The 64315-nt window shown below is 43.3% G+C and overlaps 2 protein-coding genes across 2 annotated transcripts; one reads left to right on the top strand and one right to left on the bottom strand.

The window, feature by feature from the left end:
• The first annotated feature begins 4108 nt into the window (after positions 1–4108).
• ANKRD22 (ankyrin repeat domain 22) lies at positions 4109–22533 on the top strand. Its single transcript, XM_032770308.2, has 6 exons — positions 4109–4316; positions 14835–15026; positions 15980–16087; positions 18477–18554; positions 21040–21138; positions 22230–22533. Exons 1-6 carry the CDS (start codon positions 4296–4298, stop codon positions 22305–22307), a joined length of 576 nt encoding a protein of 191 aa, XP_032626199.1. The 5' UTR covers positions 4109–4295; the 3' UTR covers positions 22308–22533.
• Positions 22534–26671: 4138 nt separating this feature from the next.
• On the bottom strand, positions 26672–48113 carry LOC116818991 (lysosomal acid lipase/cholesteryl ester hydrolase-like). The gene is made up of 9 exons (XM_032770306.2): positions 47957–48113; positions 42575–42689; positions 41286–41484; positions 40235–40344; positions 38086–38222; positions 34180–34320; positions 31631–31702; positions 28593–28664; positions 26672–26958 (listed from the first exon to the last, which is right to left on the bottom strand). The coding sequence occupies exons 1-9, from the start codon at positions 48086–48088 to the stop codon at positions 26725–26727; spliced, it is 1212 nt and encodes a 403-aa protein (XP_032626197.1). The 5' UTR covers positions 48089–48113; the 3' UTR covers positions 26672–26724.
• Between the last annotated feature and the right edge of the window lie 16202 nt (positions 48114–64315).

Below are 64315 nucleotides of genomic sequence, written 5' to 3'. Positions count from 1 at the left end.
CCATGGCCCTTGATATCTGCCCATAGGTATCGTAATTCCTACGGCTGGAGCGCAGCTGTGACTGCACAGCTTCCTCCCCCCAAACACTGATGAGGTCCAGCAACTCGTCATTGCTCCATGCTGGGGCACGTTTGGCGTGTGGAGGCATGGTCACCTGGAAAGATTCACTGATTGCACTCCACACCTGGCTGATCAAACAGGAAGGGGATTTTTAAAATTCCCGGGCATTTAAAGGGTGGGTCACCTGAGGCCAGGGCAGTAGAGTTTGAACTGATGAGCAGAGTGGCTGAGCAGGCATTCTGGGATACTTCCGAATACCTCTGGAGGCCAACAACAGCGCTTTTGGTGGCCACACTGGCGAAGCAGCGCTGCATCACCAGCGCTGCAGTTGTTATTCCCCAGGGAAAGGAGGAGTACAGCCAGCGCTGTAGCTAGGGAGATACAGTGCTGTATGTGCCTTGCAAGTGTGGACAGTAAGTTGCAGCGCTGTGAAGCCACCACCAGCGCTGCAACTCTGCAGTGTAGCTAAGGCCTTAGCTGTCACATTGCACTGGGACCTAATACATCTGCAGAGGTAATACTAACTCCCTACTTCTACTCTATAGTCCTCTCTTTATGTTACCTCTCTTAGCTGTCACATTGCATTGGGACCTAATACATCTGTTAGTCTATAAGGTGCCACAGGACTCTGTCGCTTATTACAGATCCAGATGAACATGGCTACCCTCTGATACTTAATGTTCATATAGTTATCCACTATGACCATTATGTCTTTTTCAGAGTCACTGCTTTTCAGAATAGAGTGCTCTGTTCGCTAAGTCTGACCTACATTCTTTGGCCCAGATCGTCAAAAGCTTTTTAGTTCTCTCCTAACTTCCATTGATTTCAGTACCAAATACCTTTGAGGATTTTGGCTTTTGCTCCTAGATGTATTATCTTGCAGTTGTCTGTTTTAAGACATACGTTGTTTGAATCATCCCAATATACTGAATGATCTAGATTGCTCTGTATAACTAATTTATTATTCAACATTAGGCTAATTTGTGTCGTCTGCAAATTTTACTAGAGATGATTTTGTATTTCTTCTAGATCATTGGTAAAGCTATTGAATAGCACTGTGCCAAATACAGACCCCTGCAAAACCTCATGAGAAACATCTGATTGCACAGTGCTAATTTTTTAATCAGAATGTCATGCATTAAGTCAAATACCTTATAGCAGGCTCTGTATACTATATCAGCACAATTACATTTAACCAATTAAACTTGTAATTTCATATATATCTCTATCAAGTTTGTTAGACAAGGCCTACTGTCCAGGAAGCCATGTTGATTGGAATTAATATTTTACTGATTGCATATTATATCAGCCTTTCCATGGTTTTGCCCAGGACTCATGGCAGACTAACTTACCTATAAGGCCCTGACTCATCCTTTTTAAATATTGGCACAACATTCACTTTTTTCCAGTCCTCTGGAGTTTTCCCAGTACTCTAAAATTTGTTTAAAAATGAACATTAATAGTTCTGAGACATCTCCCCAGCCAATTATTTAAAAATTATGGGAGAGTTGAATTTTAAAGCAGGTACTTATCTTATCTCAGCCATTTAATAGTTGATCATAGAGATGGGCCTGATTTTCTTAATTGTTATGGCAAGCCTGGCTGGATCCACAGAGGGTTATAATGCCTAGTTTACATTTGGCAAGGGGGGGCCTTCCATCTCACACAGGTACACAGGCCTTCCCAGAGAGTTACAATCTGTTAAAACGGCATAATTTAAAGAAAGGTGGGTATTGTTCACTGTCTGAAGGTCAAGAAACAGAATGTTTACATAGACTGATATGGATATGACTAGTGAAATGTGAACACACACGGTCATCCTTTGGCTCCACCCTATTTGCTTGTCCCCTCCCATATTAACACCTACACTGTGTGTCATTCTTCCAAAAGATTTACAGCAGTATGTAAAAAGGGTGAGCCACAGCTCCATATAGCAAAAAGTAGAATTCTTTCAAAAAAACTGTTATTTTAAGCTTTTAAAATAAATGGTGATTCATATTAATCTCATGGGTTCATATATTCATCCATACCTTGCACTGGAGGAGAGAACTGGGCCAGGAACTGGAGTAGGGAGGGGCACAGGGGAGTGCAACAGTAGGGGAAGAAATCAAGTATTTATTTTATTGATTTAGTTACTCATTAAATTATGCCTTTTCAAACTCTAGGTGCACTATGGAGTTTATGCAATGTGTACACATGTTCTAACCACAATCTGCATTGATGCATGATATCCACTTTCTCTTTCCTAGCACATTTAAAAAAAGAAAAAAAGAAAAAATAGAGTTGTGCCTTCTTTTAAAATGGTCAGCATCACCCATTGTTGTTGTTCTCAATGGGACTGAAGCCACAAGATGCCCTTAGCAAACATGGCCAGTATCTCCCATTGTTCCTAAAGGAACTGAAGCTAAATTGCTCTCAGAGAAGATGGTGGCATCCTTTGCTGGCAAGAGGCACAGAAAAGCACTGTTTGTTGTGGATTAGGCGAGTGTCTCATGTTATCCTGGGCATATAGAAGAGTAGATAATTTTTCAGTTTTCTTGTGCCTGCACCAAAAATCACTGTGGCTGCTCAGTGGCTAAATTTCACGCCCAGGAATATAGAATAGTTTGCAGAGATATGCACTTTATTGTAAGTTCCCCAGGGCAGATTCTTTGCCTTCCCTCATTATTGCAAAGCACCGCGTATACTCACGATGTTGTATAAGTGATAATTATTGTACCACAACCTGAAGTCCTTTTCCAGCCTTTGCTGAATGTGTGCACCTAGGTGTCATCTCTAGTCATTACTTGAGTCTTCAGCATCGCTTTTTGTATTGCAGTTTGAATTTATACTGCATTGGACAACAAATGATTTTGTTTTTCTCACCTTTTCCCCTAGAAATCTTTGTTCTGGAATACCACAAATGTTCTCTACTAAGTGTGTCACATTGTTGTATTCATGTTAAAAATATTAAGGAATGAGTCAGAAAAACAAATGGTTTGTATTTATACTAACTTATGTGCTTGTATTTTTATATGAAACACAAGAATCAATGCAGGCAATAAGATTAGGTGATATAAAAACAATCCTGCAAATAAATACAATTATGAATGGTCCAATTGTGGTCAACAGGACTACTCATGTGTCAAGTTGCTTCAAGATGGGGCCCAGATGGTGCTAGGAAGTAGATTTCATATCCACAATGATTGGAATGGGACATATTTCAGATATGAAGATTTTTTAGCTAAGTGTTTGTAATTATTCATAAACTGAGCTGTTGCTGGTGTTCTTTCGTGATGGACGTTAGCATGAACAAATGCAAAGATTTTACAAAGAGGACAAAGATTTCAATGTTTCTTGCGGGGTAGGGGGGAGAGGGGAGAGGGAACCAACACCTGTATACTGTACAAGGTAGGCAATAATAGAATGCTTCACTGAGCCAAGAGCAGACTGTCACATATACAATGTTCAGCATGATGCAACAGTGGATCACTATTTTCCCTAGAAGCATCCAGCCCAGATGACAGAATAGGTCTTTGGGGAGTTGGACCATATTAAAACTAGAAATGTAGATTAAACTGGGAGTGGAGGGGGAATAAGTACTACAGGGAAATCCCATTTTAGCAGTGGATAGACTAGGTTCATTGTTTCTGATTTCTGTGATTGCGTACTAATGGAAGCGTATTTCTCTGATAAAGCAAATCTGCACTTCCCTTTCAATGGGTATGTTAACACCACTCTTGAAAGCTTTAATCTCATTTTCTGCAGTCACAGCTGTTATGTTCTAGGGTCCCATTTTTTACTATTTGGGTGATAATCTCACACCTAGTTCTGTAAATTCTTGTTTTATAAGTCTCATGTTTCTTCATTCATTTTCTTGTGCAATTTGTCTTCTCCCCTGTGGCTAGTTTAACCTTTTCTGTTTAGGGAACCTGCTATTGCAAAATATTTCTAGCTGTTGTAACTTGTATTGCTTGTGTCAGCCTTGCAGTAACCCCACACTCACGTTTATCTCACTGGGTTGGGCTTTTGAAAACGGCATCATTTCATACTCCCTGATTAGGAAAGCACTTACAACAAGTGAAGCTTTGGAAAGGATCAGATACCTATTGTTCATGGCTCAAATCACTCCACTAAAGGACTCTTGAGATTAAATTTTAATCAATTTTAAACAAACTCAAGAGCAACTGAAAGTCAAGAAAATTTGCTGGTCAAGTGAGCTACAAAGGACTTCAGGCAAGCTCCAAAGAACAGACATGGGGATACTTTATTCACAGGTACGTGGCCATTTCTTATGAGGTATGTGAAACTGTAGAAAATCTATATAAGCGATTTAGGTTTCCTTGACAGGCTCATATTAGGAATTGAAAACCCTTTCTTGTCTAAAGTACAATACTTTACATGTGGCTAAGGGTACTTTTTGTACAAATACATACATTTCATGTGTTTCATTTTCAAAGAAGGTGCTAGCTAAGTTAGAGTATACTACAGCTTTGCATTCAGAGCAAAGCAGTTTGGGATTCTGTTTGACATGTTAGGCAATGCAACTGAGTGGAACTCTCTCGTCACACCCACACCTTAGCGTCAGTAATGGGGAGACAGAGGAGGAAGAGTGCCTTGATTTTAGCAAGAGTGCTGTATAACATGCATGGTCAAATGCTTTCCATAGTTACAGACAAGGAGCTGAATCTCTACTTTGCTCCCTAAGCTCTGATTACAATTGATTGGTTTCTCCCGCTGGATATAGCATAGAATGTACATGCTTCTCAAAAACTAAATTTACATGTGGAAAAGCAATAAAGTTTTCATTAAAAAAAAGTAAAGCGCTATTTCAAATGAAAGAGAATGAGGCACTTGAATTTATATATAGCTCAGTTCCACGTGTTCATAAGCCAACTAACCGGTTGGACTTCATTTCACTTTAAAGGTGTAGACAGACATTTATAACAACTTCTTTTTGAAGTCTTTACTACTCTGACAGAACTTTGTCTTGCTTTTTACATCAAAAACTGAAAGTTTAAGATGTTTAATTAGAGCAGAGTCAGTGTAATTATTTCTTTCATAAACAATTCTAAATTCATTAGTCATTTTTCCAGTAGAATGTGTTTTTAGGGAATAATTTTATTTGCAAAGTAGGGCTCCTACATGATGAATATAAATGAACAGTGATGTAAATGAGTGACAAGTTATAATTTCTGGACAGTTGAGATGCTGCCAGATTTTTCCAGAAATGGTGTAAATAATTATTTTATTTTCCAGTTATTCTCTTCAACATTGGTTCTCACCTAATTTGTAGAATAGGCATGTCAGCTTGAGTTAGATTTCAAGGCATAAGTTAATGCAATGGAGTTTCTGTAACACAGTATCTATGTTTTGTGAAAAGTGACTCCATTTTATAAGAGCAAATGGAAATTATGAAATACTCTTACAAATCCCATGCAACTTTGAGAGACTAATTATCTGTACTCTGGGTCACAGTTACAAGACTAGCTGCACCACTGTCCCCTCTCTGAGTACAGGCCTCATGCCCTTTCCTCAGCTGTCAGGCCTCATGCCCTTTCCAGCCCAGAGGAAGTATTCTCAAGTTCTCTCGCTCTTAAATGAGACTCTGGGATACAGTACCCTGTGCGCCAACTGTGCTTACCCAGCAAGTCCAACTGAGCTCAGCACCTGTGATTTTTCCCTTAAGGAGTCCATGACTAGTGGTATATACAGTCATCAGATCCACTTTGTCAGATGCATGTCATGCATCTGACGAAGTGGGTATTCACCCACGAAAGCTCATGCTCCAAAATGTCTGTTAGTCTATAAGGTGCCACAGGATTCTTTGCTGCTTTTACAGATCCAGACTAACACGGCTACCCCTCTGATACTTGATAGTCATCAGATCAACCTTCTTAAATCAATGTACTTATTGATCACAGTAGGAACAAAGAATAAGGGGGGGATAATTTAAAATAAACATGTCTACAGGCACATTGCTCTTACTGTTGATGGTAGCCTTCTTCAAACAGCCCTGGAAGGTATGTGCACACATATGGGTTGCCGGAACACCTGCCCAACAACCACTTCCTCCTTTCAGAATCAGTCCATTTTTAAACTGATATGAGGAGCTCTAAAGGACTATAGTTCCAGGCCTGTTTCTTCCAATGGCATTGTCTCAGAACAACCCCCAAGTGTTTGCCAAGGGGTGGCTTATCTGCAGCCATTTTTTATTTTTTTTTGCTTCCTGCTTGTTTTTACCTGACAGCACCTTATTAGGCTAAGCCGATACATTCATGCAGTAAACATCCCAATATCCAGATCAAAATCCAGTATTCATAAGTTAGAGATCAGCTCCAGTACCACTACATACTGATTTAACCAAATGCTTTAAGACTGATGAGCAAAATCTGCCATACTGTCATCAGTATTTTTGGTTAGAGAAGTTCAATTTGTTGAGAGCTTGATGCAATACCCAGTAAGTCCATGGACAGACTCCTGCTGACTTCAATGGCCTTTGGATCAAGCTCTTGAGGATCCATGCTCCCCTTTTTAGATTATTCCTGTTACTGTGGCAGGATCTGTGCTGACTATTGTCTACCTCGGCACTGCTCTTATAGGTTTCCACAACAAATGGAAGGAAGTCATACAAGTCACTGCAGACCTCATAGAAGCGGGGAACAGGCCACTCTGTAGAACACTGCCTGGCCGTGAAACACACAGGCACCCCTCCCAAACATGCATCTGGATCAAATATCATGTCCTTGTGTAAGGACTTCTGCTATTTTAGAGAAAAGCACTTTCTCCTTTCTTGCCTCTCTTAGATGTAAGGGTCAGTCAACATCAGTTCTGTGGTGTCCCCCTTTAAGTTCTGGGACTTTTTAAGAGTGGATGAAGACCTAGAGAAGGCAGAAGAAGGTGTTGGGAGAGAGGACTATGGTCCCAGAGGACTAGTTAAGACTTGGGGGAAATCCAGGCTACTGCTTCTTTAAGAGCCTGGGACCAGGAACTTTGTAGAGTAGGGGTGGGCAGGGTTCTCCTCAGTCTCAGTCAATTGGGACAAGCTCTGGGAAGATGACTTTATATTCTGTCTCTTCCCTCAGAAGATGATGATCTGCCTGCTGAACCCTCCTAAGCTGAGGGTGAAAGCATTGACTGGAGAAAAAGGACCAGCTGGAGGGGAAACTAGCTGAGGCTGTAAACTGACCTAAGTTACAGCTTCAGCCCCAAGGAAGAGAGTTTGGGGACACCTGTCTTAAGGAGGGGGGCAGAGGGACGGTATGAAGTACAACTCAGCTCTTTCACAGGGTCACAGCTTGTAAATGCCTCTGCCTCATTATCCAGGGTCTTCAGATCTTGCTTTGATCTGAGCTCCTGTTGTGCAACAGTGGAGTCTAGTGTGTCTTGTGGATGTTTTTAGTACCTATAGCTCCCACTTCTGGGTTTCTGCTTTTATCCTGGCCACTCAGACTCCAAGGGCTAGATTCACTAAGGAATTTAGGAAACTAACCGCCACTTTAGGCCTAAAATCACACAATCAGGTCCAACTGGGATTCACAAAACCCCTGCTCAGATGTTTCTGAATTCTGCAGGCCTCTAAACTCAGTGAGCAAATCTTTGCAGTGAAAATTTCCTAAGTGCCTGTATTTCTGCCTCTGAGCATGTGCACCGAAGTCCCACACCAGGCACCTGGATGCTTAAGCCCAGAACAATGCACAAGCTGCGGGAAGACAGGCATTCCTTTGCCTACATTGCCTATAAGACCCAATATAGTACACATGCTCAGGTCTGGCCCACTGGATCAGGCCCCTATAGGCAAGTGTACACACTATGGCTGGGGGGAGTACTACCATCCTAACCACTGGGCTAAAAGTTATGAGGAAGGTCCCCCTTTTCTTGCTTTGTGTTAAAATGGTGTAGATGCTTAACATCAAGACAGGGTTTGCAGCTGAGATTCCCAAGTGGAGGGAGGCCCAGGCTTAACACATCCCTTGGCTTGGCATCTCCCATTGCCTAGCGTAGACAAGTGCCATATAGTGTGCTGGCTTTTGTAAATCCCATTCTGAGGTGCCTGTCTCTCCCCTTTCACTGTATAGGGAGCTTAACTCAGGTGTTGTGAATCCAAGTGATATTTCCAGGGTCCTAAAAGTTAGTCATGGCAACACTGAGTGCCACCATGTTTAAGTTTTTGTGAATCTAACCCCAAGTCTCTCTAAAGTTCAGTGACCTGAGATTCCATCTTACTGATTACCTTCTGGGCCATATTTTTCTGGGTTGCTTCCTTTTCCACCTTCAACAAAGTGGCTTGTAGTTCCTCTTTTAGTCAGCCAGTTGTCTTTTGAATTCTGTGATCTGAACCTGCAACTCAGCACTCTGGTCATGCAGATTGGTGGAGTTTTCCTAAAGCTTCCTGGAAATTGTCCCCAAACATCAGCTACTGCTCTTCTTTGCAGAACAGACCGGCATTCTCCCAGAGCTGTGATTGTGGCCTTGTGCCTATATAGGTTCATCTTAATGTAGTACTGCTGAGAGTCATTATACCAAGAACCCAGCAAACTGAAGTCGTTTCTCGAGAGCAGCAGTAATACAAGGTTCATCATGCTGTTCAACTAGTGTGCCTCAACCCAAAGGCAGATTACTCTTCTAGGTGTAAAAAGATGAAACTGTCTGTCTGCTAAGTCCTAGCTTTTCCTCTAAGGGCTTGGCTACACTCGGAACTTCGAGTGTGGTCGCAGCGCCAGCGCTGGGAAAGAGCTCTCCCAGTGCTGCACGTACTCCACCTCCCCATGGGGATTAGCTTGCAGTGCTGGGAGCCGCGCTCGCGGAACTGTTTACACTGGCGCTTTATAGCGCTGTATCTTGCAGCGCTCAGAGGGGTGTTTTTTTCCCACACCCCTAAGCGAGAAAGTTCCAGCGCTGTAAAGTGCCAGTGTAGCCAAGGCCTAAGACTAATACCAGCTGTTAACTGTTATTAGTCTTCAACAGCTTGCAGTTATCCCTGCTCTTTGATTTTTTTTTTTTTTCTGTTTACACAAGACAAGATACAACCTTAAGATCAGTCACTTGCAATTTCTGAGAATGCTCTCTGACTGTCACCTCTCTTGGAGACATGCACCTCTCTCCTATCTGTCTGGATATCTCCATGCTGAATAGTTCCCTGCCTTTACCCTGTTGTTCTCAGCAAGAGACTCCACCCAAGCAGGCTTGTGAACTCTCTCATCAAAGCATTAAGTGTAACTGCTCGTTACGACATAGGCTTGCATAGAAAGTGTATTTTATTCTTAAGGTAAAAGCACGACAGAGAAAAACAATAAACGAAACTATACTCATGCAAATAAGCTTACCAGTGATCTCCTCAACCCTAACATGGGCTCTGACAGGAGCTGTCCTTTGAAACCTCACACAAGCAGTTTCTTTATGGTTTCAAGTTCATCACAGCTTCCGTTCAGAACAAGAGCAGTGTCTTATGTCCCTTCAGTAGGCTCAGTCCCTCCAACCTTTCCCTAACAATTGGCACCCTCCTTGGAGGTCCTGTCCATTTGCTAGATCAGAAAGAAAGCCCTGAGGCTGTTTATAACCAGGCTAATGATGCACAAATCCTTTGTCCATTGGTCCCTGGAGAATCCTCTTCAGGGGTGGCTTCAAAGGGATGATAACCAGAGTTAGCATACCCAACATTACATACAATCTCACAATAACACAAACAATTGCCTTTTTAATACAATGGACCCCAAAACCATTAAATTTACTTCAGTAATGCTAATCTTAATGCTATAAGATTTGTTCAGGATATTGTCATATCTGTCACAGCACAGACCTCCCTACTCGAGGGAAATTACTTCCTTGTGGTCATCTTATCTAGGGCACTCTCCATTCTTTTTTTTTGGAAACAGCCGCAGCTGAAATTTACAAGGTCTGAGACAAAGTAGAAGTGGATCTTAAATAAGCCTGACGTGTTTTATGTAGTAACATTGTAAAGCAAGAGTACCAAGAATATGTCCTGACCCTCAGAACCAGCACTCTAACCCAGCCAGACCCTTTTTTTCAGTTTAAGTCCCTGGCCCAGTCATACTTTATTTGTCACTTTTATCTTATTTGTCCTCTTCTAAATGAGAGACTTCAACTACCCAGTTTTAAACTAGCAGGACAGTGTCTGCAAAAACAATTTCTCTATGATAAGTGATGATTTTTTAGGACAGCTAGCTCTCGAGCATTCAAGAGGAAAGGGTAGTCTTGAGTAAGTCTTAAACAACACACATGAGCTAATTCAAGAAGTGACTGGTTAAGCCACAAAATTATAGTGGCCAGGACACAATTGGGTTCAACATCTAAGAGGAGGTAGGGTACCAAAAAATGACAACTTTAGAAAGGAAGATTTCATTAAAAAGGAGAATTTTAGTCAAAGAAGCCATAACGTTAAAAGTAAAATGCCTAGAGGTGGCATGGGTGCTGCTTACAAAAACAACAACAGAGTCTTAGAAGGCCCGTTGAACTGCCAAACAAAAGAAATGAACAAGGCAGGCACGGAATAAAACATTATGGCTAAATTCCAAGGTTTGACAGGCTATTCAAGCCAAACTGAAATCTTTCTAAATTTGGAAATCTGACCCTAGTGAAGGCAATAAACAGTAGCATAAACTAGAGCAGGCAATATTAGTTAGGGTGACGACGATATTTAGGCGTTTGTCCCGCTCCCAACTGATGTTTGGTTGGGACGCAATTTGTCCCAATATTTTGCACTCTGCTCTTTTTTTGCGCTCCCCCTCGCCCCATGTATCCCAATATATTTTCTTCATCCCATCTGGTCACCCTAATATTAGTAGGGAAATTAGAAGGGCCTAAATGGATTTTGAAGAGTAAACAGCAAAAGGGGTAAAACAAACATATGAGATTCTTTAAGCGTATCAGAAGGAAGAAAGTTATGACAGAACTTTAGGTCCACGGGATCACTTGATTAAAGGGAGCAGTTAAGGAAGACAATGACATTGTTGAGAAACTAAATGATTTTTCTACATAAGTCTTCACTGTTAAGGATGTTGGGAAGATTTCTACCTAGGATCTGCTCTTTTCTGGACTACGAAAAATGAGGTACTCTCAGGGCTAGTCTATACAGAGCAGCAATGCATGCTGCAGGAATATGATTTCTGAAGCACACTAATCTGTTGCACACTAATTGTTCCACTAGACCTGCTGGAGCACACTAAAAGTTCCCTAGTGTACTTTAACATGATGTCATTTCAATACCAGCATTCAAGTCTATTCATTGTACTGGAATTGCTAGAAGAAAAAAGCCCAATATATTCTGACAAGAAATTGTTCCTTATATTTAAGCTTCTTGACCAATATTTACAGAAGTGAAGTGATCCTTTGTGTTCTTTTTTAAAAAGTTTTTATTTTAACCTGAAGTGTGGCTCTATTCTTAAAAGTTACTATGTAAAAACTGTACCTTCTTACTCAGCAGTTCTGATCAATGGGATTGCTCTCTGTATGTGAAAGTAAGCACCTGCTTAGGTGGGTTAGTGGATTGGGGTGCAGCATTTTTCAGGATTGAACGCTTAGTGTTTACTATGGTGATTAGCTCCAATGAATCAATGGACTCTTTGCATGGCTAAAGTAGTCTTAATTGAAACAAAAAAAAAACTAGAGAAACAAAATGTCTGACAAACAGAAGCAAAACCACCAAAAAGGGGAATTTAGAAATTACTGAATTACAGCAATAGTTTTCAGTTCCTCCCGGAGCATCACCTTCCAGCTACATGTATAGCAATTAATAGCTTGGTTTATTGCAGTATTGCCGAATCTGATGCGTTCCTCTCCTGGTCCATTAGAGCGTTACATTGAAATAGGCATATTTGCACTGTTATTTATCTCCTGGCACCATCTGGTGGAACGTAGCTATCACTGCAACATCCATCTGAATTCCTGTATAGCCTGAGTATCAGAGGGGTAGCCGGGTTAGTCTGGATCTGTAAAAGCAGCAGAGAATCCTGTGGCACCTTTTAGACTAACAGACGTTTTGGAGCATGAGCTTTCGTGGGTGTTTACCCACTTCGTCGGATGCATGTAGTGGAAATTTCCAGGGGCAGGTATATATATGCTAGCAGGCAAGCTAGAGATAACGAGGTTATAGTTCATCAGGGAGGGTAGGCCCTTTCTTAGCAGTTGAGGTGTGAAAACCAAGAGAGGAGAAACTGTGTCTGTAGTTGGCAAGCCATTCACAGTCTTGTTCAACCTCGTTGATGGTGTCAAATTGCAGATGCAAAGAAAACTGCTGAGCTTCAGTTCCTCTTTGAAGTCTGGTCCTGAAGTTTTTTGCTGCAGGATGGCCACTTTAAGTCTGCTATAGTGTGGCCAGGGAAGTTGAAGTGCTCGCCTACAGGTTTTTGTATATCGCCATTCCTAAATATCTATTGTGTCCATTTATCCTTTTTCGCAGAGACTGTCCAGTTTGGCCGATGTACTAGCGAGGGGCATTGCTGGCATATGATGGCGTAATATTACATTGGTGGACGTGCAGGTGAATGAACCGGTGATGGTGTGGCTGATCTGGTTAGTCCTGTGATGGTGTCGCTGTGTAGATATGTGGGCAGAGTTGGCAATGAGGTGTGTTGCATGGATTGGTTCCTGAGCTAGATTAACTATGGTGCGGTGTGCACAGTTGCCTGGTGAGAATACGTTTCAGGTGGCAGGTTGTCTGTGGGCGAGGATTGGCCTGCCACCCAGGCCTGTGAAAGTGTGGATCATTGTCCAGGATGGGTTGTAGATCCTTGCTGATGCGTTGGAGGGTTTAGCTGGGGCTGTATGTGATGCCAGTGGAGTCCTGTTGGTTTCTTCTGGGTTTGTCTTGCAGTAGGAGGCTTCTGGGTACACGTCTGGCCTCTGTTGACTGTTCTTATTCCTCGTGTGGGTAGGTAGTTTAGTTCATCAGGGAGGTGTAGGCCCTTTCTGCATTGAGGTGTGAAAACCAAGAGAGGAGAAACTGTGTCTGTAGTTGGCAAGCCATTCACAGTCTTGTTCAACCTCGTTGATGGTGTCAAATTGCAGATGCAAAGAAAACTGCTGAGCTTCAGTTCCTCTTTGAAGTCTGGTCCTGAAGTTTTTTGCTGCAGGATGGCCACTTTAAGTCTGCTATAGTGTGGCCAGGGAAGTTGAAGTGCTCCCTACAGGTTTTTGTATATCGCCATTCCTAAATATCTGATTGTGTCCATTTATCCTTTTTCGCAGAGACTGTCCAGTTTGGCCGATGTACTAGCGAGGGGCATTGCTGGCATATGATGGCGTAATATTACATTGGTGGACGTGCAGGTGAATGAACCGGTGATGGTGTGGCTGATCTGGTTAGTCCTGTGATGGTGTCGCTGTGTAGATATGTGGGCAGAGTTGGCAATGAGGTGTGTTGCATGGATTGGTTCCTGAGCTAGATTAACTATGGTGCGGTGTGCACAGTTGCCTGGTGAGAATACGTTTCAGGTGGCAGGTTGTCTGTGGGCGAGGATTGGCCTGCCACCCAGGCCTGTGAAAGTGTGGATCATTGTCCAGGATGGGTTGTAGATCCTTGCTGATGCGTTGGAGGGTTTAGCTGGGGTGTATGTGATGCCAGTGGAGTCCTGTTGGTTTCTTCTGGGTTTGTCTTGCAGTAGGAGGCTTCTGGGTACACGTCTGGCCTCTGTTGACTGTTCTTATTCCTCGTGTGGGTAGGTAGTTGAGATTGAACTAACTTTGTTATCTCTAGTTTGCTTGCTAGCATATATATACCTGCCCCTGGAAATTTCCACTACATGCATCCGACGAAGTGGGTAATCACCCACAAAAGCTCATGCTCCAAAAAGTCTGTTAGTCTATAAGGTGCCACAAGATTCTCTGCTGCTTGTATAGCCTAAAGCACTATCAAGGTCAGTCCATGTCTACAATACAGACCTGTAGCTATGCTGGCATAACCCTGTAGTATGGGCTCAGCTTACAGTGGTGGAAGGGGTTTTTATTAATTGCCTCAGGAACACCACCTCCCCGTATGACAGTATGAAAGCATTCTTCCGACGACATAGCTGCAGCTACACTTGGGCAGGGATTAGGTTCACGTAGCTACAGTGCTCATACAAGTGTGGATTTTTTTTCACACCCCAGAATGCCTTAGCTATGCCAATCTAAGTTCTAAATGTAGGCCAGGCCTTAAACTAACCAATTCTTTTAATCTTTCTTTCTATTCTCCTGGAGAAGGAGACCACCAACATACTCTCATAATGAGCCAGCCAAAATTAGAGAAACCATTTAAACTAACATCACTTGATCACTTGGAATGCTAGTAACTTAAATGATCCTATAAAATGTCCTAATGTCCTTCAAGATGCTAAAATGTAGTCACTCTCTGTGTGTGTACACACACACTTAAATAAGCAATTGTACTATAGGGTCTTTTGAGAAATTTTAACCGTTTTTTCCCCCCCCCCCGATGCTAGAGTTTACAGTGTTGATTTGCAATATTATATATTATTTCCTACTCTTCTAAATCCTGACCTCCCACTGATGTGTGTCTACATTAGGGGAGTGATCCAACTCCTACTACAGCCCATGGGAATCTTGACACTTTCCATTCTAGGAGAGTTGAACTGGGCCCAAACTTAGTTCTCTTTCTGAATTTTTGTGCGCAAGGTTTCCCCAAGTGCTTCCCAGAAAGTGGGAATTGAGAGTCCTGCTAGCTCTCATTGAAGCAGATGTGAGGTCCCTCACTTCACCTAGTGGGAAGTACTTGGCTCTTGGTAGGCTCAGGCCTATAATGCCTGGGTCACTAACATTTCCTCCCCTCCTTTCCTCAGCCCATTTGCCAGGCAGCTTATGATAATGACTTCAATCAAGTTCAACTCCTGCTGGAAGAGGATAGCAATTTTTTAAACATTCAAGACAGCTGTGGTGGAGACACACCCCTAATCTGTGCCTGCAGACAGGGACACAACAGAATAGTCAGTTACCTTTTGAAATGGAACGCTGATGTGAACATCAGAAACAAGGTGAGTGGCAACAGCCAAGTGTTCCAGGAATTCCCTCTTTTCATTAACAACATCTGATTACATTTTGCAATTAGGAGTGGAGGAAAGTGTTTGCATCCACAGCACAGTTCTTCACCCGTCTTGCTCCCCTACTCCATGTTTGCTCCTCCTGCAGCTTTGGAGGCTCTTCACGCCTTCCCAGGCCTGGTAGGAAGGCAAGTCCAGGGGACGTTTGTGTGCATGTCTGTCTGTGTCTCTCTTCCCCCCTCAGGCCAGAAGGGATGGCAATTCCAAGGGAGCCCTCTTGTCTCCCTTCTCAGGCCTGCTGTTGCAGCATTACAGGGGAGGAGCTAACCAATACATTTTTTACCAGCAAAGAAGAGGGGGCAGAGCTGTCAGGCTCTTGCTGTTCTCCCCAACCCCATCCAGAAGCTTCTCTGCCTCCTGAGGACATGGGGAGCTCTCCTCACCTCCGCAGCAGCTCTGCTTGGCTGCTTATTCCAAACACCTCCTGCGTCCTCCTTCACAGCCTCACTCGACATCTGCCTCATTACCTTCTGTGACTAGGGGAGAGCCAATGGGATTTTGAATGACACAAATTAACAGTTAATAGCACACTTAACAGTGGGGGCTATTCTTGCTATTCTGCCCCCAGAGGCTTCAGTAACAGCCACATGGGAACTACGGTGCACTCTTCCCTCCGCCCCCCCACACTCTCCCTAACCTGGCCCAGGACTGGAGACGTCAATTTCAGACCCCAGTCCCATGTACACTGTGCCCCTGTGAAGCTCAGGGGCTGTGGTTTTGGGCAGCTGAAGTGTATTTCACTCAGTTGAGCAAGATACCCATGTCCTTGTTTCAACATTAATGAAAAAGAAATGGTCTAGATATATAACCAGTCAGAAAGCTGTGAAATACACAAGGGGAATAATTGTGCATCTAACGCTAATAACAGACATTTCTTCTCTGTTTAGAAAGACCGCACATGTTTGCATTATGCTGTGAGAAAACGGTTTAGTTTCCTTGACTACCTGCTTATTATCATCCTAATGCCTATTCTCCTTATTGGCTATCTGATCATGGTAAGTACAAACTAAACTAGAAAAACTTACCTTACATTTTTCCATCATAAGATCCACTGTAGGTACATTGACTTCCTGGCAGTGGCATATCATCTGTGTATACAAGGCATACATCACATGTCCCAGAAGTCACAAAAACCATGGCTTAACTGGCAGCCTGCAGGCCAATTCCATTTAGCTCCCCACTGCACACTGTAGAACAAAAAAGCATCCTCTGCACAGAATGACCTCACATGCCCCATACATACAAGGCCAAGCCACATGAAGGAAGCCATTTTGGACCACCACATGCATGCAAATGTAGAATTACATGCCTTACTGAAAGCATCACAGCATACCACTGCTACCTTAGCTAGCTGCTGTTTCACTGTCTCCTTTTTTGACTCTCCAGTAACTTTGACATAGAATATTACTTGACATGTGAAAGCCTTTCTTGAGATATGGGTTTATTAATAAAGTTCACAAGGAAACACAGGACTTCCTATCTGGCTTATATCTGTGGTACAAGATCCTTAGGTCTGCTCCTGCTGAGGACATCCTATAGGCAGACTGACTCCCCAGCCTCCTTCCATAGCTTCTGCAGCTTATAGGCTTACCTTAGACTCTCTTTTGGGAGAAGGAGTCTGTCTCTCTTTACTTGTCATCGGGTATCTATCAAGCAGCAACTCTGAGAACTATTTTCCTAGTCTCCCAGACCACTCCACTCTTGATTGACTTCTCTGATCATTTGTAAGTCTCCCATGACCCCTCCCCAGCTGGATTTAATAATTGAACATGCCCATCTGATCCCTAGCCAGTCAGGGTCAGCTGAGAGGATAGTTGATCATGCCAGGCAAGGTTGGGTTGACTCCCCTTAAAGGGCCAGCCAGCCTGTGATACCTACCTATCAAATTAGCTATTGCGGGCAGGATCCTGTACTATAGCTCGTTGTAAGCTCGTCGGTTCGGGCCTCGTCCCCCTCAGGTGCGGCGGGGAGCCAGGGCGCCTCCTTCTAGGCAGCGGGACGGGTTCGACGCCGGTCCTGTACTCAAGGGTCGAGCAGATGAGGGCTATGGGCCCTGGCCCTTAGGCAGGGCGGGGCAACAAATAGTTCAGGGGCAGCTCCTGGTCACAGGGGCTGAGCAAGCAAAGTCTATAGGCCCTGGCCCTTAGGCAGGGCAGGGCACCAAACAGTTCAGGCTCCAGCTCTTTGAGGCAGGGCAGAGCAGTAGCACAGTCTAGAGACCCTGGCCCTTAGGCAGGGCGGGGCACCAAACAAACTGTAACACAGCTCAGGGGTTTTGGGTGAAGGGGGAATTCTGCCACCCGGTTACGGGTGGCAGGGGGAATGCAGGCCCACCCACTCCTCTGCGTTCAGCCCGGGGCCCTGGTAGCGGCAGTCGCCGCTAAGGCGGTCATGGGGATCTGGACCGAAACACACTGACAGGGTGATCAGTAGGGCTCCCAACCGAAACGCTGACAGGGTGATCAGTGGGGATCCTGGCTGATGCACACGGCCATAGGCTCGGGCCTTCTGCGGCCTGACTGTAGTCAGCCGCCCCCGTCTACTTCCAGTTCCCCCCCTGGTACCTGTCCTCCGTCGGCGTAACTCGGCGGTCCCAGACCATAGTTTCCTCGGAAGACTGGGGGGTAGCAGGCTCTGGCGGCTCCTCCGGCCAGCGGGCAGGTAGTTTCAGGCTGAGGGTCCTCAGGATACCCGGCACGGGGCAGGTCCGGCCAGTGCTCCTCTGGATACCGGGCCCGAGGTAGGTCCGGCCAGCGCTCCTCTGGATACCGGGCCGGCGGCAGGGCCGGCCAGCGCTCCTCTGGATGCCGGGCCCGAGGTAGGTCCGGCCAGCGCTCCTCTGGATACCGGGCTGGCGGCAGGGCCGGCCGGCGCTCCTTGGATAGTGAGCACAAGGCAAGCTGGGCCGAGCGGGAGCTCGGGCCTCCACGTCTGTGCTCTTCAGCATCCTGCGCTTAACTGAGCTCTGGGCCCTGGCTTTTATACTTCCTGTCCCACCCCTTGATTTCCGGGGGGCAGAAACAGGCGGTACTGGCTCCGCCCATGGAGGTGCCTGCTCTGGCTCTTCCCCCTAAGGTGCGGCGGGGAGTCAGGGCACCTCCTTACACTCATCCAGAGTTATGAATATACAAAATAATCCTGGGCTGTGATTTTCAAATTAAGGACTGAGTAAGAACGACAAATGTATAAGGACCTCAGGATTTGGCTCTGAACATAACTAATATACTGCTGAGATAGTAGTGTCAAATGTAAGCGTACTGCACAGATGGAGCATTTCCATTATTTTGAGTAGAATGCTCAGAGCTAGCCCAAATCTACTTAGTAACGTGTGTTACCTGAATTAACTTTCCAACTGGGTTGGACTTCTTTCTATGTGTTTAACAGGTATCAAAAACTAAGCAGAATGAAAACCTAATCAAGATGTTACTTCGAGCTGGCACAGATGTTAATGCTGCAGACTATGTAAGTGGGTCACTGTATACACTGGTGTGGTGTATTCAACGTTCATTTAGTTAATTTAGAAAAAGTAGCTTTTAGAAGCTACTAGAAATAGCGTGATGCTTCAGAGGAAGATCAACCCAGGAAAGGTTGTTTTGATGTGTTAAGCTTTTCTGGCATTGTGGCTCACTGTTGCCCTTTAGCAAATTTCACCCTAAAATTCAAAGTACACAATTTTCTCCCCCTTGGCAGCCCAACTTGGATTTTATTCAATTCAGTTATTCTTTTTGCCTCTAGATTCTTAATTTCCATTGCTCTAAACATAGCATCCAAAACAAATGTGAAATGTTAGACACACTCCCCTTACCCTGGTGTGTTACATTTGACTGTCAGCCTCTTTATTGCTGTGGTAGAGTCTTCGTCAAATGCTGGGGAATAATGAAGTGTCACATTGCCACAACACCCTTAAAGGAGTGCAAGCTGCAAAGGAAACATACCTGAGTTCAGTCACCAATCAGCCTTCAGTGGAGTGAAGATGCTGTAATTCAGCAGAGTTGATGGAAGGATTGTGTGTTTGTAGAACTGGGACTATCAACTTTGCCAGTAGGTGTGGACTGTACCAGAAAGGAGCTGATTCCCTAGGTTGGGGGTGGTTAGACTTTGTGACTATTCTGAGTGATGTCGTGGTATGAGAAACTGTATGAACAGCTGGGCTAGAACCCTTTATTCATCCAAAGTCAGGGTGGGTTCAAGTTCTAGTCCTACACGTGAACCATCAACCTGGCTTCACAAACATCCATGGACCTGCTCTGGTGCAGTTTATGAGTCAAGGGCACGTCCAATTTTGCCATTGTTCTAGTCTGGAGGAGGGGGATAATCTGATCCCTACAACCTCTTAGTCTTCAGAGGGCACTGAGTGGCTTCTTCTCTCTCCTGGTCTCATCTAGAGACTACCTGGTATACACCTACATCCATTAGGGTCTCTGAGTGCAGAAAATAACCTCTTTCTCTTTCCTCCACGTAGAGCAGGAGAGGGGGAAAAGCTCCAGCTCTTTCTTCAGCCAGTTTCTGCAACACTAAGGCATGAGCAGATAGTGTCCCATAAGCCTTAGTTATTGATAATGTCTAGGAAAGGTCTTGACATTTAATAGCAGCCATAGGCTACTTGCTAGGGAATCCCAGGTGCTTTTCTAATTATCATACAAAACATCATTACACTATTGACTGACATTTAGCTTGTGGTCTATGATGACCCCCAGATCCCTTTCTGTAGTACTCCTTCCTAGGCAGTCATTTCCCATTTTGTGTGTGCACAACTGATTGTTCCTTTCTAAGTGGAGTACTTCGTATTTGTCCTTATTGAATTTCATCCTATGTACTTCAGACCATTTCTCCAGTTTGTCGAGATCATTTTGAATTATAATCCTATCCTCCAAAGCACTTGCAACCCCTCCCAGCTTGGTATTGTCCGCAAACTTTATAAATGTGTTCTCTGTGCCATTATCTAAATCATTGATGAAGATATTGAACAGAAATGGACCCAGAACTGTCTTCCAGCATGTTGTACAACTCAATTTTTTAAAATCTATGAAGCTTACATTGGAGGCTAGTAAACATGTCTAGGTAATACATTCACCTGGAAAAAAACAAGATACCTGTCCAATTTTTTTGAATGTTCACATTTGATAGACATACCTGGTCTGTTAAGTGTGTAATCAGAGATTTCACTCAATTTAATAAAATCACAGAAATGGCATATCAAGGGTAAAGATTCTCACTCTGTAACATGGTAACACCCTGCTAAATAGAGAGATCCAATGACTACTGTGTAATGTTTCTCTAATTGTTGTAATGATTATTGTATTGTCTTGGATATTTACAGGACTAGGATTTATAAAACTGTTAAAATGTTATAAATATAGAAATAGTTTAAAAAGAAAAGCCTGCTAAATTCACAGGACTGGACACAAACATGCAGTGATTCTCCTCTACCTAGGCTACTGCCTAGATATGTTTACTAGCATGCAGCGTAAGCTTTGCTGTAACAAAGCTGTACACATTTAGGCATTGGTCTGCATTAGTGGGTTGTGGGGAGGATGAGGAGTTGTACCATGCTGGGGGCGGGGCAGGGAGGGTTGTGCAGCCTGGTGGGTAGGCAGATGTGCTTTAGGATAGCAATGCACCCTGAGCCCGATCGCTCAATCTTTACATTCTTAAGCTTTGAGGAGACTGAAGTCTGGGCCTGTATCTAGATTCTTATTTTGTGGCATAGACCCATCTCTGGTAAACAGTAAAACAATCAATCTTGTCACTCCATCACATTAAGTGCCTTCTGCCCCGTATCACATATGGCTGCATATCGTCCTTTTTAAAAAAACAGACAAAACAACTTCCAACATACAAATACCATTGGCAGGTGGGCTGATGAAATGACAGATGAATGTGTGTCTAAAATTTCTGCTTAAAGTGTGGCAAAAATAAACTGTACCTGGATTCTGTTTACTTTCAGTCTGGTAGCACAGCCCTTCACTATGCCTGTGAAATGAAAAATCAGTCAGTTGTTCCTCTACTACTTGAAGCCCATGCAGACCCTTCCATAAAGAATAAGGTAAGGAGGTAATAGCTGTGTCTGTGAGCATTGCCCTGCTAAGCTCTCAGAAATCAGGTGGCTGCCACAGGAGAATGCAGAGTGCACTGCTCCCCAGGAGTGGATTCATTTCTAGGGAAGGACAAAGAAATATTTGCCCCACTGCTTTCCTGGGGGGAGAGCAGCTTTAAACTGTAAATAGTGCATGGTTGGAGCTGTGCAAACTGCTTGGGGGATGTATTGAATCAGTGCATCTCCAAGGGGTCTTGGCCATGCCCCTGCTGGTCCAGCACTGCCCACTTCCAGTTATGATGGCTGGTTGCAGGCCCCCTGGTGGAATGGGATATGTGGGTACCCTCCCCAGGGCTTCTGGGAGACTTGCACACTAGGTTATGCCAGTGTAAGGGGTTGAATCAGCAACTTCCGTTCCCAAGGGAGGCTCATCCATCACTACCAAATGTCAAAGGTAAGAACTGATTTCTCACCACAAACCAGAGACATGTAAGTATCTTGGCAACACTGCAGCCCCTTCATTTACTCTTGCTTCGACACGGACTTTTGACATCAGCCACATTGAATAACAGAATGGATTTTGGTGTGATAGAAATAGAGTCATGACCCACCAACTGATGGGGAGCAGAATCAGACTCAGTTCATTTTGAGACCTCTATAAGTGCTGGGGATTCTTATCAGTGTGGATCAGACAATACAAACCACATAGGTGAACACAAACTGGCTGATCTGTCCAGTGAGGCTCTCAGGGTATGTCTGCAGTGGTGTCAGAGGTGTGACTGAAGCCCATGTAGACATGCTCAGGCTGGCTTTAATCTAATTAGTGGGAGTACCAATAGCAACAAAACTGCGGCAGTTCAGACTTCAGCATGGGCTGTACCAGCCTGCTGTGGACCCTGGGTACTTAGAGAACTAACCTGTACTGAAGTATGTGCTGATACAGCTTCACTACTGCTGGGATTGGTGCTAAGTAGATTAACACTACCTCAGGTGTTTCTACACATGCGGCACCCCACCTCTGATTGCAATACAGACATACTCACACTCAAGTACCTGCTTCCATGACTATTATCATGGCATGTTTTGTCTATTTCTTTCAGAATGGGGAATCTCCACTGGATATAGCGAGAAGATTAAAGTTCACCAACATTGAATATATGTTAAAGAAGGCATCCTAGTCCTTAATGGGATGATGTTAAGGGTGTTAGGCATGAAAAAAAAATCTACTCATCTGGGCACTCCCTGTTGTACAGGGATGCCATGGAGACGTTGTTTTTGTTTAAGATTTGATGTTTTCTGCATCATGTACTGTATTGGGGTGAAAACATTATCTAAGTTGTATCTACTGGTATGCAGTCAGTACATACAACATATAAAATACATAGCCATGTGGTGTGCCTGGAAGGAGTTGTCTTATTTTTATTCTGTTGATTTATGATAATTTTCATGTATTTTCCTCAACTTATCCCCTTACTTACAGTAGCAGGGAATTTTAAAAAGTAAAAAAAATTATTTGAAATTTGAGGACTATAGAAGACATGATTCACAACGGATTCAGAAAATTTTTTTATTTAAATTTCATATTGGTTTTTAATAGATTGCTGGATATTTCTGACCACGAGACAGTTGTCACCAGTGATCTGCAAGCCCAATATATTATGTTTGTAGTTTTTCCTTTCTACATTTTCATAACTAATGATGGCAGACAGAGCATGATTCTTCAGACATTCTGTCACGTGGAGCAAAGCTGCCACTCCAGGACACACCTCCTATGGCTGGATGCAATGATGCAGCAACTCTACCTCAGTCTCTGCCACTATTGTTTGGCCCAGTCTAGCTGTAAGAGTGACCTGACCCTCTGGCCAGTCCACTTTAGAGTCCAGCCCTTTCCAGGGCTTCAGTCTTTTATCAAAGTCTAACCAAACATAAGAAAATAATCCAACCTTCAGCCTGGGGTCAGCAGGCCACCTCTCCCTCATATGTATGTCTCAGTTACTATAGTCTTTCTCCAATGACACCTCCATCCAGGGGCTGACACATTCCTCCCTTCACTCAGGGGTTCAGACAGGCAGACTGCTGCTGCTGCTCCTCTGGTCTTCTACCTCCAGTTCTCCTAGACAATAGCCTGTCTTCTCTTCTCACCTGTCGTCTTCTCAGCCATCTTTCAGGCTGCTTTCAGAGAGGAGAAACTTCTCTCCTCTGGGGCTCCCTTTCAGTTGTGCTTATCCAGCTCTATACAGACATCACCAGCTCTCCCCCAACAACTAAGTTTTGCCACCTGATCTCCCTTTGATCAGAATCAGCTGTTGGGGGTAAGGGGGAAGGAGTAACTGATCCATCTCACAACAAAACTTTAAAGCCCCCTCTCTCCCCAGACATGCAACAACACGGAACTCCCATTTTTGTCCCTTTGGTGCTTTTTGAAGGGGAAAATGGACAAGTAAAATCTATTCCTCCCAAGTAAAGAAATAAAGGGACAGCCTCTCTCCTGTGCCAGTGAGACACAGTGCAGGAGGAGCAGGGTGGCATCAGGGAGCTGCTTACAGCTTCCTGGTTCTCAGGTCTGGGTCAGTGCCAATGATGCTTAAAGCTACTCCTGGGCAGCTCCAAATTTCACCAGCCTAGGGTTCTTAATGGAAAATCAATGGAGGGTTGCTATGGCAGACAGGAGTTCTTCCACATCCTTTTCCTCCCCTGCCATACCCCCAGGGCTGGCTTTAGGATTTTTGCCACCCCAAGCAAAAAAAAAAATTGCCCCGCCCCCAACTCCACCCCTTCTCCAAATCCCCAGCCCCGCCTCCTCCCCCCGGCATGCCGCATTCTCTCCCACATTGCTTCCTGGGGGTCCCCCGCAACCTCCCGCCCTAGCTCACCTCCACTCTGCCTGCTCCCCTGAATGCACCGCTGCTCTGCTTCTCCTCCCTCCCTTTGAAGGGAGGGCGGAGATGTGGAGCGGCGGCGTGTTCAGGGGAGCAGGTGGAGCAGAGGTGAACTAGGGTGGGGGGGCGCAGGAAGTAACGGGGGGTAGAGGAACCACTCCCCGCTTCAGCTCACCTCCGCTCCACCACCACCGCCTCCCCCAAGCACCCGCCACTCGGCTTCCCCTCTCTCTCAGCCTTGCTGTGCGAAACAGCTGTTTTGTGTGCAGCAAGCCTGGGAGGAAGGGGGAAGAAGTGGAGCGGCGGTGGCACGCTGAGGGGAGCGGGCAGAGGCGAGCTGGGGCGGCGGGGGCACTTTTTCCCCATGCCCCAGAGTCAGCACCTATGATGGCCGGCGCCAGAATGCCACCCCTAAAATGTGCCGCCCCAAGCACCTGCTTGTTTTGCTGATGCCTGGAGCCGACCCAGCATACCCCTTATACCTTCAAGTGAGGGAATAGAAGCATATTTTGTTTGACATACATTTGAGAAAAAGGACATTCTTGGAAAACGAAGTGGTAGTGGGAGGGGAGACCATAACAGGAGTGAATATTGGCATTACTGGGGGCCTAGAAAGGGGAATGTGATACGCGGTAAGCTTAGAGATGCAGGCCAGAGGAAGGTGGGTTAGGGCCTTATTACATGAGCGGAGGGTCTAAATACAGGTTTTGTCCATATCTGCCTGATAGGATTGCCATCTGGGAGACTTAAGAGAAGCAACTTCCACAGAGCAGCCTAAATGCCTCACTAAAAAATGTAAATGAAAGGAAAATGTTTGCCAGCCTAACATGATTGCATGAGAGCTGACAGGTGTGGGGCTGAGCTAGAGAAGACGGTGGCCAAAAGGCAGACAGATACCATTTCTAATAAAGAAAGAAAAGCAGGTGATATTTGCTATTATTTTGGAAGTCCAGTGTAAATTCAAGAAAAAGTATGGATGTAATTTTTTGGCTTGTGACTATTTTCCTCTATGTTTGCAATACTGTGGAGGCCTTGATATTACTTCTGGCTGCTGTATCGTCTGTGTGTCTCCCGCTCGCTCATCTTTGATAAAAACAACCAACCAACAAAAATCTTAAAATGAAAAATATCTGTCCCTTTTTTCCCCTCAATCATTTCATTTAAAATCACACTTATGGAATGATGTTTTCACTATCGCCACTTCTGCGTGTTCACAAATCTCAAATTAGACACCCAAAGGGACATGAGCTTGGCTTCAAAATCATGAGGATAAAATGACAATTAACTGTTTAATGTCATAATGGTAATCAAGGCTTTTTTAAACACCTAACTCTTGTTGAGGCTGAGATAGTCCTTTTGATAGAACATCCCTCCTCATCCCCACCAGTCCAGAAACTATTGGTTATGCAGTAAGAGAACTTGCATTCTTATATTAGATCAAACAATTAATACTGACACAGATAACCCAGGGACATAAAATAGTCAATCATCTCCTGGTGTATTTATTAATAACAACATCTTAAATCAGAAATCATAACTCAAAAAATAAGTACGCGCTATATGTATTGCCTTGATTATGTACCTGTCGCATGTTTTCCAAATTAATCATACCATAACCTCCCAGTTTCTTGCTGTTAATAATATAAAAATCCCCACAGTCTCCTTACAATGTTTTTAAGACAGGAGTACACATGGGCAGTAACAGATTTAATTTTTCAGCATCTTAAACCCACTGAAAGAATCACCCAGGGCAACAAAACAGAAGTAGATGAAATTTTTAACTGAAAGAACTGGAAACAGAACCAGTAACCTTACTCACTTGAAAGAACCAAACAGCTGAGTCTGCTCACAGCTTGCTTGCAGCTGCATTACTGACTAAAGGAACTCACTCCTGGTAGTTAGCTAAGCCTAAACAGTAACAAATATTTCAGTTTGTGCCTACTTGTTAGTAATTACCACATCAAAGCTGCTCATGGAAATAGAGTATCTGAATTTTTAGCATGACTCTTGCTACAGCCTGGATTGGATGGAAAAGTTTATGAATACCTGGAAAGCTGAAATAAATCTTTCAATGTGAGCTAATAAAACTTAGCACTTGTGATCTTTTGATCCCTAAAGAGCTTTACAACCATTAACAAATTAATTCTCACTACATCCCTACAGGGTAGGCTATTATTCCCATTTTGCAAATAGGAAACTTGAAAGAGAAGTTGAATAAGTTCACCAGAGGCTATGAAGGGAATCAATTTCAAGTGCCAAAGTCAATTTTTTTTAACCTAAGAACTTTCACAATCTCTTTAAAAGCTTTCCACTAAAAAACATGCTTTTAAAAAGTGATGAAAGAAATGCTATTGTCTGGAACTGGATGACTGTCATGAATCACCCACTGATAAGACTATATGCCAGAGATTAAAACATTTAAAAAAAAGCGATTCCCTGCAGTATTACATGTGGTATGTATATGACTGCTTTTATAGCTTCAAAACGGATTCCTCTTGGAAATGTATCTTAGCTTACTGAGGTAGTTCCCTATTTATTGAAATTCACCAGCAGGTTGGAAAATACAGCAGAGTGACAAAAGTAGTAAAATACAAGCCAGTCACCATAAAGCCTTTATTAATCCCATGATTAATAATTTTAAGGAAAGAAAACCATCCCTATTGCTGAGCACAATAGAAGGATCAAATCATTCAACCTCAGGAACCACTGTGTGGCTTCAGGGATACTTCTTCATCAGCTCAATGATTTTCACATACATGCGCTTAGTTGCATCAAGACCCCAGATAAAATCTAGATGCTGCCATTCAGGAAAATGCTTATGGTAAATGAGATTAGTAATTCGACCAAGTAATGCAGCCACGTCCTTTGGGTCTGCAAACAAGTCATGTCCACCGCTCCAAACAGCAATGGGCATTTTCAGTTCCTCTATCTTGTATACAGGAGGGGTAGTCTGGCAAAAAGGGAAATGAATTAGAAACGAAAACCTGTAAAGCTATGCCAGTTTTTTAACAAACAAATTCTGGAGAGAGACAGAGGCCTATCTTCCTGCTTTCACAATCTGCTAAAATAAAAATAGTAATATTAAAACCTGCTTTTCTTAGTCCCTTTTTCATCTTGTTAATTGCAACAACCCTATTCCTGGATTTTTGCATAATACATGAATGAAAATTCTCCAGCAATTTGATATCTGGATTAGGGATAAACCTTAAAATTAGAGTGATCAGTTTCAAAAGATTAATAACCATGCTTATACAGATGTTAAAGAACATTGGTTTATGGTATACCTTTTGTAAGAAAATCTATTTTTATCATCTTAATATATCCTAGCATTCTAATTCACATCTTATAGGACTGCGATGCATTGAGCAAAATACAAGCCATTTTATTTCTTATGCTCCATTTGTCCATAAATCAGACTGTTGCAGCTTATTGCTAATTAAAATGGGACATTTTAGACCGTTTTTTTTTATTCATAGGCTTTCTTTGGTACTCACAATCACAGTACCTCACAAACCTTAATTAATTCATTCTAGCAATCCTATAAGGAAGTATTATTAATAATCTCAATTTACCAATGAGAAACTGGAGTAGAGGGAGACATTAAGTGCATTGCTCAAGATCATACAGGAAATCTGTGACAGAGCCAGAAATGGAATTTGGGTCTCCTTAGTCTGATTCAATTGCCTTAAACACAGGATTCTCATTCCTCCCTGTAATTACACACACACACTCTCTTTTAAATTGACCTTTGGTAGCAAAGGATGTGTGCTTTACATTGCTTTGGTTTTAAATGGTATATTTAGGAAGTATCATTGCCACAGCCAAAATGGATTCTTCCCTTTCTGTTAAAGATGCAGTATGCAAGGATAGCATCAAAAGACACTTCTATATGGCAGGGTATTACCATTTTAGAGGATGAACCTCCTCACACAACTCAGGGCATGTGATTTCTGGGGACTTCCTTCAACTGAAAGACAATTCTATCTTTGTTAACAATCCAAAGCAAGTCTATTACATTAAAGAATTGCCAAATCAGATGGGTGTTTTGTGAGTGAATGTAGTATGAGTGTTGTTGTATGCATACTTGAGGCACTAGTTTCTCCATAACAATAATCCTCTCATCTCCGGGATTTTGTTTTGTTTTGTTTTTTGAACCATCCTCTAATTTTGCCTTTCCCAATATCACACTGCCAATAGTCTAGCAGCTACTAGCAGGTCAGAGATTCATTCCTTTGCCTGTGACCATTCCCACTGGAAAGTCTCAGGAGAATTATCAAAGAATCATTTGGTAATAAATCTCCATCCATTTGTAATATTTGGTTATGTATCTTAATCTTTAATAATTGGACATGTCCACATATATGCATAAAATCACCTTTCCCCACAGTTTCACCACAACTATCCAAACACAATCTATTGATATATACTTTTTAACCTCACTGATGTAAGGTACCATTACACATCTTATAGACATTTTCTTTTATAATACTAAAAATTGGGGTTTCTAGTCCTCAATTTTTTCTATGTTTCTTCAAAACTCACAGCATTTTTCAACAAGTATGTTAGTAATGTATGTTAACCTACCTGATTGTATTTCTCCATGTTCTTTTCCTTAGAGCCATAGTCATAAGCTTGCAATTGCTTTGAATACAATACCTATTAATTATATAATATAAAGAGTTATAACTATAGTGAAAGTCTGGATAGCTCAGGGGATAGAGAGCAGAATACAGCATCTTTCATCCTGTTAAAACTTTGAGCCAAATGTTGCTCTCACGCCGTTCTGGTGGTTAACTACCCTCACTTTTAGAAATATGTACTTTATTTCTAACCTAAGTGTCTCTCTCTTCAATTTCCAGTCATTGGCTCATATTACACCTCTGTCCACTAGATTAAAGAGCCAACTGCTATCAGAAATCTCCTTCCCATGTAAGTATTGAATTGAAGGACTTTAAGGAACCAAACAGTAGGCCAGATTGTGCCTTTGTGTGACTCCAGTTGTGTGACTCCAGTTATTACACCTGAGAGAAATTTGAACCATTGATGTAAATATGGAGTAACTCCACTGACCTCAGTTACTCCAGATTTACACCTAATGTAAGTGAGATCAGAATCAGGCCCACTGTGTTTACCACTCTTGGCTATTTTAGTTAGTTAGATAGATATGTATGCAATTTGTATATTAACATTTATATTACAGTAGTGCCTAGAGGCTAGCCAGGTCAGAGGCCCTTGGCGTTAAGCATTGTATAAGCATGTAGGAAGTTACAGCTGCTGTCCTCCACAGAGGGGCATATTTTGCATCTTAATCTAGAAAGAATGCAGGAAAACAATTATTATCCTAAAGTGGTGAACCAGCCATTTGTGATAATTGCTTGACTATTCTGGGCTCAGTTGAAATCAGGGAGACTACTCATATAGTAAGGTACTACGACCCAATGAAATAAGGGTGGCAGAAGGGTGGCAGAATCATGGCCTCTTTGATTAGGCAAGGTCACTAACTATTTCTACTTGGGAGACAAGATATGTAACACGATTTTATCAATTGTACTGACCCATTTAAGTTCTTACTGACCTTATGGAGATTGTTTGAAAAGATTTTGACATTTTTAAGAGAAAATTCAAGAAATTATCAGTCTGATCCTACAGCAATGTTGTTACCTCTTCCTTTTGGGTTTAAGGTTTAAATTCTGGTAATGTATATTAATGGCATTCCAGCTGATGGTAATTTTTGATGAAAAGCCAGAGATCACATAAGGAGCACTGTACATTACACCTGAATTCTATTATTTGTAATAGAGGAAAACAAGAATATTTATTCGCAGTTTCAGATCAAAATCTTTAGAATATGCCAGCTTTGTTCTATGCATAATGGGCTGGATACTGCACCATTCACTTCTAACTGGTACACGATCAATCCCAGTTAGTAATGGTGAGAGCTGGGGTAAAAAAAATTTAAGCACAGTGACATAGGAACCCTAAGTCTTATTTTCACAAGTGACTTGGGACCAGATTTTTACAGATATTTGAAATCAGTGGGAATTCGACACCTTGGACCTTAACACCTTCAAATTACAAGGAATATGCTCTATTTCACTTATACAGCTTTCAAATAAAAATGTTTCCAACAATAGAAAAAACTAAGCCTGCAAGCTCCTGACCCTGCTGTCCAATTCCTAAATGCATAATGTGTCATGAAGAAATATCAGTACCTGATATCAAAGGGTTAAGGCTTTTGTAAAAATCATTGTAATAAACAATACTCTGTGTAGCAAAAGTAAATGATAATTTGTGATAAGACAAGTTGGGCAAGTCTCTAAGGTCTGGATCCACAAAGAAACTTGGGTGATGTAATGCCTAAGTGTTAAGTTCCTAGAAAATCACTGGAACATCACCATGAACCATGTAGCCTGAGTTATGCGTCTTCTGCTCCTATGCAAGGAATGTGAGGAGCAGGCTTCTAAGAATGTGATCCACAAAAGCCAGTACATCGGCCAGAGAGCCGCCTAAGTTAGCCAATGGAAGATGCTGATGGAAGAGGTGTGTTCTAATCCCGGTTTCTCTCTCAGAGATAGGCTGGATTTAGGTGTCTATCTCTGCCTGCAATTCACAGCTGGGAAGCCACTGCCTGGAATCAGATAGCTTAGGTGCCTCAGTCATTTCTTGTGAGAATGTGAGGTGCCTGCTTTGTTCCACATCAAACCTAGCAGGTGGTGGTGCCCACTGTATAACTTTGGAAAGGCGACTCACTTGCAATGTGGGAGCCCCAGGTTCAGTTCCCCCCTCTGCCTGAGGGGGCAGAAGCATTTCAATGGGGTCTCCTATCTCTCTGGAGGGTTCTCTAACCACTGAGTTATAGGATATCTAATGGGGGCTCCCTCAGTCTTTCCTGTTGAAGCTGTTCCACTATGGATAACTACTTAAAGACAGGCACAAAGAGAGTGAGAATAACTCTGTAGCGTGGTGGTTAGAGCAAGCAGCTGTGAGGTGGGAGACTGAGGATCCACTCCTTCTGCTCCAATGACTTTCATGGGAAGAACTTCAACAGGAGAGATTGAGAGAGACCCACATCAGACTAACCCATTGCCCAGCCATTAGAGCACTCTTCTGTTTAAAACCTTTCCCCCCCCCCCCGATCTGGCCTGAGTGAATGTTCCAACCACTGAGTTAGAAGGTGGGCACTACCTCTTCACCCAGTTTTGGAACAGAACCTGATCCAACAGGCAGCCTCTGAGCTTGTCCATTGGATCAGGCCCTGCAGGCAAGACAGGTAGGTGAATATCTTCCCCATTTGTGGCTCACTCTGAAGCTTACATGGGAGATAGACACCAGGGACCTAGAATGAGGAAGCTACACTCATATCCAGAGACAGTGACATACGTGCATAAGGAACTTTCACACTGAAGACTTAGGTGCTGAGTGAGTTTAGACACCTACAGAGTCAGGCAGCAGCTAAGCAGGAGTTCTGTGGATCACAGAGGAGCCTAACACTGGGTCTCAGGCACCTACATACCTTTATGGATCTAGGCCTAGCACAGTAACCCTGACTTTGCTTCAGAGTATCAAGTACACTTATACTACATAAAATACATAGCAGTTACAAGTCAAAAGCTGAGAAATACCTGGCGCCAATGTAAGATATTCTGTACAGATGTTCCAGCAGGTGAATGTCCAACGTACATGGGTAACCGACTCTGAAAAGAAAACATTTACTAATTATTATCAATGTGGGATCCATTTGGTTAGACTCATACTCACAGACTTTAAGGCTAAAACGGACCATCATGAGCATCTCATCTGACCTCCTGCACGTTATTGGGTACAGAACCTCACCCACCCTGCTCCTGTAATAGACCAGTAACCTCTGGCTGAGTTTCTGAAGTCCTCAAATCAGGGTTTAAAGACTTCAAGTTGCAAGAGAATCCACCCATATTTACTCTAAGGGTTTGTCTATACTATCTGCTGGATCAGCAGGCAGTGATCGATCCGGCGGGGGTCAATTTAGCGTGACTAGACTAGTCATGATAAATCGACCCACAAGCATTCTCCTGTTGACTCCTGTACTCCATCAGCATAGAGGCACAGGCAGAGTCGATGGGGGAGTGGCAGCAGTCAACTCACCGCAGTGAAGACACCTCGGTGAGTAGATCTAAGTACGTTGACTTCAGCTACATTATTCACGTAGCTAAAGTTGCGTAACTTAGTTCGATCCCCCCCAGCATAAACCAGGGCTAATTTATACCAGCAAGTGACCCATGCCACATGCTGCATTAAGAAGGCAAACCCCCACTCCCAGGTTTCTAAAGCTAGAAAGCACCAGTTTCACCACTGAATGAAAAAAGATTAGAACACGTTACCCTTAAAATATAAAAACAGGGAACTTATGAACAAGTTTACAAAATAATTGGCTTAATGCTAAGAATTTACAGGTGACATTTTTTGGCCCCTAGAGGGAATCCTTGTTATGTGAAGTCACTATTACTGAATAAACACAGTTTCTGTGATAAAAATAATTTTAAATGAATATAAAAACTAGAGTTTTCAAAACAGCTACATGCCTGACCTCATAAAAAATCCCATATATATTTAATAACAAAGACTTAATTAACTATGTGTTTTACTTTTTTCCACAAATAAGGAAGAAAAGTAATTTTTACGTATATATATATTTTTTGCTATATTAGTACACTCAAAGACAATTACTTAATATTGTGAGACAATAACTTATATTTTCCATCAAATTTGGTTCTGATTGAGAGTCACCCAATGTCAGAAAAATAATTAATTGTTTAACTTCACCATTTAGAAAGGCTAGCCCTTTCCTGAACTTGCTGTTTTAAAATCGCTATAACATCTTTCTGTGGTTAATTTTTTATATTGAACTTATGAAATGTTTTAGGTCAGAGACAGACCTTGGTAGGGTTTATTTTATAGTTTTGCTTTAAGACATCACCATGATTCTCAGTTGTTAGAAAAATCTGACATACTGTCACTGATTTAAAAAAAATTGAATATTTTCTTACAGTTAGATAAAACTTCTTCAATTAATTGTTTAATCTTTGTTTAACAAAGCAAAGGAGGACAAAGATGGTGAATCCAAATCAGTGTGCAAACTTCAAGCCATGCCATACCACCCATATCTGAACAGAAGCCCCTACAGAAATCTACAAAGAGCGCTACTGAATAATCAATGGCAGGATATGGCCCACAGTATCTATTTAGACTAAAACAAGCTTCCAATTAATGTCAGCAGTACCTCTGGGAAATAGAGTGCTACTTCTTCTCATAGTCTGATACATTCTGATTATTAGCCTTATGGTGAGAGAAGATTGTTTCATTCTTTACATGAGTTTAGTTACAGTAAACTTTGAAGAGGCACAGTTTCTTCCTGCTTCCTTCAGGGCACAGTACATTTGCCCTTCCCCTGCCCCCATACAGCTCAGCTGGCTGGTATATGCAGGGATGGAGCTTGGAACTATGGTTCCACCCACTCCACATACCTCCTTAACCTCTAGCTCATGAAGGGAAGAAAGCATTGGCATGCAGACCCAAACACCTTCTTCTTACCCTTGTGCCTTACACACATGATCCAAGCAAGACTAAAATGCCACACAGGCAGAAGGGGATGGAGTACTTCTTCCCTGCTCCTCCTCCTCCTGCATGGCCACATAGTCTGAGGGCAAGAATGAGCCCAGGGATAGACAGGATAAAGGCAAAATGAAGCTTAGATTAAGAAAAGAGAGCAAGTATTATGGACATGTCATTCATGGGTTAAAATTAGAGAATGGCCCAACTGCCAAATTAGCTCTGGATCTTTAATACCTTGCTGTTGGGTAAGTGGTGTTCAGACCCAGGGGCTTGTATCAACGAGATAGGGACATGTGTGAAATCTGGATCCAGGATTGGATTCAGACTCTCACCCCAACATGCTTTGGTGGGTTTGAGCCTAGTGTTCTAGTTGATCCCATCAGTAGTTAAAAGCCACCTTGGCACTGGTCAAAGTCACCAAGAAGCTCTTATTCCCTCAAAACATCACTGAGTTAGGCCAAGTACTAGGCATATATTTCCCCACATGAAAGTAGCCATGTGACACACACACAGGGCACAAACACTATTTACCTCAGAAATTATTTGAGCATTATTTGTTTTAAATAGTCTGGTCCATACTTACCATATTTAAATTTTGCTCATTACACCCAGCCACAAAAGAGAGGAAACATGCACAAAACTTATCCAGCGTGGCACATAATAGGGTAAGAGGCTTTTTCATATGTTTATTCTGACGAAACAGTCCTTTAGTTCCAATTACAGCCTGAAAAGAAAATTATTCAGTTGCTGTCTCATTACAGTTCCATTTCATACAGATGTGTTGCCACCTCAGTTTCGAATATGAGCTAAGTATTCAGAGCTTGATGAAACCCTCTACCATTCTGTAATACTTCAGCCCTAATCCTGACTTTTCTTAGTTTACTAACTGATAATCATGAAGGAAATTCTCTAACCATTCCCAAGCCAAGGACCTCTGTTTCAGAATATATTTCAGTTGGTTGTAAGCCTGATTACAGGCTATAGCAGTCTTCTTCATTGCCACTAACACTCACCAGATGCAAGCGAGCAAAGTCTTACTCTGTATCCTCTCGTTCCTCTAGTTCTAAAGGAGCATGTGAGACACAGAGCCCTGGAATCTGATGTTCTTTAGCCAGAGAACAGATACAGCACAAACCAAATACAAGCTTCTCTACTATGCCCTAACAGTATAATTAATCAGATAGAATTCTCAGAAAAAAAATTATACTAAACAGGAGTTAAGGCTGAGAGCAATAATTTAAAGGTAAAAACATTTCAGAGATGTAATTATCCCCAAAACAAGATTTTCAAGTCCAGGAAATTCAGAATTCAGGCTACACTTTAGAGAAATCCAAACATGTTAAGGTACAGAAATGCAAATTTAAAGCACACAAACTACTCTGCCACGTAGTGATGCCATGCAATAACTATGTATTTATAGTTCGTCCATAATAGTGTTTGTTTTCCCAGATTAGATTAGATGATTTTTAAGACATATTGTACAATTTTTGAGGTGGGGAGGTGGAGGGAATAGGACTTATAGTTTGTAAAGCTTGTTTATGGGATAATTACAGCATCCTTATAATGTTTTGACCTTAAGCTACCAATATGTCCTCTCAACATAACTCCAGGTTAACAAGTTTTTATCTAGGAATTTCCTTGTTTTTTTAAAGTTGTTAAATATTTCACACATGAACACACGTAAGAAAACCAAAGAAAATGTTATTATGTACATTTCTACTAACTTTAAGAATGAAGTATCAACCTTAAATCTTTATTTTAACATTTAGGGCCAGATTCATTAATAGCATCTGACTGCTCTTTCTCTGGAGCAGCAGAAAGCAGCTAGGGCAGAATGGCCATTGTCATCCACACTGGGTTATCTACATTCCTCTGTATGCACACACCCACACTATTTCCCCTCCTCCTTTTGCTCCTCCCCCCATTCCTCTGCACACATACATCCCAGCTTTGCGTCATACTGTGAAGTAGAAAATTAGTCAGCCTCTGCTAAAGGAGAAATTTTCAGTTAGGATGAATTATGGCAAAAAATGACCAATTATCCTAAAAAAGGTCTTCAAACATAGCCAGTGTAGGAGATTGCAATAATTTCAACTATACGAGAAGTCTGAAGAGTTTGCATTATTCTGTTATTAAGATCATTTGGAAGAAAAGCAACCTGACTCAGATGCTACATTTCTTAAAGGACCACACAACCCTTTTTGATCCAAGTGGTTAGCAAAAATTTGAGAGGAGAAATTTATGAGAGAGTTAAGGAGCTTTGATTCAATCTAGTTTATTTACAAAGAATATGAAAAGTTCTGTTTCTCTAAACACAAGAGAACCAAAACAGCAGGAGATAGTCTCCTCGCTCATAGCCACAAGCCCCTTTTCACCATCATTCCCTCCAAAAACTTTGTCCAGATTTCCCTTGGGGCCACATGCTATGCTTGTCCAGGCTGTATCTGGAGCTTCCTTCTCTATTTGTTTCTGTATGCTTCTCTCTCTCTCTCTCTCACACACACGAAAGTTCAAATTCCTGAGTGACTTCGGGTGTGTTTTGGGTAGAGCACACTATTACTTCACAACAGAGCTTAACCGTTTCTATCAGGGCTGGCTCCAGGGATTTTGCTGCCCCAAGCAGCCAAAAAAAAAAGAAGCCACGATCACGATCTGCGGCAATTCAGCAGGAGGTCCTTTGTGGGGGACCCTCCGCCAAATTGCCACCGAAGACCTGAAGGTGCCGTCCCGCTCCGAGGTGGCCGCTCCAAGCACCTGCTTGCTAAGCTGGTGCCTGAAGCCAGCCCTGGTTTCTATTATCTTAAATGATGTGTGTGGGGTGGGGAGGGACGACACACTGTAGCCACCAGCTTCAATGAGGTTATGAGATTTCAGTGATTTTTTTTTTAACTATCTGGGAAGTCTGAAGTGTCTGCATTATTCTATTATTAAGATCATTTGGGACAAATATTAATTTTAAACTCAAAATTAAAGGATTTACTTTTAAATTATCAGAAAATTCATACTGTACTCAAAAAATAAGAGCTGTCATTTTGAGGAGGATATTCTGCAGTCTTCATCTGTAGCAAAGTGGTTGAATTCCAGCTTTAAATTTAAATCTCAACTCAGTCTTAACTACAGAACCACAACTACGGCCAGCTCCAGGCACCAGCCCAGCAAACAGTTGCTCGGGGCGGCCAACGGAGAGGGGCGGCATGTCCAGGTCTTTGGCAGCAATTCGGCAGCGGGTCCCTCACTCCCTCTCGGAGCGAAGGACCATCCGCTGAATTGCCGCCAAAGACTGAAGAGGCAATGGTAGGGCTGCAGATTGTGATCACGGCTTTTTTTTCTCGCTGCTTGGGACAGCAAAAATCCTGGAGCCGGCACTGACCGCAACCAGCACTTTCATGATAGTCTTCAAGCCCACAGCAGCGCTGTGGTAGTGATTCCTTTGAAATCACTTCCAGTCTGATAATTCTCAGGTTTGCTTTGCATATAGAATGCTAGTATACATTGAGTTAGTATGTATGTACATGCTGGTCAAAGAGGGCAGTTCTCATGGGGCCCCAGGAACAGCCGTCCCTGTGTAACTTTTACCTCCCTCCATAAACAGGGAAATAGAATTCTAAGAAATTGTCATGACTTTACCTTACCATGCTGCCTACCCCCTCTCCCAGAGCCTCAGCACACCACGTCCAACAGCAGCCCTGGACAATGCTGCAGCAGCGTGGCTCCGGCAGGTCTGGAGCTTGCAGCCCTGGCCCCTCACCACACGGTTCTGAGAGGGAGGAGCTCAGGCCCTGCCCCAGCCATCCCGCTTTAGCTCTGTCCAGGGCTGCTCCTGGATGCGGCACGCTGAGGCGCCAGGGGATCGGGGAAGGCAGAGGCGGGGCCTCTGACATTCTCGTGGGGGTCCCTGTGGGGCCATGGGCAAATTGCCCCACTTTCCTCTCCCACCCCCCCCCCCCACAGCTGGCCCTGGTAAGGTCCTTGTTCTCCTACCACTTCTCTCTTTAAAACTGCTATAGTTCTTTTGTTCTTCTAGGCTCAGAAGACAATTGAAGTAAAATCCTCAGAGGCAATAGGATTGCCACCGTCTCCTAACAACTCTTGAGTGTTTGTTGAGGGGTGAATTGTCTTGAGCCATTCTTTTCTTTCCTGCCTGTTTTTCCACACAGACTCTTGTTGAATTAAACCAATATAGTCAACCAACATCCCAATAACCAGACCAACATGCAATATTCATAAATCATTGTAGAGCAGCTCCAAGTCCATCACAGAAATATTTGAACAATCAAATATTCAGGGCCAGATTTTCAGCTGTGCTGAGTTTACTTCCCAGTCCCCTGACATGCCTCCCAGTAGAAAGGGAGCACGGGGTACGCAGCAGCTCTGCACCACCCAAGGATTCCCCTCTGTTGGATGAATCCTTGGCTATTCCTTTCAGGCAGAGCAGATCAGGTGGAGTTGAAGCCAACAATCTGGCCCTACAAGTGGGGGAATGACATACCTTGAGTAGTGTTTCAGGAAGTCTCCCAAGCTTTATCAGAGGGCTTTCGGCAAATGTAATTGTGGCTACCGGCCCCAAGGCAAAGAACATTTTTATTCTTTGAGCCAAGTCTGGCCTAGTGGAAAATGCTACAAAACCTGAGAAAATACAAATTATTTTGTATTATTGCAAAGCAATCATCCATAATTAAAATAAATCATTACCATGCAGCAAACTGAAGGTTAAAAATTATAAGTAGCCTTTTATCTATTCAAATGCCATATAATTGTCCTCCAGGCCCACTGAAGTAGGACAAAAAGTAATGGGCTGAATCTGAAGCAAGGGAGATTTAGGTTCGATATTAGGAAAAACTTCCTAACTGTAAGGGTTGTTGAGCTCTGGAATAGGCTTCCAAGGGAGCTTGTGGAATCCCCATCATTGGAGGTTCATAAGAACTGATTGAACAAATACCTGTCAGGGATGATCTAGGTTTACTTGGTTCTGCCTCAGTGAAGGGGGCTGGACTTGATGACTTCTTGAGGTCCCTTACAGCCCTATGAGTCTGTATTATCATAGTAAAATGTTCATCCTAAATCTCCATTTAGTCTTCATTAGGAAAAAATAAGTTTTGGGGTATTGTTCAGATGGATTCAGGTGGCCATAAACCAGGTTATAGTTTCAACTCATTTTGACGTAGAACCAAATTTTCTATTAACCAGATTTCTTGATGATTCCAGAATCTTTCCTATCAAGTTTCCAAAATTTCCATAAAATATTTTTAGAGTTTTATGATGCTCTGTTTCTAAAGCACTCTGTATATGGTTGTAAATTTACAATAGTATTGTAATATAATTCTCATGAGGTTTGGATTTGCATGCGATTTTTTTTACATTTAACCCTTAGAGCAGAGACCCTACCTATATAACATATAACTTGCAGATTATTTAATTGTTCACATACAAAACTATCTTTACAAGACTATTAAAACTGTGACTTAAATTCACAAGGGCAGGCAAATGTTCAGATAAAAAAGAAACACACTATACTGTGAGTACGCACACAATTCCACAGTGTTTTAAAGGGCAATTAAAATGGCCTTACCAATGTCGATGTATAGAAGATGTATAGTACTATTTGTATTCAAAGGTGCCTAAGGGAGTTAAGCACCCAGCTCCTATTTATGCCCTTGAAAATCCCAGCCTAAATGTATGTTTTATCATTTTTGTCTTAAGATCCTAAGAATGTTCTTACTGGAGGAGGAAAAGGGGAAAGAGATATTATGCAAAGAAATGATAACATACTTCCTGCTCCCAACCACCATTTTTTTTGTCTTTTCCCAAACTATTTTCCCTTTTTCAAATGGCAATGGTGCAACATGGCATACAAGCCTATATCCCCACCCCACTGTCACCAATAGATCCTATGGGTAAACAGGAACCCTCAAGCAACTGTAAATGAATCAAGTCCCTCATTGCATTCATACACTAGGGACTGAGTTGACTTTCTGTACTGATGGTGTGCACAGTAAACAATTTGTAAATATTGATTTGGTGGCTATAGTACCAGCAATTTGTTTTTAAATATCAGACCAAGCACACAACACCAAACGCACAAAATCCTGCATCAGGCCCCACTAAAATAAAAAGATTGGCTTGAAGTTAAATAATATTTAGGGTTTTTTTTATTTGCCTTCTGGTGTTTGAGCTGCAAGAGGTTGTGTTTTTAATCCTTTCTCCAGAACATGAGGGTTAGAAAAGTAATTTTTTTTTTTAAATCATGAAAGCTGAGCTTCTCATGTAATAGCATTGATTCCAGGAGCTGGCAACAAATATCGTGAGACTTGTGATAAATTTGCAGGAGCTGGCAAAACTATAATAAGCAAAGATACCAGGCAAGCTGACCACCTGCTAAATAATAGGTTTTGATATCAACAAACCTTACCAAAGAAGTCTAAAAGGATGTCAGGAACCAATTTGTTTGCTGAGTTCAGACAAACAAAAAATGTTCTGAGAAAAGTTATCCAAACATTGACAATTTCAGTTTAGAAAGTATTTCTACCTTTAACTTTTGAGAAAGGGAGTCAATAACCAAAGTCCATATCCTGCTTTCACTATCCTGTGGGAATGTAAATAGGATGCTATGGTATACCAGCTTGCATTCCTTCACGTACCTAACGTCGTGCCTTCTGAATGGGCAACATAGTACAGCTGCTTTTGTCCCGTTTTATTCATGGCAAAGTAGAGAACTGCTGTAATGTCATATTTACCCATCTCATCAAAACTACAGAGAGGAAACACAAAAGGCTTACATGCATTAAGTTCCCTCTAAGCTGTGCGCGTGTGCACACGCACACAGATCCTAAACCCCGCGCACATGGCGAAACACTGCACACACAACAATTTGCACGGAAGACATTTTTTGCGCACACGGCCTTCCAAAAATTTGCACAGAAGAAATTTTTTGTGCACATGGCCTGTCAAAAATTAGAGGGACCATTGGTCCCAACTACATTAGAATGTGCATTAGTAAATCTCAAGTTTGTTAGTTAAGTAAAACAGGAACTGTTCAATTATTAAGTCAAACCGTTTCGAAGTTTGAGTTCTTTGCCTCACTTCAGACAGCAAGGCAGCTCTGTCTCCAGAGATCAAGGCAGAAGCGTGTCTACTCAGGAGACCTAAGAGTAGTGGGATGTGCCAGAGCACAAAGCCGTGGGCCTTTCCCCATGCCCATGAGGAGCTACAGACAGGAGAACCCTTCAGTCTCATACCAGTTCTGATACTTGGACTCTGAATAGGTGGTTTTTTTCCTCATTTGCTTTATTGCCATGGGTTGCCCATGCCACTTTATCCTCACTCCTATCACTGCAGCCCTTCAGCTGCCCAATCTCACTATCACTGTCCAGTGTGCTTATCTTCCTTTTCTTCCTCCTCCTCTAACTCACTTCAGTATCCACCTCCCTTAACCACACCCTTCCCTACTCCTTCAACCCCTCCCCACCATTTGTCTCCCACACTTCAGCCCCTGTGCATTTATCATCTTATCCACCCTGCTTGTCATTGTAGGCCACCTCCACTCCTTGGGTCACTACCAATCTGGGCTAGGTATGAACTAGTAACGTGAAATGGAAGGACTCCCCTATCCCATTATCCATCCCCCAGCCCAGCCAGTCTCTAAGGAGCCAGCCAGTTCCATTTTTGGTAGTTCTCAATAATTCACTCTACCTGAACTCCCAGAACTTCTGTTGGTCAGGTTTAAGTGTCTTGTGTTTTGTAGACCAAGTGTTCCCTCTGCCATTTCCCATCCAAACATCAAAGCCAGCATCTGCTAGTATGAAGCCCAGGCTGTTGTTGTCCAGGTTTGAAATCCAGTGGGTAGCATCTCCTAGGAGTGGATGTTGCAAAAACACTACTGGCTTTTGCCCTGAAAAGGAAGAACATTTTATTAGGAAATGGCAGTAGCTACACGGTGATGAAGATAGTGTTACAGAGTTTGCTTTAAGAGGACCTTATTTTGTAAAAGTCTCACTGAAATGGCAAAATCCAAAACATAGAATAGAAATGGAGCATGACTGAGTTTTTCATGCTGTTTTGATTAAAAGTGAATAGATAGAGAAAGAATAATAAGAGCTCAAAATCACCTCTTTGGCGATTTCCCACTGGACTGTGACACCTTTTGCAAGAAATCTAAAGCTCTAGGGATCTGCTCTTTGCCCACATTCTTACTCCTCACGTGTGGACTCCAAGAATAGGAGTTATACATTGGTACTTTCTGTCTATAGAGTATTTTAGAGATTTTGAATCAGAATGGCAAATTTATGTGACTTATAGAGAGGCAACAAAACAACTAGAGCTTAAGTAACATGACACTTTGGCAGGTGTTACTTGGTGGTGCTGACTCTTGGATAGACATGCAGTGTTTTTTTTAGTTTTAGTTATGTATAATTTTTGTGTCGCAGCTAGAGCTGGTCAAAAGACGGAATTTCCATTCCGTGCAAAGTTCTGAACAAATTTCAATCTGTTTCAGAACAAAAAGACAGAATTTCCAAATGTTCTAAAAGTAAACATTTTAAAGTAATCCAGATATTTTTGAAAGAAATTGAGCTTGCAAGCCCAATCTCCAAGACTCTTGGTTCAGTTCTTAGGGCTTCTAGGCTCCTAGTCCTCCCTAGTCCCGCTTGGGCTTCCATGCTTCCAACTCCACAGCAGAGAACCTGAAAGATCTGAGAGCCTCCACCTCTATAGCAAAGAACCAGGGCTCCCAAGCTTCCAATTATGTGGCTGGGAGCCTGAAATCCCTGGGATATTCCACATAGCCAGGATGACCCAGAGCCATGGAATCTGGACAACCAGGCTCTCCAGAAGCCAACCATGTGAGCTAATGAATCCAGTACAATTTGCCGTAATTGAAAACCATGAAACATGTAGCTGCATATACTCGAGTGCAAATTAGGAGACTGTTTTTAGAAACTTGGCCCATCAACCTTTCCATACTTCATACCAATAAATCATACCTGTGTTCCCACTGTTCTTCCCACCAGGAATTCTGTTAACGCTAAGGATATACCCATCTTCTGTTGTAACTTCATATTCCTCACTGGGGTATCCATAATACCTGATAATTTCAGTCTGCAGAGAGCCAAATAAAGGCTTGTAATATATATATATAATATCCATTTTTCACATGTGTGCACGCTGAGATCTCTTGGAGGAAACGTTGGTCCCAATCCACGTGTCCACTCAAGTTGTTGCTCAACACAGGAGGGACAGGAAGAAGGTGCCACCTTTGTGCTCTTCCAGTTCCCAGGGCTGCTGAGGATTAGTTCATTTCCCAGGGTTCTAATTATACTAGCTGGTAAACGCCCGAAAGCGAGCGCTGAAGCACAGCAAAACTCTGAGCCCTCCCTTTAACCCCAAGGGAAAGAGATGGCCAGGAAGGGCTGTTGAAGCAATATGCTGTAACAGCACCATAGAAGGACACTTGTAATTCACCTGGGTAGTACAGCCTTTACACCAGTGGTCACCAACCAGTTGATCACAATCAACTGGTTGATCCTAGAGGATCTCTCAGCTGACACAATCTCCGGTGACACATTGGGACTGCTGCTAAGGCAGACTCCCTGTCTGCTCCGGCCCAACACTGCTCCTGGAAGCAGCCAGCACGGCCCTGCAGCCCTGGGGATGGGGGTGGAGGGCAGGAGTCTCCCTTTGTGTGCTGCTCCTGCCAGCAAGCACTGCCCCCGCAGCTCCCATTGGCTGGAAACGGGGAACTGTGGCCAATGGGAGCTGGTGGTGCTTGCAGAGAGAGGCAGCACACGGAGCCACATGCCACCCACCCAGTCCCCCTGGAGCTGCAGGGGTGGGTTGGTCCCTTCTGGGAGTGTCATGGGACTGGGGTAGGCAGGGACCCTGCCTTAGCAACAGCCATGCTACACCACCAACCGGCAGCCGCTGGAGGTAAGTGCTGCCTGGCAGGAGGCCACATCCAACCCCCAGCCCTGAACCCCGTTCTGGAACCTCCCAAACCTCCTCCTGTACCCCAAGCTCCAGCCCAACCCCCCTCACAGAGCCAGGATCCTGTACCACTCTGGCATCCCAACAATTTGCCCCAGCCTAGAGTCCTCTCCTGCACCCAAACTCCTTCCCAGTGCTGCACCCCTCACCCCTTCTTGTACCCCAACTCCCTGCCCCAGGCTCATCCCAGAGCCCCCTCCCATACTGCAAACCCCTCAGCCCCAGCCCTGAGCCCACGCCCCCTCCTGAACCCCAACCCCTACCCCAGTCCAGTGAAAGTGAGTGGGTGGGGGAGAGTGAGTGATGGAGTGGGGGGGGGGAATGGAGTGGGTGGGGCGGGACTTTGGGGAAGGAGGGACCTCAGGGAAGGGGCGGGGTAGATCCTGGGTTACCCTTAAATGCAAGAAGTGATTTTGGGCGTAAAAATTTTGGAGACCACTGCTCTAGACTATATAAAAGAGTCAGATTTCAATGCTGCATCCCTAAAAATTATGAAGAATTACAATCCGTTCTACACTAAATCTCTAGGATTAGGCCATCAGTTAAATTCAAACACTGAAATCAAGAAAATATTGATTATATATATTTTAGATTTTTCAGGAGTAGTCATCACCATAGTGCTGGTATCTAAGTACTAAATGGATTAAGGAATTGGCTAAGGATTAAATGATATAGCTGGTTGAATAGAATTAGACTAATATGTTCTTTTCTGATTAATTTCACCCTTTTGGACATCTGAATAGCTGAATCCTTTTTGTGGTATTCGATCAGCGCCAGAGATGGTCCAATACTAGTCAGCTAATATATTTCCATTATTTATAAAATTGGTCAGGTGATATATTCACCAGATACTTTTTTCTACTATTTGATTGTATCTATTGAACATTCAGCAATTTATTAGCAGAAATGCTTTTCAGTACAGGGCTTATTTTCAAACAATGCCGTGTTAGCTGGATTTGTGGATAAAGAGCCAATAAAATGTATAGTAAAAAAAAGTGAATAGTGCAATAGCCTGACTTGTAGACAATTCATTCCTTCTTCATTCATAATCCTCTAGAAAAATGAGAGAAGAACAGTTTCCCTGGATGCTGGGAAGCAACATCCTACTTTTAAAATGAGACAAGCAGCAGAACATGGATATATTTGTCTCGTTATGCAAGTTTTCTACATAGCTTTAAGAGCTTAGAGTTAAAGATGCTCCCTTAATGTTACAGTGCATAATAATACTTTTGCAAGATATGCATAGCCTTTTAACTTGAAAAATAATGTAACAACTTACTCATAAAACTGTCCAGTTTAACCTGGAACAATTTAAAAATGATCCAGACAGCAGGTTTGTAGTTGAAGGTAGCCTGTATTGTCAGAACCCAGTTTTTGAGGGAAGATATTTAACTTCCTAGATGCTGTAGTGAGCATCCATGTTGTTACAGGGGAACATGTAGATTGGAAAATACTCTCCATTAGGGATCTGGCTATCTGGTGGTCAAAATCCCCAGCGCCAAGTATTGAGGTCCTGAAATTCCTTTCCTGTCCCAGTGTACCAGGCATCTCCTCTCATTCAAATCCCTTCTCAGCCCCCGGCAATTCCAACAAACACCAACCCTTGTCAGAGGAAGCTATCATCACCACAGTATTAGCACCCTCTAAATAACTGACTATAGCTTACAGCAGCATATGTTTGTTCATAGACTCATAGACTTTACGGTCAGAAGGGACAATTATGATCGTCTAGTCTGACCTCCTGCACAATGCAGGCCATACAATTTCACCCATCCACTTCTATAACAAACCCCTAACCTATGTCTGAGTTATTGAGTTCTCAAATTGTGGTTTGAAGACCTCAAGGTGCAGAGAATCCTCCAGCAAGTGACCCGTGCCCCATGCTGCAGAGGAAGGCGAAAAAGCTCCAGGGCCTCTGCCAATCTGCCCTGGAGGAAAATTCCTTCCCGACCCCAAATATGGCGATCAGCTAAACCCTGACAATGTGGCAAGACCACAGCCAGACCCAGGAAATATTCCTTTGTGTAACTCAGATCCACTCCATCTAACATCCCTTCCCAGACCACTGGCATACTTACTGCGATAATTTGGCAACTGATCTTTGATTAATTGCCAAAATTAGGCTATCCATATACCATCCCTCCATAAAACTTCAAAGCTAAATCTTAAACCAGATAATGTCTTTTGCCCTACTGCCCCCTTGGAAGGCTGTCCAGAACTTCACTCCTCTGATGGTTAGAACCCTTCGTTCTATTTCGAGTCTAAACTTCCTAGTGTCCAGTTTATATCCATTTGTTCTTGTGCCCACATTGGTACTTGACCTTAAATAATTCCTCTCCCCTCCTAATATTAATCACTCTGATATATTTATAAGAGCAATCATATCCCCCTCAACTCTTTTGGTAGCGCTAAACAAGCCAAGCTCTTTCAGTCTCCTCATAAGACAGGTTTCTCATCCTTGGATCATTACCAGTGCCCATCTCTGACCTGTTTTCAGTTGGTTCATCTTCTTAAACATGGAAGACCAGCAACTGCACCAGTATTCCAGATGAGGTTCACCATGCCTGTATAAACGTAACTACACGTCCTTATCTTTGCTGGAAATACCTCGCCTGATGCATCCTAAAACTGCCATTAGCTTTTTAAAGGCCATATCACATTGGTGGCTCCATAGTCCCTGTTGATCAACCATACTCCGATCCTTCTTCTCCTCTGTTACTTCCAACTGATGTTCCCCAATTTATAACTAGAAAATTCTTGTTATCAATCCTAAGTGCATGACCTTGCACTTTCACTGTATTAAATTTCATCCTATTATATGAGCCTGTTTATTAAATCACCCATATATCCAGTAATTCCGTCCTTCTCGTGTTAGCAATTATCTCCCAGCTTGTATCATCGCAAATTTATTAGCACGTTGCCCTTTTTGCTGTGCCAAGGTAAGTAATAAAAAGGTTAATAAGAATGGCCCAGAACTGATGCCCGTGAGGAACTCCAACTAGTAACGTCCTTCCAAGCCTGATAGTTCCCTGTACAGTACGAAGCCCATTGTAGTCCCCTTTAACCCATGTTCCATAGTCCACCTTTCAATTTCATATTGATCCCACATCTTTTCCAATTGTAAACTAATAATCCCCATGTGAACTGTGTCAAATGCATTACTGAAATCGAGTAAATTAGATCCACGCATTTCTTTGTCTAAAAACTCTGTACCGTTCTCACAAAGAAAGGAGATCAGCTTGGTTGGCACAGTCTACCTTTGTTAAAACCATTGTTGTTTTGTCCACATTGACCATTGACCTCAGATGTCCTTAACTTACTTGCCGTTAAAATTTTCCAAGCCCTTACATACTACAGATTCAAAACGTGCGCCGTAGTATCTCGAATCACTTTTTCTTTCGTCTAAAAAGATATTTAGCAATTCTCTCAGTATACGGTACAACCCTGGTTTACTTGGGATCATAAAAATTCTCCTTGCTAATGGCTTCATATTCCATTGTGCCAGTTCTTTAATATCTTGATGAAATTATGCTGGCCCTTCTGATTCAGCCCATTAAGCTGTTGAGTTTGGCTTCTACCTCAGATGTGGTAATATCTGACTCCATATCCTCTTTCCCATTGTGTCATCCACATTATCCCTAAGCTCCTCATTAGCCTATCATTAAAGACTGAGGCAAAGTATTATATTAGATATTCGGGCTCATGCCAGATTACCTTAAACACATTCCATCCTCAGTGTTTAGCGGTCCCACTTCTTCTTTCTTTGTTTTCTTCTTATTTATATGGCTATAGAACCTTTTACTATTGGTTTTAATTTCTTTTGCAAGGTCCAACTCTACATGGCTTTTAGCCTTTCTCACTTCATCCCTACATGCTCTGACCTCAATAAGCTAGCTCTCCTTGCTGATTCCTCCCATCTTCCATTCCTTGTAGGCTTTCTGCTTTTTCTTAATCACCTCTCTGAGACGCTTGCTCATCCAGCTTGGTCTACAACTCCTGCCTATGATTTTTTTCCCCTTACATGGAGAGACTCCCACTGATTTCAGTAGGAGCTGGATCAGGCCTTAAGCACACTGCTCATAGACAATGCGAATCAGTGGTAGAGCTGGGTACAGAATTCAGGAGTCCTGACTCCAGTGCACTAAAGCAACTATTTACCCGTCCTTTCAGCCAAAGGTAAGGTAGTAGTAGCACCAAGCTAACATGCTCTCTCATTATGTGATTTTATGCAAGGTACATCCACTGGACACATGGCCATAGTTGGTACTCATTGTGAACTGGACTCGAATACAATTAATTTGGTATGCAGACTATTATCAATGATGTTGCATTAGTAATAATGCAATCCATACTTTAAATAGAAAGAAAATTACATAACTTACAACATTCATAAAGCATTCTGGATCCACAGTGATCTTCTTTAGCATTTCTTCTCCATGTTTAGTGTTCCATTCTACGAGTTCTGAATATCTAATTCCTTGGAACAAATATGCCAACATAATAAACAGCTGCATCTTAGGCCTGTGTGAAACAATTCATTTATCTGTTAATAAGAATGCTATGAACATACTGTATATCTCTCTGCTTTAAATAAAATGGCACTATTTACTTTTATAGCAAGAAAAAAGCCAAGAGTCTGATCTAGAAGTAAATACCTGCACAAGGAACAGGTGACTCAGCTCCCTGGCCTGAGGGAATGTGTGAAAGCATGGGAGGTGGGTAAAGCTTCCGCTTGGGGAGGCAGTAGCTCCCAAACCTGCCTCTTCTGCCTGTGGCTCTGCCCATATTCCAGCCTTGCTTTGCCCCAGGCCCCACCCCCTGCGCCACCCAGGCCCTGCCCCTTCCACACTGTCTCCCTCCTCTCTTCCCTCTCCTTCTCTGCTCACCCCTATCCCCACTCACCACATGTACATCCCCTTCCAGACAAATCCCTGAACCCAAGCAAATTATGTTTGAAAAAAACCTTCCACTTTTCTGCAATTTCTTTCTAAAGAAAATGGAGCATGTTTTTCCACTGTGTGCCAGATGGTGTTTGTGAAGACTGGACATGCAGAAGGTACCTAATTAAAAGCACTAAACTTGGGAATAAAAAAATGTCAGTCACAGGTTTTTTGATATACTCTGACATGCAGGCAGCCTGCAAAACGGCCTTTTCAAGTGCCCCGACCACTTGTCATTGATCCTGGGGAACATATAATGAATGGTAAGCAGGAGTTAAAGCTAATTGAGAAATCTCTGTCCTTGCTTCACACAGTAAAACAAGGTGTCAGGCCTCACTTTCAGCTGGCATTTGCACCCTGCCAGGAAGAAAATGGCTGGAATCAGACTGCAAAGGCTGTCACCTCATTTTCACTTCTTCACACAAATAAAGCTTGAGTGCTTCCTGTGTTTATTGTTTCAACAGCAATAAGCACCACAAGCAATGAATAAGAACTGCCAAGAGGAGTGGTTGCTGCTGCTAGAGATGAATCTTGGCAGTAAAAGGCTGGCTGATACTTTAACAACAATAATACCCGCTTAGCTCACAGAACCAGGAAGGCAAAAAGTCCCACTGAGGCAGCATGGTTGTGCCAGCTTTATGTACCAGACCGACAGCCCCTATATCCACACGGGTGAAGGAACCAAATCCCCAGTCACATTCTCATGAGAAACTGGCCACCAGGCAAATGTAATCTCCCATCCACAGAGCTGAGTCTTATTCTATCAATGCCTCCTCTCCTCCCCGCCACCACAACGCTTCTCCCTCTACCCCCCCTTACCTCCATACCCCTCTCCACCCAGGCTCCCCTCACTCGAGCTCTCTGCGCCTCCCCCAGCTGAGTACTCCCCCTGCCCTGCCCAGCACAGAATTTGAACAAGTGAAAAAAAATAATTGCCCATTGCTTACCTGTGGGAATGCTCTGAAGGGCTCTGGCCTAGGTGGACAGGGATCCATGCCTCCTGGCCATTTATTGCTCAGCCTCAGCCGCCCAGCCACCCTGGCCCTGAGGACAGGATGGCATAGGGTGCCTGCTGCCACAAGTGATCCAGCCCTCCCTGCAGCACACTGACTGACTGCAGACAGAGCATAAGGCTGACTGGCCTACCTGCAGGACCAGCGCTAGGGGTTTTAGCGCCCTAGGCGCACAGCAATTTCGCCGCCCCGCGCCCTGGTCCTGTGGTTCTGGTGGAGCTGCTGCAGTCGTGCCTGCGGAGCGTCTGCTGGTCTGCGGCTCTGGCTCCGGAGGCACGACTGCGGCAGCTCCACCAGAGCCGCGGACCAGCAGACCCTCCGCAGGCACGACTGCGGCAGCTCCACTGGAGCCGCCTGCCACCCCCTCTGGCAAAATGCCGCCCACCAATAATCCTGGTGCCCTAGGTGATTGCCTAGGCCGCCTAAATAGAAGTGCCGGCCCTGCCTACCTGCGTCTTTGTCTAGCCCTCCCACCCCCTACTTTGAAAAAGGATGATGGGGGTGTGGTCCTGCTCCTCCTCCCCGCACACACACACTTTCTGGCAACTTGCTCTAGCATCACACAGTGAGAGGAGGAGTTGTCCAGTAAAGTCCCAAACTGAAATTCTCCTGTGATCCAGGAGGAGTACATATTGCATGAATGAAGCATAAAGGTTTTGGAATGGTAAAAAACGCTTTGCAAAATTGAACTTCTAAGCACTTTCCATCTGATGACCTCAAAGCACCTAACGAAAACCAATGAATTTATACAAACTCCTGTGAGACTGGCAAGTATTCTTATCCCTGTTTTTCGGATGGAGAAACTGAGGTACGTGCTAATTAAGGCCCCATCCGCTGTCTTTTTAAATCAATGGAAAGACGCCCCTTAAGATCAAGTCTTAAATACACATTGCAAGTCTGTGATGGTGAGGGGGGGGTCATTAATAGAATGCCAGAGCTTCACATTTCTAGCTCTGATTTCAATACCAAGCCAAGCTTCTTTCCTTAAATTTTACTTTCCATTTCTTTTATCTGGAAAACAAATGAGTCTCTTTGAAGGGACTCTTCATTGATTACTGAGCAGGCTGTGTAATTGTATTTGTGGTACAGTAGAGTTCATAGAGGAATCATCCAACAACTCTGATTTCAACGTGATTCCTTGTTTCACACTGAAATGATGTGTGATGAGTTCTATATGACTTGTGTCCTTTTAGAGCGACAAGGTGGTCCCCCCTGGACAATTATACCTGCCACCCATGAAGGTGGGTGAGGCAATAATATATTTTATTGAACCAACTTCTGTTGGTGAGAAAGGCAAGCTTTCCAAAAGCCTACCCTCTTTGAAAGTGATCTGCCCTCCCCTTGTTCCGGAGCTTTAGCTGAGTTGCTCCAGCATCAGCACAGCAGGAGGAATCCCTCAGCTAGGCTAGCCAGTGAAAAACAGAATCAGTTTTCTGACTGATGGGGCGCTTCACCTCCCACACCCCCTATTGTATAATGTATAGTACAAAAAGCATCAACATGTTAAACTGACCAACTGGGATAGGGCAAGCAAGGGAGAGGGAATGTGGGTGGAACTGGAGAGCAGTGAGGGGGAGGGCTGAGTGAATGGAGAGAGGGGGACTGCAATGAGTGAGTGGCAGGCAGGGGCGGCTCCAGACCCCAGCACGCCAAGCTCATGCTTGGGGCAGCATGCGGCGGGGGGCGCTCTGCCAGTCGCCAGGAGGGCGGCAGCCGGCTCCGGCCCGGCGACCGGCAGAGCCGCCCCCCGCGGCATGCCACCCTGCTTGGGGTGGTGAAATGTCTAGAGCCGCCCCGGTGGCAGGAGGCCAAACATGAGCTGCCCCTGACCCCAAGCTTTCAAAAATCATGAGTCAAGGCACTAACGTTGCAAGAGTCTTAAAAAGCATGAGATTATTTTAAAAAACAGTAAATGTGGAGTTCTTTTTATTTACCTCCTAGTTTCTGAGCCCTTGGGTGCACTTGATTCATGTTTTCAAGCTTTTCTCCACAACCATGAAGGGTAGAAAATTCCTTTTTTTACACCAAAGATGAGATTCTTTTGCAATTTTTTAATTCAAGATGCAAAACACCAAATATTGCAGTACTCATGAGAGCTGGCAACACTCGATAAAGCCACTCCCAGTGGGAAATCAGTCTAGTAAGACATGTCGTGGGGGCGGGGAGGAGATGTGCAACACAGTTTCCGCATAAGCTAATCTTTAAAAGACACTCTCATGTGTATCAGGATAGCTTTCCAAATGTGCTGAAGCAGCAATATCTTCCTGAGCCACCAAGCATCTAGACTGGAATAAAAGAGCTGTAAAACCGCAACGGCCCAACCCTTGGCACCAGCACATATCCCAAGCTGCCATGTGAGTTCCTCCAAGATTGGAAAGGAATCTCATGAAGATCACTGTTCTGTGAGCAAAGAATACACAAGTGCTATCTCAACCTTGCAGCACCAGTCCTTCTCCTTACTTCAGAGACAATGCTGGGCAATGTAAATAAATTTAAAAAAACTTACTAATCCATGACTAAATGATTTCTTTGGATTTATACATGCCTAGTGCAGGGTGTCTATATATGCAGTTGGGGGCACCTTCGACTTCAAGATGTATAACAGGAAACAGTTTCACCATCATATTTATTATATAATCAATAAAGTGTGTGAGAAAAAAAAATCTGTTTTGCAAAAAAACAATAATAAATAAATAAGTAAATGAGGTTTCAGAATTTGTTTTCATTCCACATTGGAACAACAACAACAACAAAAAGAGACCTGAAACTTTTTGCTAAAAAACAAAGGGAAAGAGACACACCTCAGACAACCAATATCCCAGTGGTTTGGATGATTCCCTGGTCAAAAAGGGACCAGGCTATTAAAAGTCCATTTGGTGGCGCAGCAGGTCTGGCAGGCTCCCTGCTTAGCTCTGCACAGCTCTCGGGAAGCAGCCAGCATATCCCTCCAGCTTCTAGGTCCTTTCAATACTGCTCCTAAGTGGAGGGGCGGCCATGGGGGCTCCAGGCACTGCCCCCACATTAAGCTCTGGCTCTGCAGCTCCCATTGGCCGGGAACCATGGCCGGGAACAATGGCCAATGGGAGTTGCAGGGGTGGCATCTGCGGGGGTGAGAATCATGCAGACCCCCCAGGCCGCGCCTCTGCCTAGGAGTGAAGGGATATGTCTCCACTTCCCAGGAACCGCCTGAGGTCAGCACCACCCAGAACCTACTCCCTGAACTCCTTCACACACCCCAAACCCCTGGGCCAGTTTGGAACCCCTCCCGCACCCAAACTCCCTCCTGGAGTCTGCAGTCTGCACGTCTTCCTGCACCCCAATCCCATGCCACAGCCCCAGACCCCTTCCGCATCCAAACCCCTTGACCCCAGCCCAGAGCCTCCTCCTGAACCCCAAACACCTCATGCCTGGTCCCACCCCAGAGCCCACACCCCCAGCTGGAGCCCTCATCTCCTCCCACACCCCAAGCCCCTGCCCCAGCCCTGAGGCCCCTCCCACATTGCAAATCCTGCCCCATCTTGGTGAAAATGAGTGAGCGTGGTTGGGAGAAAGTGAGCGATGGAGGGAGGGAAGATGAAGTGAGCGGGGAGCAGGGCCCTGGAGAAGGGGCAGGGCCCTTGCAAAGGGATGGAGTATGGACAGTAGGAAGCTTACTAAACAACCAGTGGGGCCACTGGACGATTGAGATGCTAAAGGAGCACTCCAGGATGATAAGGCCATTGCAGAGAAACTGAATGAATTCTTTTCATCAGTCTTCACGGCTGAGGATGTGAGGGAAATTCCCAAATCTGAGCCATTCTTTCTAGGTGTCAAATCTAAGTCTAATGTCAGTACCTGGCAAATTAGTTGAAACAATGGTAAAGAATAAAATTATCAGACACATAGAAGAACATAAATTGTTGGGCAAAAGTCAACATGGTTTTGTAAAGGGAAATCATGTTTTACTAATCTATTAGAGTTCTTTGAAGGGGTCAACAAACATGTGGACAAAGGGGGATCCAGTGGACACAGTGTACTTAGATTTCCAGAAGGCCTTTGACAAGGTCCCTCACCAAAGGCTCTCATGTAAATTAAGTTGTCATGGGGTAAGAGGGAAGATCCTTTCATGGATTGAGAACTGGTTAAAAGATAGGAAACAAAGGGTAGGAATTAATGGTAAATTCTCAGAATGGAGAGGTGTAACTAGTGGTGTTCCCCAAGGGTCAGTCCTAGGACCAATCCTATTCAAGTTATTCATAAATGATCTGGAGAAAGGGGTAAATAGTGAGGTGGTAAAGTTTGCAGATGATATTAAACTTCTCAAGATAGTTAAGACCAAAGCAGACTGTGAAGAACTTCAAAAAGATCTCACAAAACTAAGTGATTAGGCAATAAAATGGCAAAGGAAATTTAATGTGGATAAATGTAAAATAATGTACATTGGAAAAAAAAAACAACTATATATACAATATGATGGGGACTAATTTAGATACAAGAAATCAGGAAAGATCTTGGAGTCATTGTGGATAGTTCTCTGGAGACGTCCACACAGTGTGTAGCGACAGTCAAAAAAGCAAACAGGATGTTAGGAATCATTATAAAAAGGATAGAGTATAAGACAGCGAGTATCTTATCGCCCTTATATAAAACCATGGTATGCCCACATCTTGAATACTGCGTACAGGTGTGGTCTCATCTCAAAAAAGATATGCTGGCATTAGAAAAGGTTCACAGAAGGACAACTAAAATGATTAGAGGTTTGGAATGGGTCCCATATGAGGAGAGATTAAAGAGACTAGGACTTTTCAGCTTGGAAAAGAGGAGAATAAAGGGGGATATGATAGAGCAAGCCTACACAACATGAGGCTCGGAGGCTGTATGTGGCCCGCATGGGCTCATTGTGCGGCCCGTGGGGGATGAGTAGGCAAGTGGCGGATGAGGGAGAGGGGCTGAAGAGGCGGACGGGCAGTGGCAGGGGGTGAGGAGGTGAGTGGGTGGGTGGGCAGTAGCAGGAGCTGAGTAGGCAAGCCAGGGGGTGGGAGGCTGAAGAGGTGAGTGGGTGGGCAGTGGCAGGGGGTGAGTAGGTGAGCCAGGGGGTGGGGGGCTGAGGAGGCAAGTGGGTGAGCAGTGACGGGGAGTGAGTAGGCGAGCCGGGGGGGGTGGAGGCCTGAGGAGGTGAGCGAGGAGTCAGTGGCTGACCTGTTCTTCTGGTCTGGCTCCCATCTCCTCTGCAAGGGTTACAGCTGTCTGGAGGTGCTGCCTTCCACGTCTTCCTCATTCAGACCTCATTCATTCAACAGGGCAATTGATTACAAAGTTGGGGGAAGATCTTATTCTACTTCTAGCAAAGAGACATTTTTCTTGTACCTTAATTATACTACCTTAGAGGCTCGCTATAATATATTACCAAGGTTCAATACTGCTGTTTTAGTGGGGCAGTGCTGGGGAAGGAGGATTTGTTTCCATGGGGTGGGCGGTGCTGGGGGGGAGAGTATTTCAGGGGGGCTGGGCGGCGCGAGTGGCTGTTGAGTTTGGGGGGGGGGGGCTTGTGGTGGGCGGGGTTCGGCGGGCGGAGCGGGGGTTCGACCACTCAGCTGTTTCTTTGGTAGTAATATGGCCCTCGCTGCTTTATGAGTGTTTTTTCAGCGTGTGATAGGAGTTATAACATCATGATGGTATGGAGAAGTGAATAAAGGAAAGTTATTTACTTGTGCCCTACTATAAGAACTAGGGACCACAAAGGAAATTAATGCAGCAGTTTAAACAATAAACGGAAGTTCTTCACAAGCCACAGTCAACCTTGTGGAACTCCTTTGCCTAGAGGTTGTGAAGGCGCTGGATTATAACGGATCTTTTTAAAAGAACTAGATAAATTCATGGAGATAAGTCCAGTTAATGGCATTAGCACAGGCTATGGTAAGGAATGGAGAGTGATGGCAGGAGAAGAGATCAGTTGTCATTACCTTTTAGGTTCACTCCCTCTTGGGACACATGGCAAGTTGTCACTTCAGTAGAGAGGATTCCTGGGCTGGATCGACCTTCTCGTACTGATCCAGTTAACTGGCCATTCTTAATGTTGTATGTGCAGACAAAAAAAGTCCAAGAGCCATGTTGGGAATCTTAAGAAGGGGTAGATAATAAGACAGAAATATCACATTGCCTCTATTGTAATCCAGGTACACCCACATCTATATCTTACGTGTAGATGTGGTTACCCATCTCAGAAAGATATATTGAATTGGAAAAAATTCAGAAAAAGACCAACAAAAATGATTAGGTGTATGGAGGAGAATGACATATGGGACGAGATTCTAAGACGACTTTTCATCTTGAAGAGACAGAGGGGATATGATCTATAAAATCATGACTAGTGTGGAGAAAGTAAAGTAAGAAATAAGTGTTATTTACTCTTCTTTAACCCACATGAACCAGGGCAGTTCACCAATGAATTAAAGGCAGAGTTTAAAACAATAAAGGAGCATTATTTTCACACAATGCACAGTCAGTCTGTGGAACTCCTTGCCAGAGGTGTTGTGAAGACCAAGGCCTATAACAGAGGTTCAAAAAGAACTTAGTTAATTCATGGAGTCGATATGTTCCCTCAATGGCTATTAGCCCAGGAATGGACAGGATGGTGTCTCTAGCTCTGTTTTGCCAGAAGCTGGGAACGTGCAGGGGATCACTGTGATTATCTGTTATGTAATTCTCTGAGGGGCACCTGGCATGGCCACTGTCAGATAGACCGGCTCTGGGCTAGATGACCTTTGGTCTGACCCAGTATGGCTGTTCTTATGTATGTTCTTATGACCTGTTGATTTGATTTTTTTTTTGCATGGGAAAACACAAGGGCAAGAGATGCCACTGCAAAATACCTAGTGCTTAGGGCACTAACCTGGGATGTAGGAGATCTGGATTCAATTGTCTGGCATGAATCAGGGAGATCAGGGAATTGCACCTCAGTCGCTCACATTTCCATTACACTAGTCTGGGGTGAGGGTATACACATACCTGCGCAGCAATTCCATCCTAGACCTGAGAAATCTCCTGCTCAAAACAGGTACAGTTCTGCAGAAAGTTTTGGTGTTGATGAATTGGCATTTTTTGACAAAGAAAAAGTTACTTCAAAAATTCCCAAGCAACTCTAAGTGAAGTACCAGAGCTACTCCTTCATTCTACAGGAAGAGATGAGTCAGTGAGTATCTAAGCAGCACCAGTTCTGGGCCCATGCCATCACTTAACCTAGTTCTGAGAGATGCATGCACTATCCAGGTGACTGACTGACAGAAACATTAAGGTTCTTAGCTCCATTCCCAAGCGAAACTGTCATTACTCAGCCGTTAAAACCCATGCTGTAGGGATCTAAAAGACCCTTACTATCCAGGCTACATGAGTATTTCTTAATAAGATCCAAATAAATAAATAAATGAATAAATAAAACAAGGCATCTTCTACAGATTACTGCTCAAATCTCCCATCCTATAATCTCCTTATATGGTAAAGTTCCCAAAAAACCCACCACAAAAGACACAAAAACCATTAGACTGCCTGCATACCCACAAAAACTGGACATGCTGACCCTCTTTACAGTACATCTTCCACTTGTTACCACAAAAGCAACTTTACCAATATTAAAATGTGTGTTCCTTTTTTTCCAGTTTAGCTGCACGCTGAGAAATCCTCAGGGTTTAAAAAAAAAAAAAATCAAGGAAGATGAAATTGTTGATCTGTCTTACCACTTTAAAGCAGGAGAAGCAGCAATTCACACACACACACGTCCCCTCTGCCGGCATCACCAAGCAGAGTGCTCTTATTACACACTCACAATCAGCATCAGAAACAAAGACACTATGTATTCCCTGCAGATTATTCTTATTCATAAATAGGTGACAAAACAAAGAAACACAAACTCATATATACAAGAAACTTAACTTTGCTTCAGTTCTCTCAGTCCTTCCTTCCGTCTCTAGCTGTCAGGCTGACTCCACCTCAACTGATTCATTGTGGGAAGCATACAACAGTGATAGGTAATCAAAATGCACTCATTACTTAAGAGCAGGAGTTACAATTGCTGTGTGTTGCCAGCACATGTAGCAAGTGTGTTTAAGGAAGGGGCGGGCAAGCTTTTTGACCTGAGGACTGCTTCGGGTTTTGCAAATTGTATGGAGGTCTGGTTAGCGGAGGGGGTCTTGACCCAGCTCCCACCCCCTATCTGCCCCACCAGCCGCTACCCCCAGGACCCCTGCCCCATCCAGCACCCCCGACTCCCTATCCCCTAACCGCCCCCGGAACCCCTCCACTGGCTGCCTCCCGCTGCCCCATCCAACTCCTCCTCTCATTCCTTGACTTCTTCCGTGAATTCCCCTGCCCTCTATCCAACCCCCTCTGCTCCCTGCCCCCTTACCGCACTGCCTGGAGCACCAGTGGCTGGCAGTGCTACAGCCACAGTGCCCGGCTCCAGCCAGCCACACCGTTGCCACCGTGCCACCTGGGTCAGGCTGGGCTCTGCAGCTGTGCTGCCCCAGGAGCTCGCAGCCCCTCCGCCCAGAGCATTGTGCTGGTGGTTCAGTGAGCTGAGGCTGCAGGGGAGGGGGAACAAAGGGGAAGGAGTCAGGGGTGAGCCTTCTGGGCCAGGAACTCATGGGCCAGGCAGGAGGGTCCCACAGGCCGGATGTGGCCCGTGGGCTGTAGTTTGCCCACCTGTGGTTTAAGGCCATATTAGATAATAATGTAAAAGTAAAAACAAAATGATAATGAAATTTGTTTTTCCTTCAGCTCATTGGGTGTGTGGAGAGGGGAATACAGTCTGTCCTCTCTTAGCTCTGATTCTTATCAGGCTGACTGCATCAATCTGTTGGGATTTCATGTTGTATATTTTCATATACTGACTTTTGGGATTATTTAAAAAAAACTTTTCTGATTATTTTGTATGGATTTTACCAAACATTCACTAAGAAATTATGATGTAATTAAAACAATGAAACATGATATGGTCTCAGAAGCAAAAAATTTCAAATTATGATTTTGAAAGTAGCATACAGAGATAAGTGATAAAATATGTAATTATACAGTGATATAAAATTATTCCATAAAAAGATACAGGATATGAAATTGTAGCTCTATGAAAATCAATGGGTAAATGCCCATTGACTTCAGTGGAGCCAGGATTCCATACATGGTATTAGGGAAATGATATATAGCAACAATTTCTGAGGGGGCCAGGTAGCATTATAATTATTATTTTTATTCCTTTGGGTAGTTAGAATGTGCCATATTTTAATTAACCAAGTGATCATAGAAGGAGCATAGGGATTATGATCCTGAACAGCATAGGAACGTCTTGCAGCAATCAGAAAAAAACAGAGAAGACGAACTACCCTCCTCTTAGGAATGACTATGGATATTTTTAGTTGTATGGGAAAATCTATTTGCATATTTGCTCACTTTTTACCAGATTTGTATGGAACTACAATCTCACAATATTTTTAAAGGATCTATCAGCAGACTTACAGGAACAGTGTCTCTCTGATTCAGTTCAGCTCAGTCATGTAATCTAGGTGGAGGCAAGTAGGTTCTCTATGTAATGGCTTGCATTTGATGTTCACATGGTTAGTACATAAAGATGATTTAGAATTGTCTTGAGATGTTTCCTCAGGATTTAAAATTAAATTCACCAAGGATATTAATATCCAATTCCTGAATATCTATATTGCCTTCATGCTGGGGATTCTGAGCCTTCAAAAGTGTTGTGTAGATCTTAGAAAAGCTACTGCTATCATTAACTATATTAACTGATATTATGCCAAAGCCTGCTAGACACCTGATCATTAATCAATTGTTGACCTGTAAAAATATGAAAGTTTGGAAGCATTGAAATAAAGGTGTATCTCAGAAATTGTATTGTGTCTTAAATTGGCCAAATAAATTATATTTGACATTCTATCAAGAAGTCTAGTAAAACCACCAAGATCCCAACCTTCATACAAGGATTCACAGTCTCTCAAGAGTATCAAGGAGGTTATTGAATAAGGAGGACAAGAGACCACTCCCTTGAGGGTCCCAGAGCCCAGGCTCCAGCCTGAGCCTGAACATCTGTACTGCAACTTTATAGCCCCACAGCCTGAGCCCGAGACAGCTGACATGGGCCACCTGAGAGTGTTTTATTGCAATATAGACATACCTTTGGGCAAGGCCTAAAGAGAGACTCTCTGTCTTAAAACCAAATAATTTCCTGAAGAGTCTACACTGCTTCAGTGTATTGGGAAAGGATGTTCTGAGGTTCATGGAGAACAGAAATGTATTAACATATCACCTGATCTATCTTCAACTTCTCACAGTGCAAAGCTGGGGTGTGAAAGAACATGTTGCTAAAGTCTGTCATATGGAAAAAAAGAATGCACTGAGAAGTCATCATTCATGTTTACATAAAGGAATCAAATAGCTTGTTCATGGGTTCCTTGAAGGAACCCATGAACAAGCTATTTGACTATGAGAGAGAATGGGTCCTTCTCATGATAAAGTGACTTGGGAGTAACAACATTTTTCAGAACTGGGGTTTGACTGCACCGTGTTAGTTGATGAAGATATAAAACAAATGTGAAATTGAGAGTGAAAGTTGATAGCGAGTAACACTCACTGTAATCACTGAAGAAATGTACAGACAAATTTTTCTTAATGTAAAACTGAGAGAAACTAAGATAATTTTATCACTATAATGTTTTAAACTTATTAGGATGACTGCAGGTCACTAAATTACAACTATTTCTATTGATCATTGCTAACTATTTATATTAGTCACAATTTAATGCAAACAGCAACAACAGCAGCAGCAGCAGTTCCTCAAGGAAACAGACCTTCACTGATCGGTTGGAATAGCGTGAGCAAGTCTAAATTGTAATGGGGAGGTTGGCTTGTAAGTCTTGCCTAAGTGCTCCAGGTAGTTAGGTAGAGATTACAGGCCCTTTATATATTCTGCCCTTCCCCAAAATGGGGGGGGAGGGAGAGCCAGAACAACCCCCTACCCATGAACCAACCAACCAAAACATTAAAAGAGGTTGTCAACATGAACAGGTAGAAAGCCAGGTCCAGGACATTACTTACTAACTACTTCTCTTCCCTCCTGCCCCGATCTCTCCACTGACTTCTGTTTATCCAGAATAGACAATTTCCCTTTATCTTAACAAGCTAACCCACTGTAACTGAGAATCCTCCAGTTCCCAGTAACCTCAAAAAATGAGCCTTGCAGGAAGACGGGACTGGAAGCAACTCAGCCAATTCTCCAAGGTCCTTGACTGCCATCATAAGCTACCATGAATCATGTGCTGGATTCAATGGGAAAATTAACAATAAAATGTGTTATTTATAGATTATTTTTAACTTTCTAAATCTGCTTTCAGTGAAATCCAAGTTAACAAGGTCAAAGTTTTTAGTTTTGTTTTTCTCCATTTAATCTGCTACTTGATTAAAAACAAAAACTATCTCCCCCCCAAAATTCTCTCTCTCTCTCTCTCTCTCTCTCTCTCACACACACACACACACACACACACACACACACGATAGGAAATAAGCATCACAGCAAAATGGTTTGGGTTGAGCATATCATCCTTCTAACAGATCCCTAAAAACCAATGACTCCCCCCACCTTCCCTCAGTTTCTTAAGGTGACCTGTAGACTAGCAGTTACAATGTTTATTGTGCAAGTCTTGCTTAAACCTAACTTCATATGTAACCTAAAATGATTAAGCAAAACCTATAGTTAAACGGCTGCTGTTTCAACATGTTTTTGCAGATGCCTTCACACATTATTTACAACACATTAATGAAATATTGAGTCTGGGGGAAAACTCTGATGCAAATCATTATCAAAATGACACATTCAACACAGAAATAATTCTCGCCTGCAAAATGAAGAAGCATACTCTTGGATAGACAAAGAGTTCAGTTTCTTAAGTGAGGTGAGTTGGATCTGGACAAACATCTCAAGTGTCCCATATTGTCATTCACAGTCTCCCTGGGCAGCCAGGGCATTTACATATAACAGCCTCTGTGCTCTCTGTTCCATCTACTATCCACATCATAAAAGTCAGTAGCTGTACATGTACAGAACTCACATTTGTCAACTTAACAGCATGTTCACCAGCAGCAATAAAATTCAGCACTTCCTATTTCAATAAACACAGATTGCTTTCAACAAAGCTGGAGGAGAATCTCCTTTGTCTGTAAGAAGTATATCTTCCTAAACTAGCTGCTAGACGGCAAACAATGTAAAATATTTGAATATTCGTGAGTAGAGCTGCTGGAGCATCATTCCTCCTGGAAATCCGTCACCTGATTTTCAAGATGCTGAACATCTAATTTCAACCAGAGATGTGGGCACTCAGCATCTCTGAAAATCAGCAACAAAAATCTTATTCATCATAGGAAACAGCTTAAAAAGGAAAGGAATAGACTTCTGATCCCTTAATGATATTGTTGGCCCTTTTCAACCCTGAGGAGCTAGTCAAGCTTTGGGCCCCAGGGATGTCCCAGTTAGAAGCAGAAATTAATGGAGTCTAGTATTTGCTTTGATGCAGTTCTTTTTTATTTACAATGAATGTATAAAGTTCTGTGTCTCTGAGCACAGGGGGAATCAAATAGCAGGAAACAACTTCTTTTGCTCACCACACCAGAAGCACTCGGTTAGCCATAAGCTCAGACACCTCTTCCCAGGGTTCTTCCAGGGTCAGCCACCATGTTTTCAGATGCCTCTTCAAGCCGTGTTCCCCTTTCCATCTGTTCTTCACTGGGCTCTCTCTCTCTCACACACTCATACACAGAAACAGAAACACACAAAAAATACTCAAACAAAATCTCCCAGGCAGGTTCAGACATCCCTTTTGTCTTAGGTGGGACTTATGCTTATAGTTGGAGATATAGCTACCTATCTCCTAGAACTGGAAGGGACCTTGAAAGGTCATCAAGTCCAGCCCCCTGCCTTCACTAGCAGGACCAAGTACTGATTTTTGCCCCAGATCCCTAAGTGGCCCCCTCAAGGATTGAACTGTAGAAGTGCTGAGCAGTTACCCTGAGTCCATCCGCTGTTTCAGAAATGGCAGAAGCACTCCTGCTCCACACCCAGTATTCATTGGGATGAAACAATAAAGATCTGTTGCTAGCTCTTCACTGCTACCGCTAGGTCCTGAGTGTATTTTTAAAGTACTGATTGTCTACCACGGGCTCCTCTGAGGTTACGTCTTGTTTCCACAGACCCTATTCCCAGGCCTCCCTTTGTTTTGCACGGGTATTGTGGGCGTTTTCTTTTCTCTGCATTGATTGAATATATAATTTCTATTCAATTAATCTCTTTGGCTAGGTCCACACAGGGCATTTAAGCCCTGACTCCCATAAGAATCAGCATTTCTAAATTGCGCATTACTGAGTACATAGAGTGTGCTCGTATGTCCGTTAAGTAAAATAAATTATATTGGATTAAGTAAAACCCCATTGAGATTAGTAGCTATGAAACTCACCCTTCAGTTACATAACTATTGGCTGCTAAACCAGGGTTGTGAGTTCAATTCTTCGAGGGCCACTTTAGGGATCTTGGGGCAAAAATCAGCTACTTTGGTTCCTGCTATAAGGCAGGGGGCGGACTTGATGACCTCAAGGTCCCTTCCCAAGTTCTAGGAGATAGGTAGCTATATCTCCAACTATAAGCATAAGTCCCAACCTAGACAAAAGGGTATGTCTAACCTGCCTGGGGAGATTTTGTTAGTATTTTTTGTGTGTTTCTGTTTCTGGTGTATGAGTGTGGAGAGAGAGAGATCCCAGCTGAAGAACCGATGGAAAGGGACCGGCTTGAAGAGGCATCTGAAAAAACATGGTGGCTGACCCTGGAAGAACCCTGGAAGAGGTGTCTGAGCTTATGGCTTAACCGAGTGCTTCTGGATGTGGTGACGCAAAAGAATTGTTTTTCCTGCTATTTTGATTCCCCTGTGCTCAGGAGACACAGACTTATATACATTCATTTGTAAATTAAAAAAGAACTGCATCAAAGCAAATACTAGATCATTAATTTTCTGCTTTCTAGGGACCATCCCTGGCCCAAAGCTGACAGCTCTCAGGGTTTGAAAGACCAACAATATCAGTTAAGGATTCAGAAGTCTAATTCCTTTCCTTTTTTAAGCTGTTTCCATATGATGAATAAGATTTTGTTGCTGATTTTCAGAGATGCTGATGCCCACATCTCTTGGTTTGAAAATTAGATGTTCAGCATCCTCGAAAATCAGGGTGTAGTGAACGGTGACGGAAATTTCCATGAGGAGGAATGATGATGCTCCAGCAGCTCTACTCACGAATATATCAAAATTATTTTACATGTTGCCGTTCTGCAGCTTAGTTTAGGAAAGATATACTCTTACAGACAAAGGATTATTCTCCTCAGCTTTTGTTGAAAGCAATCTGTGTGTTATTGAAAATAGAAAGTGCTGAATTTTATTGCTGCTTGGTGAACATGCGTTAAGTGACAAATGTGAGTTCTGTACATGTACAGCTACTGACTTTTATGTATGGATAGCCAGATGGAACAGGAAGGCACAGAGGTGTTATATGTAAATGCCCTGGCTGCCCAGGGAGACTGTGAGTGACAATATGGGACACTTTGAGATGTTTGTCAGATCCACTCACCTCACTTAAGAAACTGGGAACTTCTTTTGTCTATCAAGATATGCTCTTCGTTTTTGCAGGCCCGAGAATTATTTCTGTGTTTTGAATGTGTCATTTTGATAATGATTTGCATCAGAGTTTTTCCCAGAAGCCAATATTCATTAGCTGT

Source organism: Chelonoidis abingdonii, chromosome 15, assembly GCF_003597395.2.
Source record: "Chelonoidis abingdonii isolate Lonesome George chromosome 15, CheloAbing_2.0, whole genome shotgun sequence".
Taxonomy (NCBI): Eukaryota; Metazoa; Chordata; order Testudines; family Testudinidae; genus Chelonoidis; species Chelonoidis abingdonii.
Note: the sequence above shows the minus strand (reverse complement) of the source record. Positions and strands in the feature narration are given on the sequence as shown.

Coding starts and splice junctions, on each gene's coding strand:
- ANKRD22 (XM_032770308.2), top strand. CDS start 4,296: ATGGGGATACTTTATTCACAG. Junction 18,555..21,039: donor ATGTTAATGCTGCAGACTAT/GTAAGTGGGTCA, acceptor GTTTACTTTCAG/TCTGGTAGCACAGCCCTTCA. Junction 21,139..22,229: donor ACCCTTCCATAAAGAATAAG/GTAAGGAGGTAA, acceptor TATTTCTTTCAG/AATGGGGAATCTCCACTGGA.
- LOC116818991 (XM_032770306.2), bottom strand. CDS start 48,088: ATGCAGCTGTTTATTATGTTGGCATATTTGTTCCAAGGAATTAGATAT. Junction 40,345..41,285: donor CAGAAGTTCTGGGAGTTCAG/GTAGAGTGAATT, acceptor TCCTCTCTGTAG/TTTTGATGAGATGGGTAAAT. Junction 28,665..31,630: donor ATATCTTACATTGGCGCCAG/GTATTTCTCAGC, acceptor TATAATTAATAG/GTATTGTATTCAAAGCAATT.